The sequence below is a fragment of the Podarcis pityusensis genome (assembly GCF_964106645.2).
Source record: "Podarcis pityusensis genome assembly, chromosome: 5".
NCBI classification, from domain to species: Eukaryota; Metazoa; Chordata; class Lepidosauria; order Squamata; family Lacertidae; genus Podarcis; species Podarcis pityusensis.
In genome coordinates, this window is record NC_138032.1 from 49,909,662 (window position 1) to 49,967,026 (window position 57,365).

The following is a 57,365-nucleotide window of genomic DNA, read 5'->3' on the forward strand; positions in this document are numbered from 1 at the left end:
ATAGTAGGGAGATATTTCCCCACATTTAATTCTGTTTTACATAAGGGTTTATTTTAGGTTTTTGTTTGTGCCAGTTTCTATCAGCTCTATGATACCACAGCTCATGCAGATCTGACAGAGTGGAAAAGTTCGGCTGGTGCCAAGGTACTCATCAGAGAGACTCGATAAGAAGATGGCATTGTATAATGATGGTTAAAGGACCAAAGACATGAGAAGCAGAAAAGGCATTTCAGGTTACTTCAGCTGTCCCATTGCCATTAGAGGAGCATGCAGTGGTTTTTTTTCAGTGCAACTCACTGAAATGTTTCAGACATTAAAGCATCTTCCAGATCTATTCCAAAAGCTATTCTGCTCTCAAAATCACCCCTGCCATTTTTACAACAAAGTCAACTTTTCTGTGGCTAGAACCTAGATTGGTTAACTGTACTTTCTTCCAAAATGCTAAAATGGTAAGAAATGTATAACTTCTGTTTAAAAATTTGATCTGCTGGAGGAAGTTATGAGGAAGCTATATTAACCATGTTACACACTCTGATTGCTTTGTCAAAGCAATTATTAGTTTATGACTTTAGTAAACCAGTGCAATTGCTGTTATATTCAACTATGTTACATTGCTATAAGTCGCTTCATTTTCCGTTAGATTTTAAAACGTCATTATCTTCTATATGTCTTAATTGAAGCATAGTACACCAATAAACAGATTTTTTAAACAATCACTGCTTGTGCTTCACTCTCTGCCTCACTGGGTTTCTACTGAACAAATTTGAATCCTGACTCTAGGACCAAATTTGTGTTGGTTTTCTGGCCAGGAATGGGCAAGGTATGATTAAAGGTAAAGGTAAAGGTACCCCTGCCCGTACGGGCCAGTCGTGTCCGACTCTAGGGTTGTGCGCCCATCTCACTTAAGAGGCCGGGGGCCAGCGCTGTCTGGAGACACTTTCCGGGTCACGTGGCCAGCGTGACGAAGCTGCTCTGGCGAGCCAGCACCAGCGCAGCACACGGAAACGCCGTTTACCTTCCCGCTATAAAGCGGTACCTATTTATCTACTTGCACTTAGGGGTGCTTTCGAACTGCTAGGTGGGCAGGAGCTGGGACTGAAAGACGGGAGCTCACCCCGCCGCGGGGATTCGAACCGCCGACCATGCGATCGGCAAGCCCTAGGCACTGAGGTTTTACCCACAGCGCCACCCGCGTGCGTCCCTTCAAGGTACGATTAGCCTTCCATGATTAACACCTCACTTCTTAACATGTTAATCAACCTTCAGTACATTTAATATTAATCAATGTAAAAATTTACTTTTATCTTGTTTATGTTGTAATGATGTAATGTAATGTTCTGTAAAGTAATTTTCTTAATAACAAAGAACATACGTAACTTGGGAGCGGGGGGAGGGAACTAAGTTGAGCCAGTTTGAAAGCACCTTCTGTTCTCATCTTGTATGTGTGTTTATTTTTTCACATCAGAACTGGGTGGATAAGGATTGGCTTGATCAGGATATTTGGAAGTTCTTAGAATTCAAAAAAATATTAATAAAAGTCACTGCTGTTGCCAAGGAATAGGATCACCCAAAATTCATACAGCCTTAAAATCATTAAGGTGAAAGATAGCATTTGAATCTCAACTTTATCCACTCTAGAATCTAGACATTTATAATGCATATTTATAGTCATATTGGAGATTAATAGCATGTGAGTTTGAAAGAGATACTCTGGATTCACTACAGTTTAGACAGCCCATTGAGTCTGTTGCTGAAGTTACCTGTCAGCCAAAAATTTGTCTCTTGGAAATGCAGGATGTTTACTTAAGTTACATAAAGGACCATGTCCTTCTGCCAATTAACCTTTTGGCAGCTCTTTCTGGGCCTAAAGAAAAAGTATATTTCTGCTTCAAGTTTCAGACAAAAAGCAGATGAACAGTAAATATACCAGGGAGTAGCACATATTCCACATAATTTTTTTAATCCGTCTGTAATGTTCTGATGTCAGATGGAAGTGCTTGTCTGCAGGTTCCAAAGAATATATTGGACAAAATGGAGTGTTGGTTTACCTTTTTAGTGGGTCACGAAATCACTTGTCTACTCCATATTAATTGATCCAAAAATAGCAATCACATGTTGTTTCTATATTTCAGGCCAAGCGAAAGGCAAATGGCGCCCTGTCTTTTCCAAAACATCTGGAGGGTGCCATCTTGTTTTCCCTTGATATAGGTGCTTAGCATAGCTGCCATATTGATTTTATTGGACAGGAGACATAGCAACATTCCTATTTTGTAATTCCCATTTAATTTGGGACTTCTGCAATTTCCAACAATAAAATAAAATGTTGATTATTTTTACATGAATCCTATATAGTTGTGTAGTCACATTTGTGTGTGAGACATTTATTTATGAATATAATTTCCATTGGTAATCAGAAAATATTGATATTTACTAAAGATTAGAAACCCCTTATAGACTTTTTACGTGAAAAAGAAAATGAGCTTGATATCTGGGTTTGAGGATTGAAGAAAATATTGGTAGAATTGTTAGGTGTTATTTTGGTAGAAAGTAGAATTGTTAGGTGTTATTTTGGAGTGGGTGTTTTGAATAATTTTCTATATATAGCTGAAAGATGAAGAATTGGAAGTTTTCTTTCTTTTTTTCTCCTTTTGGTTTATGTTTTTATTTAGATTAGTTTATCTTTTACAAAAAGATATTTGGTATTTAACTTTGTATATTTACTTTCAGACTTTATATTCTCTCCCTTCCTCTATAATTTTTATTAATTTCAATTGGGAATTTTGCTTCACAACCCCCAACCCAGCTCCTTCCCTTGATCAAGAAACCACCAAAGGCACCAACCAGACAGATGTAGAAAAAAGTAGAATCTCTTATTACTAAGTGGTTTTCCATAGCTTTTTGCAACTCCAGTTCTGTAATCTATGTACCCATTTCCATTATTAATCATTTTACTTTGTCAGTTCCAGTTGAATGAAGATAAATAATGTCATTCTGAGTTTAAGATCATACTAGTAATTTTTTCCACCAGAATGTGGCCAAGTTATTAAGAAGTGGGATGCTGTTGAGCATGAAATGTTGATGATGTGCTGAAAAGCTGTAGTCAATGAACACAAAACTATGGCAAGGATACAAGTACAGGGATGGGAACAGGCACAAGACTCGTGCATAGGCATGTTTGGAACATCACGCTCAAACCAGAACACTTTACTGACAAAGGGGAAACCTAGGTAGAAACCACTCCCTCCTGACTTGGTGAGTAGATAACCACTTTTGGAATCAGGCTTTAATCAAGACCAAATTAATTGGCTAAAAAATGACGTAGTCATGCTGACTCCGGCCAATCACAACAAGAGTTTTCCAAGATTTCCCATTATCTAGACAGCTGCTTTTGTGGCTTGTTCATTCTCGGCAGCACAATCCTTTCAAAACTCAGCAAGATGGAGAAGGCTTTCTCCTCTTGCAATACTGAATAAGATGAGAACAAGTGTAATTAGTCTCCCTCCTGCTGAATTTTGTTCTCTAACTACATGCTAGTGCAGTTAAATGTGTTTGTCATTAACGCTGACTGTCCCCATTTCAAAATGAATTCTTTGCATAGCTATACCAGCCATCCCTCAAGTACAAGGATGTCAGCAATCACAGAGGTGACAAAAGTTTTATAGCTTAAGTGACACGTTTAAAAATTAAATAAGTTACCAGGTGATGGTAGCATACACTTAAGTAAAAGTTCCCAAATGTGGAAATGCTTAAAACAAAAAAAAAAATCCAATCATGTCATTAAACTGGCCTCCACACCTGAGAACTGGAGGTAGCCAACAGAGGGCAGGAGTCACCTAAGGAAGCCCTGTGTAAGGACTTCTACTTGCGCAATGGTGCAGAAGATAAAAGGGAAAATGTAAAGATCAAAATGCAAATGCTTACTCACACAATTTATAAATAATTTATGGAATGTGGTGTAACAAAATATGGTGACGGCTACTGGTTTAAAAGGGGATTAGGTAACCTGCTATTAGTCATGATAACTAAATGGGCTATAACAGGAATGGGGAATCGCGGGCCTTCCAGATGTTGTTGGGTTCCAACATCTGTTGGCTCCAGTCTGCATGGCCTATGGTCAGGGATGATGGGAGCTGTAATCTAGAAACTTCTGGCTCCCTGCTCCTGGATTGAGGAACCCTTGATTCAATCCCACAAGGCTCTCCTCATGTTCTTAAGGCAGATAAAACTGTAAGATCAAAGATCAGGATATAAACAGAACTGAAGCATCTCTGCAATGGAAAGTATGAGACAGAAGTTGCTCTAGCACCATGGGAACTTCAATGCATCATATTAGTTATTTCAAAACCTCCATGCAAAATATAAATAAAGCATAAATATATTTAGGTCGTTTATTAAAAATGTATTTCTTTTATAAAAATGTGTAAAATATTCTCATTCATACATTTTCCTTGACATTAATTGTTCTACTCTGTACCTGTGCGGAGCGTGCAATAATGATTTAAACTCTGCAAATAAGTTACAAAATTAGTGTTAAGACTCCTAGCTCTGAGATGCTAATTGCTATGCAGATTCATACTACCATCTTGCAGGACAACTTGGATCCATATAATATATTTTTGACTGTCTCGGGGGGGGGGGGGAGAGATGACCTAGATGTTAGTCCACCAAATTCATCATATAAAAATGGTTGTTCAGAAGACTCTTGGTCATGAAAATTTCAGGAAAGCGCCCCCCCCCCAAGCTTAAACAATTTAAGACTGACAAGGCTGCCAACTGTCTTAGAAACAAAAACCTTCAATTTGGATGCCTGTCACTTAACATGTGGTGAGACCACAAAGCAAGTAGCATGAAATCCCCCAGTAAAATATTTGCATACTTGTTTGTCCCCCTGGGACCCAAATAGATACTTCAGTATGACAGGGATTTATCAGTAGCCACCACTTTCTTACCTATCAGGAGGGATTTGTTTATGCCATCTAAGGAGCCTGGATTTGTAATAGAGGTGCTTAACATTTTGCATTTCTTTAAAGTGCTTTTCAGGGCATACCTCCTTTGACAAAGTTTCTACCAGTTACAGCTACAGATAACAAACGGTATCTTTATAATTAGCAAATGAAGGAATCACTGTATTATTGCTTCTGCAAAGGTCAGAGCCAAAGAAAAGGACAAAAAAAACAGAAAGGGAATGTAAGGCATACAGCTGCAAATTCCACTCTTCTTCCTAGTTCCATCCTGCAGCCTCCATCTTCCAGGCTCTGAAATGCTTCTCCATTTCATTTCTGGATTTCCAGTTTCCCACATTTACAGTAGGGATAATTTTCTGAGGTTTCAACCACTGGATGAAGCGTTTCATTTCAAGGAAGCTGCTGTGCTCACTGTAAGGTATTCCTGCAAATGAAACAACACAGAATGAATTTAGCCAATGTGTTTAGCACAATGGACTTGTATAAAATATCATTTGTTTATTTAATAATTCAGTTTATATCCCGCCCTTCGTCCCAAAGGAGCCCAGGGTGGCAAACAAGTTATGAAACTATAAAAACATTTTTTAAACATCTTAAAAACAATTCCAGTACAGATGCATACTGAGAAAGATCTCAACTTAAAAGGCTTGTTGAAAGAGGGAGGTCTTCAGTAGCTGCCAAAAAGTCAACAGAGACGGTGCCTGTCTTAAGATTCAATGGGAGGGAATTCCAAAAGGTAGATGTCATGAAAGGCCCGAAGTCTACACTCTGCAGAAAATATCTTCTGATAAGATAGTATATGCAGGAGAACTTTACCTGCAGAGTGCAGTGTTTGATTGGGTGTATAAGGGATGATACAACCTTTCAAGTATCCTGATCCCAAGCTGTATATCAGGCTTTATAGACCAAAAGCAGCACCTTGAACTTAGCCCAGTAAGTAATTGGTAGCCAGTGCAATTCTTTCAACATAGAGACAGTCTGCTGGTGAAATCCTCCCTCAATGAGCAGTTGAGCTGCTACATTTTGCATCAGCTGCAGCTTCTGAACCAACCTCAAGAGCAGTCCCACAGAAAGCACACCGCAGCAATCTTGTCTGGAGGTTACCAGCACATGACTATCCTGGTCTTGAAATGTTTGTAGGTATATTACCAGCCAAAGCTGGTAGAAGGTACTCCTAGCCACTGAGGTCACCTGGGTCTCTAGTGACAAAGATGGACCCAGGAGCAACCCCAGACTATAAACCTGCTCTTTCAGAGAGAATACTGCCCCATCCAGAACAGACAGACCAATTATCTGGACTCAAGAATCACCCACCCACAGGGCCTTCATCTTGCCAGCATTCAGGCTCAGTTTATTGGCCCTCATGCAGTCCATCACCAAGTCCAGGCACCAGTCCAGGGCTTCCAGATGTTCAGCGCCAATAAACATTTCCAATGTCCAATGGTCAGGGTTGATGGGAGTTGTAGTCCAGCAATACCTGGAGGGTCACAGCTTTCCCAAAGTTGGTAACAACAAGCTGTATCCACAGTTGCTGTCTACAAGTCCATAGGAGCAGGACCAACGATAGTTAACAATGAAGTAGGATGTTCATTGATAAATCATTTCATTTCTGTTAAGGTACATCCATTACCCACAAGAAGAAATAATACAGTATGTGAAAAGGCTATCAGAAAAGAAATAAACATATTAAAACATTTGAAATTATGTTACCATATATAGTGATATTTCCTTTGGTCTGAGGTTTAATATCACTCAAAGAGCCACACCCATCTAAATAAGTCCACCCAGTGGGTTTAAAAGCCAAAATTTGATCAAAATTATCAGAGAATTTGTTCAGGTGATTCTTCAAATTCTGTTGATAGAAAAGAACAGTTGGTTATTAAGGATTTAAAACATTCATTGCAAATTTTTTTGATAAGTATTCTGATCAAAGCAAAACAGACTAAATGATGGCAAGAGTTCTCAGAGTCTTGTCAAATAACACTGGGCAACAATTTTTTACTTTTCGAATGTTGTCTAGATTTCTACAACTGCTTTAGGGTATTTTTGCACTGCTGAATCAGGAAATGGCATCTGTTTCTCTCCATCAGGTCAGGTTTTTGTGCTATGTTGAATTGAAAAAAAATCAGATCTTGTGACAAAATCGATTACATTTTTGTGGCATTATCAGCTGATTTTTGTCAACACATATCACCCTAAATATGTTTTTAAGAGAAAATAATGTTTTTCCAACAACATATATTGATTACCTGATAGAAACATTGATTACTGTAAACTGAATGGTGGGCATTGATAAAGGTAAGTACACGTAAATTGCATGTTGCTTCACCATTTTTCAAACTTCAGGGCTTGAACTTCCGTTTCTTGGAACTCCTGGAATGCTCAGTGGCAGGGAGGTCTCTCTTCAGAGTCCAACAGTAGTCAGCCATCATGACTGCATCCCAGCGACCCTGATACCTGGTCTCCATCTCTTTCATGTCCTGATGGAATCTCTCCCCCTGCTCGTCACTCATTGAACCCAGGTTCTCAGGAAACCGGTCCATATGTGAAAATAGGTAGTGCATCTTGACGCTCATGTTGCAGCCCAGGTTTCTGAAAGCAGTCAGCATGTTGTTGACAAGTTCTGCGTAGTTTCTGGCCTTATTGTTGCCAAGAAAGTTCTTCACTACCAGAACAAATGCCTTCCACGCTTCCAGTTCCACTTCGTTCATTGAGTTTCCGAACTCTGGATCTCTGATGAGCTGATGGATCTGAGGACCGTCAAGGATGCCAGCTTTCAACTTCTCCATGGTCAATCCTGGAAAAGCCTGGCACAAGTAAGTGAAGCAGTCACCATCCTTGTCCAGAGCCTTGGTGAACTGTTTGATTAAGCCGAGCTTGATGTGCAGCGGTGGGAAGAGTATTCTGTCTCTGTCCACCAGAGGGTCGTTGATGACGTTCCTTTCTTTGCAAGGCACCAATTCCTCCCGCACAGGCCAGTCCTTCTTCGTGTAATGCTGAGCACGGTCCCTACTATCCCACCTGCACAGAAAACATGGGTACATGGTGAAGCCAGACTGTTGTCCCAACAAAAAGTTCACCATCTTCAGGTCAACACAAACAAACCATTTATGCTGATCATAACCAATTTTCTCCAGCACATACTTCACCGCTTCATAGTTCTCCTTCAGTGTACTCGAGTGAGCCAGGGGTATAGAGGCAAACTGGTTGCCGTTGTGTAGCAGAACACATTTCAGTGATCGCTTGCTGCTGTCAATGAACAGTCTCCAATCTTTGGGTTCGTACTGTGGCACTCCAAGCTTGAGCAGAAGCTGCGCAATATCTGCAGCTTCTTGCGAACTAGATCATTCAACTCCTTTTGGGAAAATGGATGTGGAGCATCATCTTCAAGAACCACTTCTTCTTCTTCAACACTGGAGGCATCTTCGTCACTAATGTCAGGAAGTTCTCCGAAGATAGGCACTGGAATTTCATCACAATGAGCTACAGGACGACGTGCTGATTGAAGATCAGGATACTTGAGGCTGCTCCGGTTCTTTCTGTTGATCCCAGTCACATCAACAGCGCAGAAGTAGCAGTCAGTGACATGGTTTGTTGGCTCCCTCCAAACCATGGGAATTTCAAAGTTCAGACTCCTCTTGCCATTGGTCCACCCACGTAGAGTCTCGGTGCATGCCTTGCACACCATGTGTGGCACCCAAGCTATATCCTGGTCACCAAGTTTAATACCAAAATAAGCATGGTAAGCAACTTTATGCTTTGCCGCACCAATTTATGGAAGATTTCAAGGTTTTATGACTTCAAACTGATCCCTTTTTGACATAATCATCCAGAACTATCGGACCTGAATACTTCTTGTCATTAAAATAATCATTTCCAATCAAAACAATTATTTGACATGGCATTTTACCCCCACCAACTTCTCCTAAAATGCTCCACACAAGCGTACATGTGAACAAAAATGTAAAAAAACGACATGTGGCCATAGTTCAAAAACTTGACCTGATTGAGCAAAACCAATGTGATTTTTGGATTCAGCGCATCAGATTCATTCTAAATCAACTGAAAAAACACAGACAACAAATTTGTTGTTGACCAGTGTAATCAAATTAGATAAGAATGGAAGCTGTGGCATTTTATACACTTTCAGAGTCCATTCTGTCAACAGCGAATGCCAATTAGTAGAAAAAAATGTTTTAAGAAGCTTCAAAAAGATTCATTTAAATTACATAATATGTAGCAACAAAATTTGAAATTTCCACTGGTCAGATTGGTAAAAAATAAATATATCTGACATAGACTAAGGATTCTCAATGGAGACTTTATGCTAGTCAAACATTAAAAGTGAAAATGATGAAATTTTTTAGCATAGACTTTGTTTTCGTCCACGGAAAGCATAATAAACTTAGTGTGGATTTAAAAGATAATCAATGCTTTTTATGTCAAGATCTGTTTCATGTATGTTCAGTCATTGTACAAAGAGCATCCATTTGAAAATACCTGGAAAGATTAGTATTCAGAAAATTGTATGACATCAGAAGCAGGAAAAGAAACTTCAACAAATAAATGCAGGAAAGAAAGTGAAGGGAAATTAGATTTTACAAATACATAAAATAGAAAGCAAAGACTAGCAGTGACACAGACCAAATCAAACCAAACACAATTTGAATATAAGCTATTAAGTCAGAAATGTCTATATAAAGAACAAAATGGAAAATGAAATATGTATACTCTTTAGTAATGAAATAAAAGCACAGCCACTAGAAATAACTTTAAAGCAACTGCACAGGTGTTTGTGATACTGAACAGCTGGACTCTCAAATGTTTAACAATTTCACACACACCCCATCAAAAAAAATAGGCTGCTAAAATGAAGAAAACTTGGGAGAAAACCAGGATTGCGTATATGTGTGAAAGGACTGGCACTGTTCAGTTCTGGCACTGAAAATAAACTCTTAGACTGAGAGGTACCGAGAGGTGGTTTGTTTCTTAATTTTAAATATGATGTTAGGAACAAGATGATCGACTTCTGTCTCTCCCCACCAATTTAAGCTTAGCCAGATGAGTACAAGTGACAGTTTTAATACTTACCTTAAAATTAATTTGCATCATGGGTAGAAGGTGAAGCAAAGTGTTATTCCAGTCCAGGGTGATGAGGGAATTGATTGTTGCTGATTCCAGGCACTGCAGTGTTTTGTATTTGTCTTGGGACATGCTCACTCTTGAACCTAGAACTTCAGCTATAGCTACAGAAAGGGGAGGAAGGATTATGACATGATGGAAACAGAAGTGGGCAAGGAAAATAAAACTTCAGTGTTTAAAAAAATCAGTTTAATGCTCAGTTACCATCACAGGGGCATGTCCAAGTGTTTTTTTAAACCGAGTCACTTCTGCTTTTGGCTTGTGGCAGATTAAAAGCTGGAAGACACCAGGTCATCCAATAGTGTTTACAATAACTTAGGGAATTGGCCTAAGTTAGAAAAACATGCCTACCAGCTTCTCTCACTGTCTGCCATCCTGCTTTAAAGAAGTGCATTTTTTATAAACATTGACCAAGTCTGATTTTTACATGCTTGAGTCTTTATACGAATGTACTATTGTGGTTTACCTAGGAGAAGTAATAGCTACAGTGATAAAAGGTTCTTATTCAAGGAAATGAAGGAATATTTCATTTAGAAGCTGGCAGCCTGTACGTGTTGTTTTAAAGGAGAAGAACAACCCTTTCGTGGTGGCCCCCCTTGTGAGTAACCCAGCGACACCCACTAATTCCTTTCAAAAAGAACCATCAAAAGCAGTATCTGCTGTCTGATTAAAAACATTCAGCTAATAGGTCTGTAGAATTTAGAAGGGTAGTGATTTAAGCATAGGCCATGAAAGGTTTGAAGCGCTTGAAAGATTTGCTTAGTTACAAGTGGGTGGTGGGTGGATGTCAGGAAGCGTTGACATACACGCTTCAACTGTTTCCAATTTGGCATGGAAATAAATTACATTGCATTTGAAAAGTTAATGCACATACCAAGAAGCTGAGGTTAAAAGTTTAAAAAATGCATTACATTTACAGGACTATTAATACAGCTAGAGTGTTTTAAAATTGCAGCATTATTAAAAGGGGCAGCCATCAGCAAACGGTTCATGTCATAGACTATTTCTTCTCTGTGCACCATGCCAAGAAGCCTATTGTGCTCCAAATTTAAGTACTTTTACAGAAATGCTGTAATGCTTAAAAAAACACAACCATGTTATTAGTAGAAGTTTCAGAATAGATTCCATTGAATGTTCTTCCCTAAGAAAATATTAACTCTTAAAAAGAATCTTTGCAATTCTTGTGGAATGTTCACTCACATACCTAGAAAGACCTTTTCTTTTCCAACAGAATATGTGCCACAAACAACCAAAGTCCGTGGGTTTAAAGTCACTGTCTCAAAGGCCGCATTGACAGCAAATTGAATCACTTCTTGCTGGGAAGGGAAAGTATATTCAGGACTACAGTATCTAAGAAAAGCAAAGAGAAGACATATTTAAAAAATCACATTGCTTTGTCAGTTGGCCTACACCAGATATAGCAATGAAAGATCAAGCTCTACAGAGATATAACAATGACTAACTTTGCAGAAGCAGCATATTGGAAGTTACAATGGTGTGCTGAGACAGACAGCAGTTCCTGGGATATATAATTCAACCATCAGTGCAAAGGACAACTTAGTACATTAGATTTCAGCTAAATAGTAGAAAGATCTTCCACACTGTAAGGGCCATTTAACAGTGGAATAGAATGCCTCGGAATATAGTGGGTTCTTCTTTGCTAGAGGTATTCACCTATTAGGGATGCTTTAGTTGGATCCTATCTTGTAAAACCCACATCAAGTTATATGGGGTTGGAGAAGATAATCTCTAACATTCTACGATTTGCCTGAGTTGTTAGAACCTGGTCCCCAGCTCTCCAGCATATACTGCACAGTAGAGTGGTTATACTGCACTGCTGGGAGAAGGGGAGAGCGCAGTGGGAAGGGTGCATCTGTGAGAGAGAAAGTTCCTGACCCAAAAAAGGAGACTTGGAAGCTTGTGCAAATGGTGTCCTTCTTTCAGGCTAGGTGCCAATTGCCAAGGAGACTCTTAATAGTGGCAGAAGCACCTGCACCTGATGCAGGAGATAAAATGTCTCCTTTTAAAGCTCTCACCATAAACTACATTGTTATGAGTTCCTCTACATCACAATGTATATGGGAGAAGTTATACTGGGCTTTTCCAAGACTGTAAAAGTTACTTTTCACTGACCAAAGTCGAGTCTGTAGGTTTTGGCTAAAGGTTCTATACTTTTTTCTAGGGAACTATCCTCTCAAAATCCAGGTTCAAAGGTGGATTCCCAACAATGATGTCTGCTATGGTGCTTCCAACTGCTACGCTTTCCAGAGTGAATAGAAGAGGCAAAGAACTATGTAAGTAACAGTTGTTCATATCCCAGTTTAATAAACCAGTGTGTAATCGTCCAAACTGGCTCAAGGTAGTCTAGGCTAAGCAGGTTGTGGTGTTTTGGGGTTTTTGGTTTTTTTACATAGCAAGGATAAGAGCATATCACTGAAATGCAACTTACGTTGTATCTAAGTAGACAGTGTGAACTTTCTGACCAACAAGAAAAGGGCAGCGCTCCATAGAAGGATCTGCCCTGAAGTCTCCCGTGTGTAACATATTAGTCCCATTCGGAAATTGGAATAGGATCATTGCAGCACCAGGACAACTGCCAGAGAAGGGGGAAGAAGAGAAAGACATTCCATTTTTTATTTGGGATCCACATAGTTTTGAACGTGAACTACAGTTTTTGAAAGCAGGTCTCTACTTAAATCCATCATTTTAACTCTTTTGGTATTGACCTTGCTTCTGTCAAAAATACCTACTGATTAGCATCGAGCAACACCACTTTGATGCCATTTATTATGCATTCACTATTCATTGGCAGGACATGGATATACTGTTCTTCCACTCGAAGTTTGCTCTTCACCAGATTTCCAGTTATCTGAACAACAGAAAGTGTTTAACATTACTATGTTTCTGTTTAATCAATTAATCAAGATTTCGTTTGTAGCTGATGCAAAAAAAAAAACAACCCACCCAAATGAACCATCTACTACTTTAGATGACACAGAGGAAGAGAAGAAGAAGAAGAAGAGTTTGGATTTGATATCCCGCTTTATCACTACCCGAAGGAGTCTCAAAGCGGCTAACATTCTCCTTTCCCTTCCTCCCCCACAACAAACACTCTGTGAGGTGAGTGGGGCTGAGAGACTTCAAAGAAGTGTGACTAGCCCAAGGTCACCCAGCAGCTGCATGTGGAGGAGTGGAGACGCGAACCCGGTTCCCCAGATTACGAGTCTACCACTCTTAACCACTACACCACACTGGCTCTCAAGCTCAAGGCTTCTGAAGCCCACTATATAACAAGGCTTGCTACAGTAACTGTGACTGATTTCCAAAATATCACCATTTACGAACAAATATTTACATGAAAATATAGAAAAGTAAATGTCAGAATATCTGGCAGAATATTTCTTTAGAAAAGAAGATTCCACCTAAACATTAGGAAGAACTTCCTGACAGTAAGAGCTGTTCGACAGTGGAATTTGCTGCCAAGGAGTGTGGTGGAGTCTCCTTATTTGGAGGTCTTTAAGCAGAGGCTTGACAACCATATGTCAGGAGTGCTCTGATGGTGTTTCCTGCTTGGCAGGGGGTTGGACTCGATGGCCCTTGTGGTCTCTTCCAACTCTATGATTCTATGATTCTTTTCCGGTTAAACTGCTCACCCCACTACCCCATGGGTTTTTTGTTCTTGTTCTTTTCTTTCTCTCTTTCTGTCTGTCTGTCTCTTTCCCTATTTTCTTCTTTATATATTACAGAATAGGAAAATTGATGTGTGTGCAAGCTAGAATTGTAAAATGTCTAGTATGTAACTTTAAAGAAACAGAGCATGATACACATCAGTGACCTGAGGCGAGGGAATTGGTGGAGACAAACTTATTGATATAGGTCATCTATCACCAGTTTTATAATTCAGAATGGAGAAAGAGATTCAACCCATAGTTCAACCCTGCCCCCTTTTCAATAATAAATAACAGATAAGCTCTTTCCAAACATGTATCTTACAGGCTTGGAGCACTGGTATTGATTATTGTCTCCTCTGTGCTAGAGACTCTTGAACATTGTGATTTTGGCATGTGCTCTGTTCTCTTCAATATTACAACTTACAGTTCTGCAAAAAGGACAGTAGTGGTAAGGATGACTTTAAAAAACTAAGTGAAGGTCAGGTTAGCTATTCTAGCAGCTCCTGACCACCATTTGTGCTAACCCAAAAAAGATAAATCCCAGAAGTAAATGACAGATTTATTCAAGTCAACTGTAAAATTAAATGTACCAGCTGTGTATCAGTAACATTTGCATAGACTGCATAACTCTTATTGTGCACATCACCCTTGAGCCCAAACCTACCTTATTGCAATATATTGGGAATGTAAACTTTTTAGTTAGGCCACCATAATGATCAGAATGGAAGTGTGTAAGAAAATAAGCCTTGCATCCTTCAATTTCTCCATACTGGAATGCATCTACTACAAAACCTGTACCTGTAACAAATTAATACAAGAACAGCCAATCAGCTAATGTACACTGGAATTGCCAAGGTCAACAACTACCACTAGCAATTTAAAAAGTGAATGAAAATAAAGGGAAGGGTTTAAGTGACACAAGACAAAGAGGTTAACTGCCAGAGCAAATATAATCTGTACCAGGTCTCTCAACACATCTTGTGTATTTATTAATTTTTTACACTTTTGATCAAAGTCCCTCTCTTTCTTGGCCAGTCATCGCAAAACACCACAAACTTCCAAATGAAAACTTTTAAACAATTAAATACGCAAATACACACAGAATAATTTAACCCAGTTAATTATTTTAGCACAGAATCCTAGATTGCCTGTGCATAGGGCTCAAGAGCCACAGAGGTGGTGAACATCAGAAATATTGGTTGGAAATTCAGGAGACTGCAACCTGAAAGAGCAAGGACTAAGAGAACTCAAGGGATGCATAGAATAGTTTCCAGTTCTGGGTGTAATACCCAGGAAATGTAACATTGGTCAACATGAAATGCAGCCAGTGAAGCATTTCAAATAAGCAATCTTGAAAACGTGAGTTGCTACATTCTTTTGTGGGTTGGTATGATTCAACATACTATGGCTGCAATCCTGTGCACACTTATCTGGGAATACCATGGGACTTACTTCTGAGTAAAACTATACATGCTTGTAAGAGCTTTGAGGCTGCAATTCTATGCATAATTACTTGGGAGTAAGCCCCATGAAATCAGTAAGGCTTATTTCCAAAGAAATATGCACAGGATGAGGCTCCACAAACAATTTATCAAATGTGTAGTAGAAGAGAAAGAAATTTCATATGAAATGGTCAATTTCATAGAAAGCTTTAAATAATATATGAGACAATGTTACAGAATTTGATGAGCTTCAGATTTAGAAACATAATTAAATTTTAATGGCACTTATTTTCCTAAATACTCTTTCTAAAAAATTAAGAGTATTTAGTCCTATTCTTCAAGAAAATAAAGTAACTCTTATTACTATTACTATTCTATAGTTTCACACTTCTCCACAAAATAAGGTTTTTAATGGGAACTCATAGCAATGCTCGCTCTTTTACTTATATTTTGGTGATTGTTAAAGGCTTCCTCCCATCTTAAGAGCAGAACTGCGGTCTTTAAAAAGAGATGAAGAAGTGCTTCAAAGAGGAATTTCACATAGCACAAAAGATGAAAAGATGTTTTATACTTAAGGAGAATTACAGTTCTAAAACAAAATAGAGCCTGCTACCTGGTATCTTCTTATAGAAGGGACACTGTTTTTTTCTTGTTCCCTCTTCAGCAGGACAGGCCTCCCTAAACCTCTTTGTCCACCTTTTCTGTCCACCAGATGTTGGATCTGCAGAGATGACATTTTTGCTTGAACTTTCTCTGATTGTATCAGACTCTCCCACTGATCCTTCAGCTTTCCTCTTTCGAGATCCGGGCCGCTTTCCTGCAGCAGCCGGTGGACTCAAAGTCTGTGTACTTTCACAGAGATTTTTCTTTTGGTTACTCTCCATTTTGGCTTTCGGTTGCAACCCAAAGAAAACACCAATATCCATTTGTTTTAGTTCCTTGGCAGGAGTGGTTTTGACTTCAGCACTAGCAGCAGAAACACATGGCAGTGTTTTAGAGACTGTACTTGGGAAAACAGGCATAGCTATGTTATTACAAAGCCTTCCCACTTTTTCTGATACTGAATATGAATTGTTATGAGCCAACCTGCTTCTACATATGCCAGTAACACTTTTACCTTCAGTAACTAAGCTACTACTGGGTTCTTCCACAGTATCTCTTAGGCCAGGTAGAGGAGACTTAGTACCTTCTTCTCTAAATTCTGAAAGCAATGTGCCCTTAGCAGACTCTGTAGAGGCCCAATTAGAGTAATCAGAGTTGCCCCACCCACATTCACCTGCATCAAAAGCTGAAGCACTCAATTTTAGCTCCTCAGGTTTCTCCAGAGTTTTTTTATATTCAACAGGGGGAATGGGTGCTTCTGTGGGATGTTTCAACTGATCCAATATACTTGCTGAACTGCAAACTTTGCTAAGCATGCTACTTTGAGAGAGAGTCTTACAAACACCATCCAGACTTTGGAATGCATTTAATGTTTTGTAGGATTCACTGCTTACTGTAAAATTATGCTCTATGTTGTGTTCCTGGTCACTTAGTTGTGAAGCAGTTAGTGGCTTATTAAAACTTCCAATCCTTCCACTTTTGTCTTCTAGGCTCCCAAAATCAAATAGCCTTTTTCTAAAACGTTCTACCTCTATGTTCTCCTCGTCATCTGTCTCTATAGTGTCTTCCCCATCTGTGTTAAGTGGAGAGTAGGAAATATCACAGTCACTTAGGTCAGCTTCTGAGATTACCGTACTTCGTTGGTAAGAGCCACTGTCCAGATCTTCACCACTTTCAGTTTCTTGATAAAGAGAACCACAGCACTCAGCCAGCTTTACTTCATCTGTACGCTGTGTACTGTGTTCAGATTCTTTAACATTTTCTGTAACGTTTGTAGCTTTTGGCAACAGAAAGCACTGTCTTGGAGGTTTTCCCACACTCTGGAAGTCTTTCAGATCCTGCAACACCCCATCGCTGAAGGCACTGCAGTTGATGGATGAAGCAGTACCAAGACTAAATAAATCCTTTTCTGTGTTAGATGAGGAAAATTCAGCAACATATTCCCCTGCTCTGCTTGCAGCAAGAAGGGTGTGGCTATAACGTTTGTAATGAGAAGGAATAGTTGAAGTACACAGAAGACCATCAGGGCACTCTAAGAAAAGAAACAAAAACATGTTGGGAATGGAAGAAAACAAAATGTGTTTTGAGTACAACTGTATACTTACAGAACAACATGGTTCCCAAAAGGTTTACTTAAAAAACACAAAAAATATGACAATTGTCAACCTTCTGTACATTAGCGTTATAGTCTCAAATTTAGTACATGTATGCTAGATGTTAGTTCACTGTAATGTCTGATGTCATATGACAGCACCACTTGAAAGAAGAGAGCCTTTAATTTCAAAGAGGACGTTTCAGCATGCATGAAGATGTACAAGAAAGTCCTCCCTATTCTGAATTAAAGGCAATACATTCTTCCCTTCTTACACAGAAATAAAGTTCCTTGGAAATGAATTGTCTCACATCCAAATAACTGTTATTAGAACAGCATGCAATGTCTTGACTGAAAACTTTTCAACTATCTGAAAACAAAATAACAACATGTAACGTTGTGATCTGCTTCCTTAGGCAGAAACAAGTAACATTAATGCCCTTAAGATAAGGACCTCAAAAGATAACACAAGGCACAGGCTGGCACTTTAGCTTTGTAAAATTGTATATGTAAAACCTAGCATTTCAGGCAACATTTAAGTTAGACAACATTTAAGCTGGACCCAATATTTATTTTATACTATGGGAACAACTGTGGAAAGCAAATATAAGATTTACGGCATGCTATATGTTAAGAGAGAACTTTATGAAGGTGGTATTGAAAACAACGACCAATTAGCAAAAATGTAAAAATCAATAAAGGGCAACTTTTGGAAGTGTAAAACAACATGTGGTGGTTGTGTAGCATAATTAAAAATTATTGGGAAATGATTTATATTGAATTTTTAAAAATGTTTTTAAAATCTTTTGCTAAAAATCCAGAAGCACTATTGCTGGGGTTAATAACAACAGCAGTTTACAATAAAGAAATAAAGTTGTTTTAATATGCTACAATGGTCGGCCATGTATTATTAGCACAAAAATGGAAAACAGATAAAAGTGCCAGCAAAAGAAGACTGGCATATTAAACTGTTAGAATATCTGGCGTTAGCAAGGATGACCACTAGAATAAGAAACCAAAATGATGAAAAATATAAAGAGGACTGGATACTATTTATAGAATATATGGAAAAGTATTATAAGCAAACAATTTACTTAGCAGGATGGTAATATTTTCAGCAGAGTAAGAAATAAATAAAGTATATAAAATGGTTGCGAAAGATGGGATGAACTTAGAAAACACAAGGAAAAGAGGGGTTAAAAGGAACCATGGAAAGAGAGGATAGGAAGTCAAGAAATGTTTTCTGGTTTTTTGTTGATTCTTTGAAATCTTTGAAAGGAAAGATTTTTCTTGTTGTATCATTTTTGTTCATGTTTTGTTGATGTAGAATGTTATCAGAAAAACAAAAAACCTAGCATTTTGAATTCTGTTTGCATTACGTATTTAAGACTATATCTTGCCACTGGCCCAGAACCTGTAATTCAGAACTGCAAGATTTTGTTCTCTGAAATCAGATAAACATTTTTACATTATGAAATAATGCTAACTTTCCCAGTTATTTCAATTTTCAACCTGATGTAAGTTTTTGGAAGTTTGTTTCAACTTTGAAAAAGGGCTACTATTATTTTTACATGTCATCTTACAGCCTGCTGCAGAAATTTAAGTAAACGTTTCCCTCACATGGAGGTAAGTGATAGAAAAGGTTTCACCTGCGAAGTTTCCAAATTTTGGACTCCTGTTAAAGGCAAAAGCACACACACAAACACAGTAGCAAATATATTTGAAAGACACCTTCTCCCCAACCATGGCTGCACCTTTTTCAGCAGTTCTTGAGCCATCTAAACATTCTGTCACATGCCAATGAGGTGTTTGGATCAACAACAAAGAAAATGGCATCTGGCAACTTGGGCAATGTCCTTCATAAATTGGACGAGCTTTTGAAGGGGTTTGCTTCTTGCAGTTTTTCTTTCGCTTTGATGGTGTCAATGAAATGCCTTCATGTGACTGTGTGGCAGGGTCATTATTGGGAACACCGACATGTAGATCTGGTTTTAAAGGTGTTTGGCTACTTCTTTGCCTTGGTCCCTGCTTTGTCATCTTCGAAGTCTGTTTTTCTTCTGATGTTTTCCTATTGCCATGTCTTTGTGACTTTCCACCGTTTGCTTTATGTACATTTGTACAGATAGCTTCTGAATTCTGGTCTGACTTTAGCTTCCGAATAGATTTGTACTCCCAAATGTCTTCCTCCAACAGGCTAACGTCAGACATGACAGCTCAACAACATACAAAATATCTTCTTCAGATTTAATAATATTGTAGCATTTTAAAATATGTGTATTGTTTTCTTCCACTACACTGGATTTTATCTCCTTGTTGTATATGACAAAGATAACCAAACACAATTTTAAAAAGCTCAAGTTTGGTTTAGTTCAATAAATTACATTTAAACATGAAACTAAAGTGCACTTAAGAATAGTAGAAAGTCTTTCTCTTCTATCTGTGAGGTAAGTCATAATCTCAGTTTATGGGATGTTTGCTTAGAGTACTCTGGAACAGTACAATTGACTTCTTTGTTTCCCTCTATGATTCTGAAATAAAGAACAATAAGAAGAGGCAAAATTATGTCTAGTCCCTCACAGCACGACATATCCTGAGAAATGGCCATGTTATGTCTAAATCAGCAAAACCAACTGTCTTTTGGCTATTTAAAGTTCAATAACTGAAAATTAGAGTTAACTTTAGCACAAAATTGCTGGATTAGAATTTATCAGGCAATTTCATTCCATCTTAATTGAGACCAGGGATTTTATAGATGTTAAATTAGCACTGCAAAACTAAGAATTATTACTGCTGTGACTGATTATTCTGGCTATTGAGTATACGTTTTGAGTTGTGAATAAAAATTGCTGTGGCAACCTTAACCCAGCTAACTGTCAAGAAACTCAAAACCTGTTCAGTAAAAAATAGGTACAACACTTCAATCTATCTGCAGTTTGAAGCATACTATCTGCATACATATCCTGTTGAGAACAACAAATCTTGCATCGAAATGAACATGTTTAGGATCAGCATGTAAATTTCAGAACAACCCCACATTTTCAGCTGCATGTTTGCAAATCTCATTGTGTTAAACAGAACAATTAAACTAATTTTCAAAAAAAATGTACATTTATTCCTTTCTATCCCTTTGGAAAACAAGTAAAGGTAAAGGGACCCCGACCGTTAAGTCCAGTTGCGGACGACTCTGGGGTTGCGGTGCTCATCTTGCTTTAGTGGCCGAGGGAGCCGGCATTTGTCGGCAGGCAGCTTCCGGGCCAGCATGACTAAGCCGCTTCTGGCGAACCAGAGCAGCGCATGGAAACGCCGTTTACCTTCCTGCCGGAGCTGTACCTATTTATCTACTTGCACTTTGCCGTGCTTTCGAGCTGCTAGGTTGGCAGGAGCTGGGACTGAGCAACGGGAGCTCACCCTGTCGCGGTGATTTGAACCGCCAACCTTCTGATGGGCAAGCCCTAGGCTCTGTGGTTTAGACCACAGCACCACCCTAACCCATCCCCTGAACCTCATTGTGAGCTTCTAGTTACAGCATTTTGCAGGCAGCGGCTTGTTTTAACCACAATACACCACCACCAAAGAGGGAAAAGAGAACGCTGCACTTATTCCATCTCATTCTGTATCTGTCCATCACAACTGAAAATTTGACAGGGCACCAGCTTTGAAGGCTGACTTGAAGAAGACAGTAGCCTAAACAGAAGATAGGATTTTTCTTCTTCCTTTCCCCATTCAAGGGTTGTTGCTGTTGTTTTATTCTGTTTGTCTTCAAGCCCTGGCCCAACAAAAAGAACCTCATGATGTCAGCATATCAAAGTGCGTGCACATTAACACGCCTAAAAGAATTATGGGCATTGTAGTTTGCTGAGGGCTGCTGGAAATTATTACTGGGCGAGAGGTGAATTACAGCACCCATACCCAAAATTCTTTGAGGCGGGGGAAATGTGCTTTGAGGGTGTACTCAGCACAACTCTGTTTCCCAGGACAGTCTTGTGCAAATTAACCCGACTGCATACGTGCCCCTGTTTTAAACGTAAAGGGGAGGGGGAAGAAACCCCCAGACATCTACTCAGTCAGAAGGAAAGCAGCAGCAGTGGCAAGCGCCGCCCTGGCTTTTGGACTCCCTAGTAAGCCATGAATCTGCTCAAGGGGACCGATTCTGACTCAGCTCAGTACCTGGCGCACCAGAAAACAGTGCAGGATACTGCCGTCCCTCGCCTTCTCACACCGACCAAACAGCCCCCCACCTCCGTCCTACTCACACGTTTGACAGCAGCGCCAAAGGCAAGCCTCCCATTCTTTCCTTCCTGGTCAGCTTTTGCCGCCTCTCTCGCGCCGCCTATTTTTGCTTCTGGAAAGTCACGCCGTTTACCGCCCTGCGCTTTCGCCAATGTCCACCCCCGGCATTCTGCTTGCTTTTAAAGAAATTGACAACAACACCCTCTTATTTTCTTCAACCCTTTTTAAAAAAAAAAAATTTGTTCCTTTTACCAAGTGTGGTCCATTTTTTTTTCTTTCTTCCGAATCGACTGACTTGGAATTATGATGCTTGTGTATTTCTTGTCGAATATGCGATTTGGGATGCTTTTTTGGAAATACAAAAGGGGAAAACAAAAACCACTTAGTCCGAAAAACCGATTTATTTTTTTGTTACCACGTCCCTATTTCCCCCGCCACGGTAGGACGTGTGAGGGCGATTTGCTCCACTGACCAGACAGCAGTCTCTCGAAAGTGCTGAAAGCGAAAGCGAAGAGCAGTAAACAGGCAGCGTCCTCCTCTCAGAGTTCTTTCTCTCCGGGAGGGAGTTAGAGAGGCAAGATGGCGGCCGGCGGGGGCTTGGCCGGCCTTCTGCCCGCGCAGAGCCAGCTGGACTGCGCGCTGGAGGAAGCGACGACGGCTCAGGAGAAGGAGAACCTGGTATATCAGCACCTGCGGAAGGTGGACACCTGGGAGCGGGATTTGAAAGTCCCCGAGTTCGGAGCAGGTGAGCTTTGAGGATTGGACGAGAAGGACCTCCGCCAAAAGCCCAGCGCTGAGACGCCGCCTTTCCGCGCATCCTCAAGCTCTCGCAGCGCGAATTGGTGTTCCTCCTGTCGTCCCTTTCCGCTCATCGTCTCTTTCTTTCTGGGTGCTGGAAACTAGATGTTGCAAACGACGTTTGCAATGGATTTTTTTTTTTTTTAAATGCAATGGGTTTTTGCAATCTTGAAACTTAAGAGAACTCTTTTGCATTCTTCTCCCCGCCGCCAACCCCATGTATATACACCAGTTTTTCTCCTCTCTTCAGAAATGAAAGGGGACACAGGCACCTGCATTGGGAATAGCTACATAGAAAAGAGAGTTGCATGCAGAAGTGGAAAACAGTTGCACCTGCAAAATTATTCTGGGTCTCTCTTACATCTTTAAAAAATAATCCAGAATTAAACGGATGGTCCTGGCCCCCATCACATTCACTTTAAACTCTTTCTTTGGTCGCAAGCAATGTTAAGCAACACATTCCAGATTAAAAATAATAGTATCAGTGTTGACAACTCCCTTTTCCTCCACTCTTTCAGCAAATACATAAGGTACAAGTGGGAACTGTAATCTCAGTAGCTGATGCTTAGATCCAGGGGCAGTAATTATGTTGTTGTATTTGTTCACTATCTTGGGAAACAAGGCTGCAACTCCATTCATGTTTACTCCAAAGTTATTTGTTAACTTGTACTTACGCCGAATCATCGGATATTTGGCTGCCCGATACCCGAGACCAGATTGCTCAGTTGGTTAGAGCATGGTGCTGATAAGACAGTGGTTGCAGGTTCGATCCCTGTATGGGACAGCTGCATTGTAGGGGGTTGGACTAGATGATCCTCAGGGTCCCTTCCAATTCTATGATTCTATAAAAAAGCAATGACTACCTTGCTGCATGCAGAGTTCTGCCCCATACACAGTTGAAATGCAATATGTGTCTATTCAGAAGAGGCAGTGCAATCCCAACCCTCACATCTGTGTTGGAGGGGGTTTGGGCAAAGGTAGATTTAGGGGAGTGAAGCCAATTCACCCACACTGGAGACTGAGCCAAGAGGGTACGCTGCAACAATGATGATGGGGGGGGGGGCGAGGAAGAGATTTTGGTGTCGCAAAGGACCACTGAAATTTGAAAGCCCAAACTCGGTCACTGGTTTGGTTGAAGTGTCCCTGCACACAGTCCTGCCTGCCTCTGCTGGTGGGTTAGCACCACCAGTGAGGATCACCCCAGTGCATCCACCCACATGACAGGTGAAAGCTACCACCAGTGGAACTCATTGAAGTGAGGCTAGGCGGGCACTACAATGTGGTGGTTGGATAAGTAGCAGATGCAAGTTGTTCTCATTGTTTCAGACTTCGACACTGGTATTATATCCCACTAATTTGTTGGTTCAAACTACTTCAGATTACCTGTTATTTCGACAGAAGGTAATAATGCCAACTAACCGTGCTTAATTGTATATATATTGAGAATTATTCCACAAGAAAGATGGGTAAAAAAATACAACCAACTACTATTATTTCATCTTGCAAAGAATAGTAACTGCCAACTACTTTTCCTTATGAGTTAAAATTGCCAGTTATGAAAGTGGATGCTTAAGAATTAGCTCCACTTCAAGTTAGTGTATGGTTATATATCATATATGTCAACATCAAAATTGAGTAATATTATTTTGTTGTCAAAAATATTCTTTAACAAAATGAAAAATACTTTTGGACGTGTGGCTGTTTGTTTTTGAAAGTTAGCATGCCTGAATGTGAAATAGGGTAGTTTTCCAGTTTTATGTTAGGTTGGTTATCTTGGGAGTCCTGAAAAAATACAGATTATGAAATATTAAGTAGATGTATGTATGAAAAGTTTTCTTTTTAATTTGAATGTAGCAGTAGTCATCTGCTATTTTTGAATTTGCATAGTTCCTTGCACTTTTGCTTCTTGAAAATAATGGAGTTATTTGCCCTCTGATTTCAGATTTACAATGGCTGAATACAGAAGAATCGCTGTCTCTGTACAAAGACCTTTGTGGCAAAGTGGTGGTGTTAGATTTCTTCACTTACTGTTGCATCAATTGTATTCACATACTGCCTGATCTCCATGAGTTAGAGCAGAAGTACTCTGTGAAAGGTATCAACAAGTCTTATTTTTTTTCTGGATGACCCTGTAAATCTTTTATAGCATTTGATCTGAATAAATTCAGTAGCTCTCATAGGCATTGTCAAAAATTAATTTAAACACTTTCTTTTAATGAATGTATTTTCATGTATTCTGCTATCCTGTTCCAAGTAATGCCCTGCTGTATATTTATAATTATAGAAGAAACATTTTTAAAATTTTGTAATGAAAAAGCTGATCTGATCACATATACCCTGGAGTCCAGAACCTTTGGCTCTGTTCCTTCCTGTTTTAATTTTGGATGCAATCGTATGCGTGCTTATTAGGGAATAGCAGAGCAATTAAAAACAAACAAACTTATGGCACTCTGTAGGTGCCAATCTCCTCCTACCACCTGCCAAATGGGCAGGCAGTTGGCCCGCTGGTGAGGACCAGCATAAAACATAAATGGGTCATTCCAGAGGCAGGGTGAGCCAGTCTCAGATCCACTGGATCTCAAAACAGTCTCACTTGCATCAGCATTGGGACCAAACCAGAGCTGGCTAAGGAATCAAGCCCAATCATACTTGCTTCCTTCTGCATTAGCTGTTGTGAATGACCAGGCTGCAGATGCCATGGTTTCTCTGTTCCTCTGCAAAGCCCCACTGTCAGGGAGTGGGGGGTGGGGTTCATAGCTGTCAACTTTTCCCTTTTCTTGCGAGGAATCCTATTCGGAATAAGGGAATTTCCCTTAAAAAAAGGAAAACGTTGACAGCTATGGTGGGGTTGGATTGCAACCTAAACCCTACTCAAATCACTGGCACTCACATACATAAGACTGCACTGTAAATAATTTAAAGAGACTACAGTCATACCTCAGCATAAATATGCTTCAGGATAAGTATTTTCGGGTTGCACTCTGCGGTGACCTGGAAGTAACAGAGCGCATTACTTCTGGGTTTCGCTGCTCGTGTATGCGCAGATGGTCAAAATGACTTCGTGCGCGGAAACGGCGAAATGCGACCCGCGCAGACGCACAGTTGTGTATTACGTTTACTTCAAGATGCGAACGGGGCTCCAGAATGGATCCTGTTCACATCCCAAGGTACCACTGTATATTGTTCCTTTTTACTTGATGATCTTCCATTTAGTGATCATCAACCTATGCTTTGACTGGTTTTACCCCAATAAGTAAGCATATTCTGGCACTGCACATAGCTGGGGAAGCATAGTCCACTGCAGGGAAGTAGAACCTTTGAGCTTGCTTGATGTACCCTGCTGGGCTGGGAATGATGGTGTTGGAATCTTAACAGCATCTGGGGTGCCACCTGTTCTGTAACCCTGATCTGGTTGTCAAAGGGTTTGTCACAGCACTGCTTGATTTGCAGCCAACTGGCTGAGATTGTGGAATGATAGAAATCTTGATTCCGTCTACAATTTGCAATTTTGCATTCAGGTTCTGATGGTTGACATATAGAGCCTCTTAGACAATGTTCCATAGTAAGGATTCTAGGTACACACATTAATGTACGTTCTTGGGTACAATTTACTGGAATCCCAAGTGCACTTTACTGAGAATGACCTAGTTAATGTTATCATGCCTTTCTTCATAAAACATAGTTTGTGGAGCCAGGAATAAGTGTTGTGGCCAAGCTCTCCTCCCTTGCCCCTCTCCCATTGTGTCCTGACTTCAGCATGAATATCCTGGATTGAATTAAGTGAAAGTTTCCTGTTATGTGCAAACTTGATATATATTGCTTAACAAACCAGGAAAATGGGCTAGAATCTTCCTTCATGGTTTCATCCTAGTTATTAAACCAGAGCTCTCCATTTTGGACATAAAGACCCAGTAGCTTGCTACATTTCTAGTCAACAAATTCTATTGTTGATTTGGAGAAGAAAACATTCTCATACTGACAGAATTATCCCCTCGGTGCTATGTTAAATAAAAGGTAAAGGTACCCCTGCCCGTATGGGCCAGTCGTGTCGGACTCTAGGGTTGTGCGCCCTAGAGGCCGGGAGCCAGCACTGTCCGGAGACACTTCCGGGTCACGTGGCCAGTGTGACAAAGCTGCTCTGGCGAGCCAGCACCAGCGCAGCACACGGAAACGCTGTTTACCTTCCCGCTATAAAGCGGTACCTATTTATCTACTTGCTCTTAAGGGTGCTTTCGAACTGCTAGGTGGGCAGGAGCTGGGACCGAAAGATGGGAGCTCACCCCGCCGTGGGGATTCGAACCGCCAACCATGCGATCAGCAAGCCCTAGGCTCTGAGGTTTTACCCACAGCGCCACCCGCATCCCTTATGCTATGTTAAATACAACCCAATATATTTAAGTGTGAAATTGTTACTGCGTAGTATATAATAGCATGTTGCATGAACCTTAGTGTCTTACTTAAGCAAACTATAAGTACAAATTTCTAGTTTGCAAAATTAAAATTTATCAGTTTTTTTGCTGGAATACATATCTTAATTTTAGAATTCTAGCATAAACTCTTGCTGTTCTGATGTACATATTTTATATTATTGTGCTACAGATATTCTCTTGTAAGTAGCTGTTTTAAAACAAAAGTCCATTATTATATTTACATGATAGGAGATCGTAAACCCAATGAGTTGTTATATGACATTGTCAAGGTCATCACATTTTTTAAATTAACGTGTACATCTGGAATTTTGTAGGTGTGTTTTAGAACATGAATTGTTGCCAGTTAGCATGTTTATCAGATATGTTCTTGCTCTTATCATTGCTAGTGCTATTTCTGCATCCAGTGTGGCATTCACAAGGTTATTTTAAGCCCTAATGCACATTCATTTCACATCAACAGTTTAGAAATGGCCTGTTGGATTGCTGTATGAGGAAGTGCTTCTTGACAGAAATACTTTGGTAGAAGGCCAGTTTGCTGCTATTGTGTAATCTTTTCAGTGCAGATTGAATCCAACTGCATCCTCACAAAGTAGAATTTTACATTTGATATATTTGGAAAGGACCCCAATAGTCATCTAGACCAACCCTCCGCAGTGCAGGAATCTCAACTAGAGCATAGATATAAGTGTTCTCAAATCTGAATTACTTTTTCCCTAAATTACTGAGACTGATGTTTGATGTGGAATTAAATAAATGAAACACAAGTTTGAAGTGCTAGGATCAAGGTGCTGATGTGCATTTCTGCTTTGACTACTGTATTGTGTGAAGAGAAGGTCTGTGAAAGCATTTGGCAAGCACACTACTCAGAAACTACCATTGAACAAGCTCTTTGCACAATGTTTACTGCCTGTTTTCTTGTATGAATATTTTCTCCATGATACAGAGTGAATGTTGTGCTCAAACAGTAGCCTTTCTATTCATGTTTGAAGTGGCACTACATACTGCTACAGTTATATATCTGATCTGTAGAGATTTTGTAGTTTGGTATCCTTTCCTTTTCTGTTAAAGCCTTCGTGGACATGTTGTCTATTCCTTTTTAAAAAAACTGATCCTATGCATGCATACTCAGCACTAAGGACTTCAGTGTGCATAGGACTATAGCTTTTGTATACTTTATAATCAGGAGACAAAACAATAATTAAGATACATCTTGCTTGTGAGTGCAGGCCAAGTTGTATTCATCTGCCATATCACCAGGTCTAGGTAGTAGAACAGGAAGGAATAGTAGAGATCTGGGAACTCTAGTTTGCACACTAAATCTGTATCTCATTTTCAGTTCCATTTTTTATTCCAGAGACAGAGCAATGGTATTTAGACTCTCCATTGCAGAACTTGTCCTGAAGTCATGAGCATGTCTTCAGAGCCTGACAACAAGCTGCCAGGTTTTGTAAGGATTATATCATGCACTTATTCTTACTAAATCCCTAGCTCAGAATTTAAACATTGATTCCAAGCTTGGATGAAAGAGTACTGGACTACATCCAAGATGGAAATGTTTTGCTATCCTATTTCAGACCCTATTGAAAGCAAAAGCGGTGCAGTTGAATTCAATATCAATAAGAAATTAAAGTTCTCTGTTCCACTTGGTATGTAATTAAATGCAGTGCAGTTTGAAGAGTTGGAATTGTTTATCTTATGTGTGGGAAGAGGCCTTGAAATTAGATAGCTATCACCTTCCACAGGGTTCTGTCTGTTAACAGAGCAGACTGCTAGAATCTTATTTATGGTAATGTTCTGTCAACACTACATAACAGAAGGGCAGGGGAAATTCTTGTGAGATTTTCTGTTTTAAGGAGCTGGAAGGGTGATATAACTATTTTTTTATAAATTAGCTGTCATTAGAATGTTGAAATAATTATTTTTCTTTTGGGAAGGGAAGGGCAGATTGGTTAAATCTTTGAAACATTGATATAATTTGCTTGCAGATGGAGGGCTGGGTGGAAGTGTTTTTTTTCTCCTTAAATTTGCACCACTATTCACTGATAAGACATTACTAGTGGTATATTAGGGACGCAGGTGGCACTGTGTGTTAAACCACAGATCCTAGGGCTTGCCGATCAGAAGGTTGGCGGTTCAAATCCCTGTGGCCGGGTGAGCTCTCGTTGCTCAGTCCCTCCTCCTGCCAACCTAGCATTTCGAAAGCACAAAGTGCAAGTAGATAAATAGGTACTGCTCCGGCGGGAAGATAAACGGCATTTCCGTGCGCTGCTCTGGTTTTGCCAGAAGCAGCTTAGTCATGCTGGCCACATGACCCGGATCCGAGCTGTACGCCGGCTCCCTCGGCCAGTAAAGAGAGATGAGCGCCGCAACCCCAGAGTCATCCGCGACTGGACCTAACGGTCAGGGGTCTCTTTACCTAGTGATATATTTTGCTCATTAACGTTTAACAGTGCCAATTTTTTCATACCATTTTTCAATACTTATGAAATGAGTTCAAGGTTACTATCGTGTTTAAGCTGTTAGAGTAATTTAAGACTGATGATGCCACAGTGGATTGGACAGTATTCATTTTTAATAACAATTCAATCCTAACCATGTCTATTCACATATAAGTCCTACTACATTCATTGGGGCATACTCCCAGATAAGTGGGATTAGTATTGCAGCCCAAATTTCTACATGTAATGAATTAGAACCTGTGTTTAATGTCAGGGCTCAGCCCAGTAGACATGTGATTTCTATAAAAATGTGCTAAAAGCCTTTCCCTCAACACTGATTAACAAGAACCAAATCCCATTCCTGGGATTAGGCATTCCCTTACACTTTGCGTCCTAGCATTCTGAAATTAATTATTGTGCCAAGCACAGCCTTGCAAATAAACCCACAAAAGTTACTAGTTTAGCAGAGGAGGTATTAAGAGCTTCATTCCTTCTCCAGCAGCCTAATGATTAGGAGGCTTCCCTACTCTTGCAGTCTGCTTGGTTCTGCAGGAGACAGATGGAATATTTTGTTACTGGTTTTTATTCACCCTGTAATGAGTTTATATTGGCATGTATTTTAAAAATGGGAAATTTCACGAAAGTATCAGCGTATCATAATTCCACACTGTCAGTTTAGTTCCTTACGAAAGCAGTTCATGGGGCATTGAGACATGATAAAATAACGAGCGTTAGATACTGGTGTACAGCTGACACACAAATGGTCCTTGGAAGATGTGTATTGGCTTATAGAAAATAGAATAGTTAGATTTTACTGAGTGAATACAGTGGTACCTCGGGTTAAGTACTTAATTCGTTCCGGAGGTCCGTTCTTAACCTGAAACCGTTCTTAACCTGAAGCACCACTTTAGCTAATGCGGCCTCCTGCTACCGCTGCGCTGCCGGAGCATAATTTTTGTTCTCATCCTGAAGCAAAGTTCTTAACCCAAGGTAATATTTCTGGGTTAGCGGAGTCTGTAACCTGAAGTGTATGTAACCCGAGGTACCACTGTACTTTGAACAAGTTACTATATTTAGCTGACTGACAGAGAATCGGAAGTTTTTTTCATCTTTTTTCTTTCTCTTCTTTTTGCTTTGGTAATTATAAAAATATACTTTGTATTGGGTATGAACTTTTGTATATTTTTTGATAAGTGTCAATAGATATAAAAACATTATAAAAGTAGAAAGAGTAGTTTGGTTACATGAAACTTTTCTGGTGTAGTTTATTGCTTTTTTCATATTTTATCTTAAATGCTTGAGAACATAGGTTTTTATCAACATTATTTATTTAAAATATTTATACCCTGCCTTTCCTTGTACGGTCTCCAAAGCAGCTAACAGCTTTTGTTTTTGAAGTCAGCATCTATATTTTAGCAAAACATAAAACCATAGCTAAAAAAAAACCACTTCGGTGAAATGTAGATTGAGGTTGGTGTGGAGTAGCACATTAGTTCCTGTTCCTAGAGAGATGAGTAGCTTCACGGATTACTGGTTAATTATATGCAACATTTATTCATATATGAAACATTTAATGCAGAATGTTAATTTGGGCTTGTTTCTATGCTAGGTTTGCTTGGCAAGGTTTCAGTGATATATTTACATTTATAAATAAATTTAAAAAGTAATGAAACCAGATAATGATAACTGAATTTTAGAACTACAAGCTTGACTCTCTGGAAAACTCAATTCCAGGAATGTTGGCATTGTGAGGAGGCAGTAACATACCTGCAATCGAACTACGAAAAACTTTACAATGTTGTTTTGATGCTTCCTCTGGTCATTGAAGGCTGAATGTTCTCTAAGATTGATGTGAACTGTTGGCAAATGACTGACCATCAGGCCTGGATTGCAGTAGCACTAAACATTATAATAGGCCCTCTATAATTGCAGATAAACATCCTCCACATCCAAGCCTATGGGCTTTCATCTTCATGCAAGTATGACACAAAGCCCTTTTTCTGTCTCTTTTGCTCCATGTGCTGAGCAAAGGTTTGTCTTAGCATATTGTGTGAACCAGCAAACCAGGAGCTGTCGCCAATGGAGTTAAAAAGACCAGAGAAAGGGAGGCTGCTGCAAGCTCTTTTGTGATTGCAGTTTGAGATGAGAATGTAGCCAGTATGTTTTTTTATAAGGAGCAGGATGCAAGTATAGCACACTTAATTTTTGTTCCTAATTTTAAATCCCTTACTAAGCCAGTACTAGGTTTCAAGGCCCGCATACGTTGTGGTTGTGCCCATTTCTGTGTGGAAGTTTCAGCTATTGTGTTACAGATGCTTTTTTGATTCCCCAATTCCTGCAAACCTATTCTTGATTCCCTTCTTTACCCCTTCTCCCATAGCTGATGGTTTCATTTATTTAATGGCCCTTTTTCTCATTCAGTTGGCATCTTTGATATGTCCTTCCTTGTGGTCATAGATGTACAAAGCAAATTCTTTCTCCTAATACTAACAATGAAATGTTGTGCATATCTCCTCTAAACTAAATTCTATAATGTTCAGTGGAACTCAGTCCTACTGTGAGGATTAAAACTTGAGCTTCTGAACTGCCCCCCCTCCCCCATATGCCAAATAACTACAAAATGCTCTAGTCTAGAGTTCCATATAACCATTTAGGGAGCTTGCTTTTGATCCAGCCTTATCTGCACTTTATTTAAATCTTTTTTTATTGCCTTTAAGTAGCATTTAATATGTGTCTGTGTTTTATCTGTGCTTTCAGATGGTCTCCTTGTGGTTGGTGTCCATTCGGCAAAATTTCCAAATGAAAAGGTTCTGGATAACATCAAAAGTGCTGTCCTTAGATACAACATCACTCATCCCGTGGTAAATGATGCTGATGCAACTCTTTGGCATGAGCTAGAAGTATCCTGCTGGCCAACCTTGATCATTGTTGGACCTCGTGGGAATATGCTGTTCACTCTGGTTGGTGAAGGACACAAGGACAAATTATTTCTATTTACATCCATAGCCCTAAAGTATTATAGAGAACAAGGACAAATCAATGCTAATAAAATTAGAGCACAGCTCTATAGAGACTATTTGCCACCTTCGCCTTTGCTCTTTCCCGGCAAAATTACAGTGGACAACTCTGGGGACAGATTGGTAATAGCAGATACTGGACATCACAGGATTGTGGTTGTCAGGAAAAATGGTCAAATTCTGCACACTGTTGGAGGTGAGAACTTAAATGTAGGAAAGCCTTTCATATTAGCTTTTATGCTGTCATGGCAGATCTTGAATTCTGTGCCGCTGGTACCCTTCCTAGTACTAGTAAAAAGTGTTATTAAAAACTGTTTTCCATGCAGAGTGTAGCAAGTTGTCTGTCACAAATGAATTGTTACTTGCTCTGGGCTTCCGACTAGGTACTGTAAATGCTTTTAATTCTGTTTTTACAGCTGTGTAATGCCTTGCAGAAGTTGAAACCTGAGGCTTTGCTGTAAAGAAAATTCTTGTAATTGCAGCTGGTTTGTTTTTATTGTATTGCCTACAAAATGTTATTTGGAAAATGTATAAATCATATTTCAAGACCATTTCCACAAGTACATTTTAAATATGAATATTCTTTTAAAATAATATACATTTTCCTTGAAGAAGATAAATGGCAGACATCTTAAATAATTAAACAATGCCGGGCTCTCTAAGAGTTCAGGGCTTTTACACTTACATATGGTTAATCTTTTGATGCAAATTCTAATTCTGCTGATTTCTTTTTTGTTTTGTTTTCTTTTCAGGACCCAACAGTGGAAGAAAAGATGGGACATTTTCAGAAGCATTATTCAGTTCTCCACAGGGAGTGGCTATAAAGAACAATATTATTTATGTAGCAGATACAGAAAACCATCTGATTAGGAAGGTAAACTTTCCTAACTAGAAAAAAAATATAGGAGAATGGCCAAATTCTCTTATGAGATACATTGGTAAAATGGATGTGAAAGTAACTATGCAATGTATCTGAAAGTAGAATCTTGTCTAATATTTATAAACATGTTTCCAAAGTATTTGGAACAGATTTCTTTTCCTTTTCACATATGCTTTTAAGGCAAGTTATTAGGTACAACAGTTTTATGCTTTCCTAAAGAGAATGGAATGCAATAATGCTGTGTGCCATGATTTCTCAGTTCCATTTTTAAGTAATTGCATTTTGGCTCTACAAAACCATGTGTTTTGTCTCCCTTCCCTCTAGGAAATATCTAGGAATATAAGCAAGAGACTATCATTACTCAGCAGAGCAATGGAATTATAGGGCTGGGATGAAACTGGTTATTTTATTCAGCTCACTTGAATGCCAGACCCCTCACATGAGACCATATATACACCTCACAAATGAATCTGCACATTATAATTTGGCCCACATCATTTTGAGTTGGAGTGTGCTATGAGCAAGAGTACATAAGATGTCCAAGTCAAAGTTTGTGACCTAAATCTCTAATAATAATAATAAAACAACAACAACAACAACAACTGTTACCGTGCTATTCAGGCCGCTTACAACTTAAATTATGTAAAATTAGGATTTCAGTATTTACCGTACCTTTTGATTTCTGTCCAGATTATCATGTACTGTTTGTACATGTTTCAATCAATTCTAATTTTACAGTGTAGATTAGGCCTGTGAATGTTGAATAACCTGGAGAAGTTCTTTTCAGTGACATCGTAATATTTCTCTTACTAATAAACACCATTATTATTTTGGGGGGAATACATTATTTTATCCTTTACCTTTTTCTTAAGACCAGTAACATTTCAGTAATATTTCAAAGGGAAGTCGTTTAAGAATTAAAGATAGGTCCATGTGAAGAACTATAAAAGACAAATTCAGTTAGTCAGCTTCCCCTGCCTACCCATCATACTGTATTTCAAATCTGAAGAACATGGAAGGCAATTGATTTGATTTACTAGACTTGTACATCAATCTATTTTTAAAAAGTCTCAAGGCTTTTTATAATATTTATAATGCAATAAAATATGATAAAGACACATTAAGACAATAGAGAGTAGCATATTTTTTCCAGACTTGATAAATAACATAAAAAGCAAATAAAATTATTCTGATTTCATTCTAGATTGACCTCCAGTTAGAGATGGTGAGCACTGTTGCAGGAGTTGGATTACAAGGCACAGATAAGGAAGGAGGAGCCAAAGGGGAGGAACAGCCTATTAGTTCACCATGGGATGTAGTCTTTGGAACATCAGGTATTTTAATGAAGTTAATCTCACAAGCTGTCAAAAACAAGCAGACTTCAGAAGTTTGCTATTTAGAAACAACAAATTTGCCCCCTTTCTCTCAGTGTTTGGTTACATATGATTGTATTTCAGCAGTTGCCAACTTTTGGGGGCCAGCAGACACATTTTGAATTTTGACAAAGTACTGTGAGTACCAGTAACAAAATGTCTGTCATGTGATGTCGTAACACAGTGTGGCTGCTGTGGTTATTTGACATAATACTAGTTTAGAGAGAGTACAGTCATTGCTGCTTCACACAGAGAGACACACCTGACTCCAGGCAAGCTCAGAATGAATGAATGAATGAATGAATGAATGAATGAATCTTTATTTGCGTCAGCCATCGGCCATAGCAATAAAACAACACCACGATATACAAAGAATAGAAATAAAAAGTCAATTATATAAAATACATTTTAGGGTTTTGAATCAATGGTGGATCTTATTCTAGTTGCCCCAGCTAAAAACCTGGCAGCCTTTGCTGTCACCTGATCATCTTGATCTGCCAAGAGAAAGGACACTGTGGCAGTGGCTGGGCAACCCAGAATGGACAATAAAAGAGGGGTGATAACCTCATTCCTCAAGAGTGCAAGCCAGAAGGGCATGCGCCACTGATTTGGTACTGCCATCTCCACAGGGACATAAGCGTTTTTCGTGTGGAGTCTGTTGGAATCGTCCCTCAAGTACAGCTGAGGGCAATACATTCAATCTTGCAAGAGTAAAAGCCTGTCTATATTTTAGAATTGCTAGGTTATGCAGATAGGGTGCCAGAGAGTCGAAACGGGTAGGTGGAAAATTGTCATACCGTGGGCAAAATTTCCTTATTGTGGCCAAGTTGTTCTGATGCTCAGTATGATTTAGGCACTGACAAATTAGACTGTTTGCTTTACTAAAACCGAAAGTGAGTAGCCGTTGTGGTGATAAACCACCAAAGTGAAGTTTTTGGTAGACAATTTTAGTCCAGGAGCTCTTGTGACAATCTTGCAGCACTAGGGCTATTAGACCGGGGGGGGGGGGGGTTAAGTTTTGGTGAAGCCAATAGTTAAGTGCCCTACGCCAAATTCGTAATTCTACCGAGGGAAGATTAGCCTCTAGGCGCAATGATGTGTATGGGACACAGGGTAGTACAGAGAAAATTTGCCTTAAGATCTTTGATTGGGCAGCTTCCATAGATCCAAGCTGAGTGCCAAATCTGAGCCCCATATAACAACTGTGCTAGGGGTTTTGTTTGGAACACTTCCAGGACTGATGGTATATGTTTACCACCTTTTGTGTAGAAAAAGCATGTCAGAATTTTGGGATGCTTTGGGATGCTTTTTCTTTTGCACATTTCTGGTGTGCCCCATAACCCCATAGACTGGAAAATGAGGCCAAGATATTTGAAAACTTTGACCTGTTCAATTAGCTAGTTGTCCGTGCGCCATCTATGAGTTCTATAGTTTCTTGAGAAAACCGTGACTTTGGTTTTCTTGTAATTCACGGCCAGCTGTACTCTCTGGCAATATCCTGAAAATGCCATCATCAGTCTTTTTAGGCCTACTTTTGTATGGGATAGAAAAACCGCATCATCTGCATATAATAGAACTGAAATGGGTGTTGTAGCCAATTTAGGGGCATGCTACACAGGAGATGTTAGACACTGGACAATATCATTTATATATAGGTTGAACAGTTCCAGGGCTAGAATACACCCTTGCTTGACTCCCTTTGTGGCTGGTACAGATCCTGTAAGTTGTCCATTTGTGGAGCAGCACACTTTCAACACAGTATCTTTATAGAAACATTTGATCAAGTACCATAGTCTTTTGTCTATACCTCAGACATACCATGGGAGGGCTTGCTGGTCCTGATTGTGGAAATCACACAATATTGATTTCTCGCAAAGCTGTTGTTGCTGTCTAATAACAACAGGAAGTATTCCCCTGTACTGGGCCATTCTCACTCTCTTGCACATGCAGTGAGTGCATACAGTCTATTTTGTGAAACAAGAAATACTTCTAAAGATAAGGAATTTTTACTTTATAACAGTGGCTATGCCCAAGATTTGCTCTTTCCCCCCATCTGTTTGAGACTACTAACCCAAGGAGATAACAAGTGAAATTCAGTTAACTATGCCAGCTGTCTATTTTGTAAGGGATTTTTCTTTTTTGTACACTAATGCCAACAGCCCAGATAGTCAAGCATAAAAGCAAGCAAGGAGGAAAGAGAGGTCCAAATTCCTCCCAGGTGCACAGGAGGAACAAAGCAAGTTGTGTGGGCATTAGCTTGAGGTTTGCTGTGGCTTGTTCGCATCATGTTTAACTAAGTTGAGTGTGATGTTTGAACATTGAACATTTTGTTCAAACTTTCAATTACCATATTTTTCGCCCTATAGGACGCACTTTTTCCCCTCCAAAAATGAAGGGGAAATGTGTGTGCGTCCTATGGGGCGAATGCAGGCTTTCGCTGAAGCCTGGAGAGCGAGAGGGGTCGGTGCGCAACGCGCCCAGGCTTAGCTTCAGCCGTGGGAGCCCAGCGCTGGGCTCCCACGGCTTGCGGAGAGCTGCATGTTCTGGGGGCTGGGGTCGGGGGAAGCTCGGGCTTCCCACGTCCCAGCCCCGCGCCTGGGGGGGAAATAAATTTATTTTCCTTTATCCCCCCCCCAAAAAAAATTAGGTGCGTCCTATGGGCCGGTGCGTCCTATAGGGCGAAAAATACGGGTATGTCCCCTTTTTTATCATGCTTTGTTAAAGTAGCATATTTTACTGCTTTAGAGTTCTTGAACAGAATTTTATATACATAGTTTTGGAGTCTTAGCACTTTATTAATGGTCATGTACATTTCAGCTTTGTGTACCATCCTTTTCTATTTTTATTCAGTGCCACTGAAAGCAAGCAGTGCTAAATGCACTTTTGACTGAAGTGTGAAATGTTCTTGATAGCTCTGTGCCTTTCAGAAAGAAGGCAGCTATGACCCAGGCATTGTGATCTGCATGTATAACATATAGATTCCAAAATATATGCATTTTGGTACACAGTTACATCTATTTATAAAAGCATCAGTCAGCACACATAGTCTCAAGTAAACTATATTGAAACTTGCAGGGTAACAGGGAATATGAACTATGTAAGTGAATATTTATTTTATAAAATATATGCACTGCATGATTGTGTAAAACACACACACCTCAGAGTGGTTTACAAGAAGATAAAACAATAAAATCAATTAAAAAAATTACAACTGTACCTTAAAACATACAAAAGTTAAAATACTAAAACATGTTAAAATTACCTCAACTTCCTAAGCATCTGGGAAGGCTTGTCTGAACAAAACATGTTTTTAACATGCACCAAAAAGTGTAAGGTGAAAGCTCCTGCTTGATATCAATAGATAGGGAGTTCAGAAATGTAGGTGCTGTCATACTAAATGACCAAGTTCATGCAGATGTGGAATGGGTGTGGTGTACCTGTAGTAGAACAGATTATGTCAATCAAAACGGTAGAACTGGCACATGTGGGGTAAGGTGATCTCATAGGCAAATTGGTTCCAAGTTGTTAATGGCTTTGTTAAGTGGCATTGATAATTTATGTATTAGAAGTGTATGTGGCAGGAGAGAGGTAACAGATTGAGCTAAAATTGAGAGATAGTGAGCCTGTTGCACACTCTATTCAAAGAGCTGTATTAGACCAGGGATTGTCAAGCACACCTGACCTCTCTTTAACTACACAAAAGAGTTCTGCTTAAATGGTGGTGGTGGTAACCTGTACTCCATTTGATCTCTTTTCCCTATACTGTATACAGTTTGCTATTTTGGAAAGACTTTTTATCATTATGATTTTTCTTCCTGTTGTGCATATCTGAGAGTTGCATTTTGCCTCCTTGAGTTCTTTTGCTCATCTGTAATATTGAACTGTGACGTCCTTGAACTGTGATAGGGTCTCTTGCTTGCTTCGATGGAGATGTGTGGTGGTGGTAGGGGGAACACTGATCTTTTGTGTAACTGGACTGTAACCTAGTGTACAAGGTTAAGAGTCACAAAAACCTATTTTTGCGTCTTGCACCTCCTATCACTTATGCAGAAGGTTACCCACAAGAGAAACTGAGCCTCAGGTGGGAAAAGGCTCCCCATCCCTGTCATAGGTAGAAGTATGATTTAAATTCATCACAGATATTTGTGTTGGTTTTGTTTGTCTTTATATTGTCAGAAAAGTTAAGAAAGGGCTGGTTCATTGCAATATCATAATTTGTATGCGCTCTGCTTGCAAGTAAATAACTGAACTTTGCTGTAAGATAATTTTCACCCTGCACTTGTATCCTGCAGACAGAAATGTGAATATTTTAAAAGACAATTATTAATAAAAAATATTTTATTTAGAAACATACAGTTGCTACATAGCCAAACCTGGTTTCAGTTCCCTACCTGTCTCATCATTAAGTAGTACTTCAGGGACGTGGGAGAAAATTGAGGCTGATCCTTTGAACCAGGCAGCATTTTAATGGCGATACTTCAGGTTCATTTCACTTGTAAAAGGGCAATTGAACCCATGCCTGCAATAGTTATAAAACTTTTCTGTGTGCCACTACAATTAACTGTACAACAAATCTATGTAAAGTTCAGCAGACTTTAATTGTTTCTACATTGCCAAGGTCAACAATGAGTACATCACTTGACAGTGCCATGTATCATCATACTTCAGGTTTAAGGAGAGTAATTTATTGCAGCGTTACTGTATTGTGCTATGGTGCAATTGTGTGCCATATCGGTATGTAAATAAGCATTACTGCCTCATTTCTGTAAAAAAAGGTTGATTACACTTCTGTGAAATTTCTATAAAATCAAGTTGAGTAGAATCCTTCAAGACTTTCCCTGGAGGTGAATTTAAATCCAACTTGCTTTAATATGTATGCTGATCTTATTCATTGAATTAGTGCCACTGTATTGATAAAGAATTTGTTTCCAAAATGAGAAATCAGGTAATGCAAATATATTAATCACCATTTTGTTAACATAAACTCACCTAAAGCACTTTATAACCAAATAAAACTGAACAATTTGAGCAATCAAGCAACAGTATTGATAAAAATAAGCAACCGACCCCCCAGCAGTGCTGAATACACTAGATTTTATTTCATGCAGGGAAGCAAAGGCTCTTTGGCACACTGTAACCAGGCCCTAATTTTAGGCTGTAATGCGGTGGAAAGAGAACAGTGGAAGGATGTTGATAAACTTTGTTAACATTAGAGCTATTCAATCTAGAGCCTTAAAACAAATTAAGTAGAAATAGCTGCTGTTTCTGGTCATGTTTTTACTTGTTGAAAGTATGTTTACCCACTGTGTACAGAGGAATAGCTTGGGATGCAAACTGAACGCTTGAAAGATTTTAATGAAATCTCTTATAGGGCAGTTCCTTTCTCTAGGAGAGAATGAATATAGAGAAACATACCTGGCTCTTCCAATAGCCCTGTGTGAAAGTCAATGTGTGGTGTCACTGTTACTAACTTTGGATTTTAAAAATCCAGCTTCAAATCTCTGCTCAACTATGAAGTCAGGGAGTGGCCTTGGGAAAGTTACCGTGTCTCAGTCTAAACTACCTACCTCTGTGTTGTGAGGCTAATACAACCTCACATGGCATCTTGAGTTCCCTAGAGGAAACGTGAGATGTTAGTGACAGCTATTATTATTATTTAGACGCTATCAGTTTGCAGTTTCCCTTGTTTGTGATCCATATCTGTTGTCCAACAGAGATGGGAGAATGAGAAACAAGCCCGATTCTCTTTGAGGTGGCAACCTGTGTCAGATTTGCAACTTCAGATTATAGTTAGGGCTCACTTAATGGAATGTTACTATATGTGTTCAAAAAATAAAGATCTCTACACAGATGAAATGTGCCAGAGAGACTGCAAGCCATAAGCATTTCCCCAGATTTAGTTTTTGTGTCAAGGGATGTTTTGTATGGTGCAGCATTCCATCATGTTTAAAGTGATACAGCCCCTGGCATAGGTTTACTAGGCAGGTCAGTCCTTTGTTTCCCTGGCCTGTTGTGTTGGGACTACTAGGGAAATTGCCCCCCAAGTAACTAGGATGGTAAATAGGATGGGCTGCTGCACACTATTGATAGTGGAGAAAGCTGGGCATATATATTGCCTACCTGAGTCAATCCATTTATAGAGAAATTGCTGTCCTGGAATTCTTAGATAGAATGAAAATGACTCTTTTTTTACAGGAAAGGTAAAAGGAATGCAGTTATGAGGACTATTAATCCATCACTATCTGCATTTTATTGTTGATTCATCTTTACAGTGGAGCTGTAATCGCAAAGCAAAAATAAAACGCTTTGATACTGCAAACAGCGCTGGCAATGAGAATGTATATTCCCTAATAAGGATAAGCTGTTGCTTTGAAACTACTCCTTAGCTGGAATGTGGAGTTTAACTGCATAAAAGTGAAGGAATTACTTTATTATTTTTATTAGGGTAGCTATTTCATAGTAAAAGTGCTTTAGGTAAATCCATAGAAGGATTGTAAAGTGTAACTGGGGATTCTACTAGCACAGTGAGAGACATGTTTAAGTATAATATTTTGGTTTCCTCTGGGATTTTTCAATAAGGCTCATCTGTTGTATTAAAAAAAATCTGCAGTATGTCCACTTTAGATTAAAAAATAACATTCCTTGCTCATGGGCCAGATGAAACTATTTTGTAATAAGCTTATTGTTTAAACTAAGAGAGACTATATAAAATACTTCTGTATTTTGGTTCTTGTTTTGTAGACGTTGAGCAAAGCCAATTATTTCCCGGATTTTGGACTATTAATGGCTGTTGTGATATAGTAAGGCCTTAGTCCTTGCCATATCCTGCATGTGATTATAAAAGCAGTGAGAATCTCAACATAACTCTGTTCAGAACTGTGGAATACAATGAGTGTTTTATAAAATATCTGAGGAGGTACAGCTATATATGGTAATTGTTTTTCCTTCCTTCCTTTCTTTAATATAACACATATTAAATACAGTTTCTTTTTCTTTCTTTGCTCAGTGACAAAAGCCGTACAAGTTTCAGTTTTCTGTTTGATTTTTTAAAATGTTGTTTGCGTCACTTCTTGTGATGGAATGCATGTTTTGAGTCACGAAAGACTCTTTTTTGCTCCAAAATCTCTCAGGAAATACAGTAGGAAATGTACTCTTTCTAGGATCTCTTGCAAAAGTAATTTTCTTAGAGGAAGATCTGACTAATTTTTTATTACTACATAGCCATTTTCTATGGAAAGAGACTACTTTGTATTTAAAATGCTTCCATAAAATCTAAAATACAATGATTGTTTATCTTGATATGCATATTTAACAATCTGCCTAGAAACCTGAACAATGATTTTAATTATCTTAACACTTCCTAGGCCAGGTTTATGTTACAATTTTCTGTACCTCAGTGCTATATTGCAATAGATATAAATTTCTATACAGCAAAAAATCCCAAAATTACAGGGAGGGGGCAGAATTTTTATAAGTGAAAAGAAATACCCGTGATTTGTATTTGGAGAGCTGTAGGAAGGTGTAAACAATGGAAACATTTCTAAACTCTGATCTGTCCAATCTCTCTCCCCTGTCCCTCCATGGCTTCTTCCTGAAATGACTGCTGCCAACCAGCAAAATACAGTAGACCCTCGGGTTACGTTACTCTCGAGTAACATAAACTTCAGGTTGCAAAAGTGGCAAACCCGGAAGTACTTCGCATGCGCAGAAGCGCTCTATCGCACCGCATGTGTGCGCAGAAGCGGCGCCTCTGGATGCAGATCTTTTGGTGTGCGCTTGGACCCCCAGAACAAATTAAATTCATATCCAGAGGGTCCACTGTAGAGACAAAAGAATAACTGATTTGTCCAGCTCTTCTGTTCCCTAATTTGTCCAATCTCCCCACTCCCTCCCTGCATGGTTTCTGGCCAAAAATGGCTGCCACCAACAAGCAAAGCACAAAATAATCACAAAATGTGTTCAGACTCTGGCTGTTCAGATATCTGAATCAGCCATGCATATAATGAGGCTTGGATTAGTGAACTTTCGCATAGCAAGTGTTCAGAAAGTGGGACCTGCGTGTATGGTAATATATTGTTCACCGATAACAACCTACAGGAGTTGGAAGGACAGCCCATGTTGACTGCATGACAGTATTTTTATTTTATTTTAACGCAACTGGTAGAAGAATAGCACGTACTGCAATCCTACGTTGTGCTATAAAATAATAAAATACTGGGCAGCTTTGTGTTGTATTGAGTGTAGTGCTTACAAAAAAGGGGGCAACTTTGCTTTTTTAATCTCTGTAAAGATCACAAATATCTCCCATTGTGCAAAATAGGCACCTTTAGTTTATAGAGCCTCATAATTGTATTTATCAAGATCCTGTGACATTTTGATTGGTAATTGGAACAGATGTTAGATCATGCCTATAAACTGGCAAACTGGAAAGTTTGTCTTCCTCTCTTTTGTTTGTTTTTCCTCTAGAGCAGGGATTGTCAGCTGGCAGTCTGTGGCTTAGATACAGCCCCTCAAGCAGTTTTTAATGACATATTTGTGTCCAGTACAGTGTTATGACTGAGTGCACGTGTTGCATACCTATCAGATTCCAACTGCCAACTTTTTTATAGACCTGACAGCTGTTTGGAATAATGTGGCATCCGTTTTCATAGAAAATTGACCATCCCTGCTGTACAGGGAAATCAAGTAGGTGAATATCTTCTGCAGATAATATCGTTACCATAAATCTCATTCAAGATAAAATATAATTTGAGGTAGCCTAGTTGTATTAAAAATTTAGAGCATTCAGTTTAGCCCAAGGATAGAAAACCTCTGGCCCATAGATCAGATTAGGCCCAGCGCGGATTCCAGTTTGGTCTGTAAGACCGCTTTCCCCAAATGATGCCTGCCTGCCCCATTCCTGACATCACCTGTGATGTCAGGTGTTGTACAGGAAGTGGCGTGGCTGGAAAGAATTGGTTGGGAGCAAGTGAGACTTGCTGTCAAGATCAGTCAGTTGATCAGTGCTTAGAGGAAACTCCACTTGGGGTGAGGTTCGGCTGTGGTACGAAATTCCTGATTGGAAACTCCAAAGCACAATCATTCTCTGCCCAAGCAGACTTGCTGATAGGCAGTTACAGCAAGCCTTGCTTGCCAAGGAACAGCTGGGAGTGCACTTTTAAGGCTCCCAGTTTTTCCTTAGCAACCATGTCTCTTACCTACCCCACAAAGCAGGGCTTGCTTTAAGCACAAATATTCTTTTGCATCTCCAGCTTGAATTCTAGCTGGCAATACAAAGGTTGTTCGTCTGCAAGCACAGCTTGCGCTGTGCCCACAAAGGAAATATGTTCCTTTGCATTGCCAGTTTGAATCACAACCGGCAATGCTATGGATCTTTCTCTGTTGGCACACCCCTGGTTTTGCCTGATTAGCTGAGAGTTGAAGAAGAGGAAAGCGTATCTTAGTTAGCATTCCATATGTGATCAAAGAGTAAAACCACTGAATTGTTTTCTTTTATGTTTATAGAATTTTTAGCATGCTTACTTTACATAAAATGTGTCTACTGTACTTTTGCATGTGACACCACAGCACTAACTGACCTTTTGAAGAGAAAGTTTGCATCAATAAAATTTGGGGAAAAAATAAAATACACTGACATCTCAATCTTTATGCATGTTTATTTGGGGAAAAAAGCTGTGCTGATTTTTAGTGGACTGTATTTTCAAGCCAGGATGCATAGGATTGCAGCACTATGCAGCAGTATTTCAGTTATCAAGCCCAAATGTTAGTTCCTAAAAGTGTCCACCAGAATGCACTCTGCTTTCAAATGAAGCATTATTATAAATAAATGTGTTCATAACCTTTCAGGGGGAAATCCTGTGTTGTTCAGGAAAGGAAGGATCCTGAACCCATAACTGCTCTTTATAAATGCTTATTGGATCTTTGTAAGATAGAAGTTCAGGATCTTAATAGAGGTGTGCAATAGAAGATTAGAATGTATCATATAGCCTAAACAATGGGAAATGGCTTTAGAATCTATTGGATTTTTTTTTAGTTGAGATTGATCCAGCAAAGATTAATATTTTGGGTATATTGAACTTCATTGTCCAATGCAGATAGGTCCTGGAGGTGTAATACTCAAAGAAGAACTTTTTGTATTTAAAGACTTTGAAGTTATGCATAACAGAATTAAGTTAGTACAAAGTACCTTTCTCTTTCCGTATCTCGTCCTATTGGCTCATGTTATTGCTTTTACTGGCCAAGAAAGACTGTGGAGGTTTTGACCTAGGTTTCCAGAGGAAATTATAATGACTTTCTCTCCCTTCCTTTTCCTGTACTCACCCCACAGGGGAAAAGGAAATTGTGCTTCCAAGAAGAGTGGTTTTCTTCTTAGTTCTGCTATTGAATGACACATTTTATCAAGCTTTGACAGATGATGCAATTTCTGACTAGAACTTTCTATATTTGTGCTTTTGAACCTGTGTGACATAAACATTTAGGTTTCTGTAGTGAAATATTGTCTCATATCTTAGATGCCCAATCAGTCACTGCAGATATCATCTTATCAGGAGGCCCATTCTGCCCAATACAATGTCATGACACCTATTTTGAAATTCCTTCCCATTGAATATTAGGCACCATCCCAGTTGTCTTTTCAGTGCCTGCTGAAGACCTTCCTCCTTCAACAAGAGTTTAAGGAGAGCTCGTTTCCAGATGGTTTCTGTATTGGAATTGTTTTTATATATTGGAATTGTTTTGTTGCTTGTGTGTTTGCAGTCCTGGGCTCCTTTGGGAGGAAGGGTGAGGTGTAAATTTAATAAATAATAATAATTGTGTGGCAAAGAGTTTGCAAAGATTTCTGAATTCTGAGTGTTTACCATATGCCACACAGATTTACAAATTAATTTTCATTATATATTTTCCACATCTTCCACAATGTTAAATACCATTGTGTACTCGTTTTTGTTTTGGCAGTTTTCTTTTTATCGACTCTGAAAAGCACGAGCCTCTTATGAACAAAACTTATACCTTTTTTTTTGACCATTTCCCCTTCAATTCTTATATTTATTCCATTTCCCCCTGTACATTCAATAATACCAACATATGATTATGTTATCTTACTGAATGGCTGAATATTCGAAAAGTATTGGGCTGGGTGGTTGTTGTTTTTTAATGAAAAATGTGAGAAGATCTTCCAACAAGGGCTCATCCACTGTTAATCCTTTTTTATAGTTTCATCAACTCATGAAGATGATGTTCTGTGGATTGCCATGGCAGGAACACATCAAATCTGGGCACTCATGTTAGAATGTGGAAAACTACCAAAAGGAAGGTAAGCTAGAATGTTAAACATGTTTAGAAACACCAGGCCAATAATTGGTGGGTGGAATGTGTAGACTTACTAGGTGCGGTTCGAGTGTCAGAATAAGACCTGAGAGACGAAGGTTCAAATCCTCACTTGACCATGAAGATCAGTGGGTGACCTTGAACCAGTCACTGCATCTCAGTCTAACAACAGGATTGTAGGGATTAAATGAAGAGGAGGAGAACCGTGAGCTCCTACAGAAGAAGGTGGGATATAAATGCAATAAATATTAGGCATCACGTCTTGCTGTACTTTTCTGTATTTACATTTCTCCATCTTTTACTTCATTATCCAAACAGTTCTGATCAATCAGCACTTGGTTCATAAACGCTCTTTCTTCCAGCGAAGCAAGTGTATTTGTTGGTCAGTAGTTTTTGCTTAGTATACTCAGAAAAGCATAAACAGAGGGGAAAGGGGACAAGGCCTGCTTGTTTTCCCAATGAAGCATTTGAAGCAGGAAAGAAAACTGATTACCTCAAAATGAGTAAAAAGCAAAAAAGGAAGATTTCCCCCTTTATTCTAAGTATCCAAGTTTTTTACAGTAAGTAAAAAACTTACTGTATTGGGGGGGGGGGACAGGTTGCGTGTTCAAATAACAAGGCAGGACTCATGGAAATGCCCATTTCTCCCCTTTAGTGACTTGAAAAAAGGAACCTGCCTTCGGTTTGCTGGGAGTGGAAATGAAGAGAACCGAAATAATGCATATCCCCATAAAGCAGGCTTTGCCCAGCCTTCTGGTCTGACTGTTGCTGCTGAAGAGCCTTGGAACTACCTTTTTGTAGCAGACAGTGAAAGCAGCACTCTGCGCACCATTTCTCTGAAAGATGGAGCTGTGAAACACCTTGTAGGAGGAGAAAGAGACCCAATGGTAAGTTCTTGCTGTTTGTTCCTATTCCTACTCAAGTTTGATTTAACAAGATGCCCAATAGGGATGTGGTGTGTAAGCTTATTTTGTATGTTTCTTCATGTCTTATAAAAGTTATTATAGCAATTGTTAATATAAACTTGATCACTGTGGTAGTGCTCCTTCCCTGTCATTCCAAAATGTTAACTTCATAACTTTAACTGCTGATGCTTTTATTGTGCTTTTAATTGATAGTTTGAAGATCCATCATGTTCAGCAAGAATCTTAGTTTATTTGTGCTAAATAATAATAATAATTGAACCAATTTAATAATTGTATAATTCTTTCTCTGTATATATACATATGCTTTTGAAAAAAGAATTTATTTGCCTTTGGTGATATTGATGGAGCTGGAATAAATGCAAAACTACAGCATCCCTTAGGAGTAACCTGGGACAAGAAAAGAAATCTCCTTTATGTTGCAGATTCCTATAATCATAAGGTGAGCCTGCATGGTGCATTATTTACTGCTTGAGTTTCATTTCACCAACTTTACTACAAAGTTAAGTTTTAGAGATTCAGTAAAACTGTTATTTGGAGTTAAAAAAGAAATTATAATTCATTTATGTATGTTATAACAGTTGATTTTTTGTCAACTTCTGCTTTTTTGTGGAAGATGCTTTTGATTATATGGAGAGGCAATAAAGGTGCTAAGGCCGTATTCCTATTTGCTTATATGGACCCCCAAGACAAGTCCAACTTCGGGAATCAGATTTATGACACCTAAAAGCAATAAAGCTGTAGACAGAGTGGTAGAAGGTGGCTGGCTAATTTCTTTTCTAATGTTTACTGAGAAAGTTCTGGACAATTGCACAGATGACTGAAAAATTGCATTCCCTCTTCCCTAGGTTTGCCTGATGATGCAAACCCAAGCTCTTTCAGCTGTGTACTTAGTCATGTTCATAAAAAGCTGTGGAGTCATTGTAAACATGGGTCACTTGTAGATATTACTGATGTGGTGATTCAGATCTATGGTAATGATGGCTGCAGAGAGCCCTGTAAAACATGTCAGACCGTGCATGGCTGGCACGGTCATATGCACTTTGACAAAAAATGCTTTGACAAAAAATGGCACATCTTCAAGAAACATGAAAAGGGCTTGCATTTTGGCACTTCTTTTCCTGCAGAAATTTTGGGAGTCACTTATTAATAATATCTTTTTCATAAACACTTAAGAAAGTGACTTTATGAGTATGTCAAATCCCTCATACTGCTAATAAATAACACTTGAATATCTTATTACTGGCCTATAATGCCGTAGCAAGCAAGAAGTTTGTTCAGTGGCCCAGTTTACACTTCATTGTAGATGTTAGTTGCTGGTATACCATGAACATGCCTGACTTGGTTGTTTTGGTCCTCCCTGTTCATACTGAGAGGAAACAACAATGAATGAGTTAGCATTATGTCTGAACCAGGGGTCGTTGTTTGTTTTGGTCCCAACAAGCCACAGTCAGTAAGTCAAGAATAAACCTTGTCTACAGATCATAGTATGTTGGGAGTGAAACAAACCACACTTCTTGATACAGTGGTACCTCGGGTTACATACGTTTCAGGTTACAGTCTCCGCTAACCCAGAAATAGTACCTCAGGTTAAGAACTTTGCTTCAGGATGAGAACAGAAATCGTGCTCCGGCGGTGTGGCAGCAGCAGGAGGCCCCATTAGCTAAAGTGGTGCTTCAGGTTAAGAACGGACCTCCAGAACGAATTAAGTACTTAACCTGAGGTACCACTGTACTGGAAATACTAGCTCCCCCTCTGTGATAGCAGGACACTTAGCAGGCAGCATTTTCTCTAATTGTGACACTGTTCCCTACTTTACTTTCTTCAGAATTTTATCATCAGTAGTACAGTAAAAATAAGTACACGATTCTGTTTTATTATTTACAAAGTTCCTCGTGCTTTGCTTTTCTCTAGATTAAATTTGTAGATCCCAAGATGAAGAATTGTGCTACATTAGCAGGTACAGGAGAAGCAAGCAATGTCATCGGTTCCAGCTTCACTTCCTCAACTTTCAATGAACCCGGAGGCCTGTGTGTTGAAGACGGAGGTCGTTTGCTCTATGTTGCAGACACAAACAATCATCAGATAAAAGTGCTAGATTTAGAAACCAAAATTGTTTCACTGGTAAGCCACCTTTATAGAACTTTATCTGGGATTTTCAACTTTGGATAAGTTATTATAGTTGGGTCATCTTTCATCAGATAGCCTAATGCTACTGCCCAGATAGCATGAAGCATAGCAGTAAATGCATTCTCATAGTGTTTTATAATGATCTGGCAAACTGAACAGCTTTTGTGTTAAGGATATCCTGTTAGGCTTAAAATAAATGTTCCATCTGTTTTAAGAGGTTGGAAAGGATACTAGTGCAATTAGAGTAAGCAGAGATACAGAAACTTCAGCTTTCATTGCACTGTTCAACTTGGATATAGGAGACCTGATTCAAGTCTCATCTTAAAGAGCAGCCTTAAGCACCATGTATTCTCTCTGCTTGATGTCTGTGCCCTCCTCCCCCAGTAAAATGAAAATAATAGGTCCTGCTTGTGAAAATAAATGATATAAAACACTTATAAAACATGTGCAAAGTGCTTCAAACTATTTATCAAATAAATAGGCCCTCTGTGTTTGGCACAGTAAGTTAACAGACTCCTGCAGATCAGGTGCTTTCTTCTAAAAACATAGGAATTACACCAGTTCTCATGATACTGAACTCAGGAATTGCTCCTTCCCATCCCCATTACTAACTAGGCCAGTTTCTCACTGACATTCATGTCCAGCTCATAATGGTCTTGATCTAGTACTAGAACTTCACTTTCCAGTGAAGTCTGGGAACTTAAGGATAAAGTCTTCACCATTGCCAGCTCTCCTTGCCACTTCAAAGAAAAAAGAAAAGACTGGGTCTGGCAGAACTCCAAAGCAGCACACTTGTTCCTTCATAGGAAGTACAACCTGTCTGGAACCAAAGTCTGGACACCACAACAGATACCCAGAAACAGCAATATAAGACTTGTCCAAGGCAGAATTAGTCACCATAGGGTGATAGTTAAGGCTTGCTAAGAGTAGACTCATTAAAATGAATGAACATGCTATGTTTGGTCCATTACTTTCAGTGGGTCTACTCTGAGTAAAACTTAATTACCACCTTTAACTTTCATTAATTTCTCGATGGCCTTGCACATACCAGCTTTTGCATAGGGCTGGGATATTAACACCATACAACAACTCCAGTCCTACAAGATTACTGATAGGCATGAATTTGTCACATAGTTTCTAGGATGGGGATCAGGTTTCCAACCCTTAACCTCTGGTAAAGTTATCAGATTTCCATCATTGTTTAGGAAACATATGAAGAAGCATCAATGACAAACTTGTTTCAAATTGCTTTGATTTAAATAAATTAACCCAGCTTTTAACATGGGAGATAAACGAATAAGACTGTTCAGTGTACTTCACGTAAAGAACTATAGCCAATATTACAGCCACCTTCAGGTTCTGACTCTGCCTTACTTACATATAAGTATTTTTTCCAAGTTGTGCCAGTTACTTTTCTGATAATTTGGGTTTTGTTTTATATACCTCTATATATTGTTGTACACTGTCATGATATATGAGTGAGTAGTTTATGAATATTTTTATAAATAAAATTTTGTATGGTAAAACTATTCAAAGGATTTTTTTTATCCATATGACACTCATCAGCTGCTACTGATACTTCCTTAACAAATTCCTTAACAAATTCAAGTGAATTTTCTTGAACTAATGGAGCTAAGTATCTGTTTAGACTATAAAGCATTTGCATCTAAACAAGTCAAAACTGCCAAGAGAAGTAATATTTATTTACTCGTTTGTTTGACATGAAAGCTGACAAATACACTGGAAAAGTATAAATTGTGCCAGATTCTGTAAAATCTCCTTTATAGTAATTTGTAACAAGCAGCTTTTGTTTAAAACATTGTTCATGTCATCTTAAGAAAAAGAAAAAACAGTATTTGAATGGGTAGCCATCTTGGTGGCCTCCAGATGTTGTTGGACTACAGCTCCCATCCTCCTTTCCACTGGTCCTGCTAGCCAGGGATGATGGGAATTGTAGTCCAACAATATCTGTGAGCCCAAGACTGAGAAAGGCTGCTTTATAGTGTTGGGAATCCACCTCAATTTATGCATTCTCACTGCCTATCAGAAGTTTCCCCAGGCATTGTGATGGAGTGTGGTGCCTGTTCTTGGCCTTGGTTCTCTGAAATAAGGGATCAGGCCTAAGGAAGTTTGGTAGATTTCACAGTGGTTGTTATTATTATATTTTCTATACAGTAACAATATCAAACTGTTGGCTGTGACTTTTCCAAGTCTTAGAATATGACATTATACTTCAAAATAAATGAACTTTCCTTTCTGTTTCTTTGATAGCTACCTCTCCAGAATGCCAACACCGGAGACATTCAGGATGGTCCATCTGTGCAAAAGACTGATAAGACAAAATTACCAAAGCTGCCTAAATCTGCTCCAAATCTTCAGCTACCTTCACTGACTGTGAGCCCTGGCCAGGCACTTCAATTTGCACTGAAACTCAGCCTTCCTCCAAATACCAAACTGACAGAAGAAGCGCCCAGTTCATGGTTTCTCACATCAGAAGGTAAGGGGCCTCAGTTGCTTTTTAATGTAAATATCTGTTGAGTTTTTTTAATGCTCTTTTAGCCAAGCTGTCACAGTACATTTATTTTGAAATCAGTAGGCTATGTCAAAAAGGTAAATCACTATGTAGCTTTTCTGTTTTGTAGATTTAACGTAAAAAGATCCCATACCTATTGGATAAAACCAGATTCTGGTCAGACCTATTTGCTTTCATTCAAGATGAAATTGCTGTAGTTTCATCATCAGAATTGTTATGGGCCATAATGTTATCTTCTAATGTTTCAGATAAATTGCCAGTTTAGGACTGGTGCCCTTCTGCTAGCGGAAAGTTTCCCCCACTCTAAAAAAAACACATTTTTGACAAAACAGAAGAGCACTGGGTGAGGAAGGTGACCCTAGATCTGGGGAAGTTTCTAGATTTGCTTGAACTCTTGTGTAAGACTTTGTACACGCTCATTATAAAGACTTATTTATGGACCACTAGGGTTTATACACCACAGCCCATCTTTTCCATATTCACTGTTTTTTATACTGTAACACTTATATGTTCTCATATTCCATTGCAAAAAGTGTGCAAAAGAATAGCACTGGTGCGTTTTCCCCTTCTGTTCTTGATTCTTTGAATCCCAGCCCACATATTTTGCTTACCAAAATATTATTTTATGATTGAGGTTTCACAAAAGAAGAAAATACATCATTCAAATTAAGATAAAACTCGTAACATAGTGACGGGATACCTTTTTTTCTAGGCAGTGAATGGCTGCTTCATGAACAGGACACATACGGAGAAATTGAGGACATTTGTAAACAGCCTATAATCCCATTGCGAATACCCATGAACTGCCTATCATCTGAAGTTGTACTGTCAATCAAAGCGTGCCTCTATTACTGTAGCAAGGACAGCAGTGCCTGCATGATGAAAGGAGTCTCATTCAACCAGACTTTCCACATAGCTAATTCAAGCCAAGGTAGAACATCTCTGATTGAGCTTATATATGCATTTTAACTAAGCCAAAGCAAACAAAAAAGCACTTTTTAATGTTTTATTTACTACTGCCTACTTTTAAAACAGGAATAAATTGTTTGTTGATTTGCGATTTTCCCCTTCCCCCACCTTTTCACTTCTGGTCTTCCAGCAGAGTGTAACAAATTTAGACATGTAGTTTGGTGCCAAGTTCACCTTGAAAGCTTGTGGAAAATAACTCTGATAAGTGTGATCAGATGAAGTAGAAATGCATTGTGCTGAATCATGCAAAGTGTAATAAAATTTTAGTCCTTTATTTCTTGCAGCATAAGCAATAAATGCAGAAGTGGGTTTGGGTCATTGTGTGAATAGTGGATAATCTTAACAAGGAACCCAATACTGTAATATCATATAATAAATTTGCTAGTAAGTGTGGTCAGATTCATTTGGAGCTAAACAAAAGCCTAAGTGTATTTTTCTCCTGGAATAAATGGTTGAAATGTGGATATATATTTTTCTCGATTAAAAACACTATGTTTTCCCCATAATATTTTGTATTTAAGGAACTGGTGTATTCTGAAATGATCCTAAAGTGAGCTAGGCTTATTTTTTATTCAAATAAGCTCAGTTATATAAAACTAACTTATGCCTTATGTTTTCTGGATAACAATTTATGAGAGGTCCATGTTTGTTTTCTATTACCTATCTACTTAGCAGTGGCATTCTGTATTTTTTCGCTAACTGCCATGTCTATTCACATATAATGGTGAAAACTTCAGTATTTAATTATTTTAGGCTAATTATTTTATTATTTCCTAATATTAAGATTTCTTGTTCAGATTTTTGGCAGTGCTGTGTTAAAACCAAATGGACATTGACCACACTTTGTATCTATGCCAGACTTTATTCAAAGCTATGGACATGTTTCCTTAGCGCCATTATGCTTTACAAAAGGCATTTCAGTTTTTGATAGCATCACTTAGATTTATATGTTACTTTGAAAGTCTTGGGGCATCATTATCATTGATTTGTTAATAATACTCAAGTTCTTCCAAGAGGCCATTAAAATCATTGTTCACCAAAATTACTAGTTGCTGGAGTCTATGATGGATTTAACACAAAGCTCAGTGGAAGTAAATCAATAATCTTTGCATTTTATTGCCACCAGCCTTACATAAAGAAAAGCAAAAATGTTAAACCCGAATAAACACAATTGTAAAAGGCTTTTCAAAATAAGCATCTTATATATGTTTGAAGAGACAGATCTGGATACACATATGCACAATGATGTGCACCGAAGTGGCATATCTTCCTTTGCAAAAGCGATGAAAAATCATATTTAATATACTTGGAGCAGCATGTTAATTGTAATGACCATTCTTCTGAACTACTTCACAGCTTCACTAACACTCGGAAGTTAAATTGCTAGAATACTGGTCTGAGACTTTTCCTGCTCTAAAACTATCTTAAGATGTTGCTGAAGAATTGTCTAATGTTTGTGGTTGAAGGAGAAACCATATGGTGTGGTACGGCTTTTTTTCCTCTTCACAATCACTTGTCAGCATAGCAGAGAGTTAAAAGGTCACTCTAATACCAAAAATAACAGTATTCCTTCCAGCACTGTCTAAAAATTGAATAGTTCAGCAGCCTTCCTGGCCTATCATTCAGGCCAGGTTTCGGAACTCTTAAGTAAGTTCATGCATGTGACAAAAAAATAATAGATACAGAATTTTCTTTGCTTTTTGAAAGCTTTTTTAATACAGAGAGAAAAATGCTCTATTCCAGAGTGACAAGACAAGGGCAAGTGATTAGTAATTCATTTTTTTAATAATGTAATTTTTTCTGCCTTTTTACAATGCTCTTTTTAATTCTTTGTTGGCTAAAATCCAGGAACCAGATCACACGTTTTCAATCACTAGGTTTAAAAAAGATTTCTGTTTTTCAAAGAACTCTCCACTAAGTCAAACTGTTCTCTTAGCTCAGGAAATTAATGGGCTCTGTCCATTCCCAGTGGACAGGATACTAAAAATATTGATTTAAGCAATTCTGTGTATCTGCAACAAAGTTTTTGTTGGCTATCAGTAGAATTAGGATTATTGAAATGCAACATATGTGCACTGCAGTATTTAAAATCTAGACTTGAATTTTGTGTTTAATCTCTCAGTTTCTATTTTATATACATCTGTGTTTAGGGACTAACAAGCTGCACTGGAGCTTTTTAAATGTCTGCTGTTTTATAAACTTTTTCAAACCGAGAGACTAATATAGGTTAACAGCCAGATGTCCTTGTATATGATTGTGAGTACATGCTCATAGAATCCAAATCTTCTTATTCAAACCTTAAAAAAAAAAAAAAAGTTATTAGTAGAATCTAAAAATAACTTTCTTCTGGACTCAATGTTAGTTTGCCTCTTTTTTATGAGTAAAGGTGAATTTATTGCTTTTGTATAAAAGCCATTAAGGGTAGGTGATAATTTGCCATTTGCTTTCTACAAAAAGGCCAAATGTTGCATTATCTTCTTAAGTTTACTTATATTTATTTTACTGCATTTGATTGGAGACTTAGTTTAGAGTGTGGAAAATAATTTTAAATTAGTAGTATAGAATGGATTCAGAGTATAATTTAGTAGTTACTAATATTAAGTTAATACATTTATATCTAGCCTTGCTTCCATCATAGAACTCAAGATGGGATACATGTGGTTTCCAGGTGACCTTTACATAAGCATTCCGGACTTGTTCAGTTGCAGCAAAGTGGCTGCATCGCTAACACTTTTGAAAAACCAGTTTAAGTAGGCCACTTTAAGTAGTCACTAAAGTGATTCCTTCTGGATTTGATTACAACTCAAATCATTTCTGACCTTCATCAGTGTTGGCTGGGGCTGATGGGAGTTGGAAGTCCAACAGCAGCTGGAAGGCACTACATTGGCTATTCCTAAACCAGACACCAGGGTACTATGCTATACAGGTCTTTTCAGAAGTAAGTTCAACGGAGATATTCCAAGGTAAGTAAATATAGGATTTCAGCCTTCATACCATTCCCCCACATTGCAAAACCAGTTATATTTTTCAACCACTTTCTTTCTGATCAAGTAGCTTTCAACATTGACCTTGCAGTTGTTATGGTCTAAACATTTTCAAAGGCTGGCAGTCATTTGTCAAATCTTAGAAAAGTAAGGACTCCAGCTTGGAATGTTTGTGTAAGTGTAGTTTATTGATTATTTCTTTTACCTCTTTGATGGCATACCGATTTTAAACATGTCAGAATGATTGTCCAGCGAAAAGCCCTAGAGCAAGGGGGGGGGGATTTCCCGAATTGTATCTACCTACCACACTGATAGCTATGAGTAAAGCAGTAAAAAAATGGCAGTACACTTGTACAAATACTCTGTCAGCCTCAGAACATTACACTGAAACAAAATAAATAAAATGTGTGTTGCTGAGCTGTTATTCCCCACCCTCCTATTTTAGCTTCTCCTTGACATAAAACTGAATAAACAGGTTCATGTTGGCCTGGTTCCGACATCATGGCGTACCATAGCTTAATGTGATGAGAATGAACCACAGTGAGCCTCAGGATCACATATTCCCCTCCTCTTCTGAGGTGGCCATGAGCAGGAATTCAGAAGCTTTTGCTTCTGGCTTAGATTAACCGCAACTTGTTTTAAAACCATAGTTTATGAAGCTGGCTGGCTTAAGCAAACAGTAGTTTACATTAAGCAGATTTATGGTTTGGACAACCTGCTACACTATCTGATTGAAATTGGAAATAGAAGCTTTTGATCTCATGATCATCCTGGAGATCATGGGGGGAGCACATGAACCTGAGGATCACTGCAGGTTGTTCACCTTATGCTAAACTTATGCTAAATCAATAAGCAACTATGCAGGTGCTTAAAAAATGCCACTCATCACTTAAGCTGGTTTTCACTTTGGGACATCCTATTTGTGTGTGTTTTCTGTTTATCTCTCTATAATTTTCATTTGTTAACAGAGTTGACTAGAAGTATAGTTTGAAGGTCTAGTCCAGTTTTATGTGGGTTTCTTTTATTAAGACATTTAAACTCTTTCAAGGCACCTAGACTTTGTCAGATAAATGACATAAAATGAAAATATAGTTTTGTTGCTACAGAAGAGGAAGTAAAATTGATAGCTTTCCTTTAACTTACTTTCCATTAAACTAGAGTAAGCTGAATCAAAATAAACTGGCTGAGGTCCTTAATTAAGATAGGTCTGGAACTGATTTTGTTTTTGTGTTTTACTAGCATATGCATTAGCAGAAAATCTCAAATTGAAAGCATATTCCAGAAGGCAGAAAATTATGTAAGATGAAGGGGGGAAATATGATTTAACCTCACAGTGAACATCTTGAACTGTTGTTTTACTGTAATTGATTTGTTTGTCGTGCTCCTGCTTTTTCATGATTATTCTGATGCACAAGAAGATATTCTCTTCTGATAGTGACTTAATCACAAGCATAATGTGTGTTTGAGCTAATGCAGTTTAATTCTGTATGTGATATATTGCAATTAAAGGGCTTTTAACATCCCATCACATTTTCAACTTTTCACTTTTTGAACTTCATATGCAGTTTTTGTTTCCTTTTTTATTTCTTCACTTTATCCTGTTTAAATATTTTCAATAAAATATGAATATTAACCAAAAAAAATGAAGCTTTGATACTAAGAACTTTGGGGTCCATGGGGCACAGATAACTTATGTATAGTAATTTTATTTTAAATTTAGATTGTTTTATTTTTAGATTTAAATTATATTCAGAGTTAAAAGCTGCCCACTGTTGCTGGTACTTTAGTAAGTTGTGAACGTTAACAGTTGGTTTCAGTTGTAGGAGTTATATTTTCTACTACCTGAAACAAATCAAGCTTCCTACAGCTAGCGCTGCTAGGTTATAGAGAACCTACTTTCCCGATATTTCTAGATTTTAATT

The 57,365-nt window shown here is 38.7% G+C and overlaps 2 protein-coding genes across 2 annotated transcripts; one reads left to right on the forward strand and one right to left on the reverse strand.

The window, feature by feature from the left end:
• Positions 1 to 5,113: 5,113 nt before the first annotated feature.
• On the reverse strand, positions 5,114 to 21,752 carry DCLRE1A (DNA cross-link repair 1A). Its single transcript, XM_081005963.1, has 10 exons — positions 21,669 to 21,752; positions 19,168 to 19,941; positions 15,833 to 17,353; positions 14,442 to 14,575; positions 12,857 to 12,975; positions 12,556 to 12,699; positions 11,311 to 11,456; positions 10,056 to 10,210; positions 6,675 to 6,816; positions 5,114 to 5,388 (listed from the first exon to the last, which is right to left on the reverse strand). The coding sequence occupies exons 2-10, from the start codon at positions 19,619 to 19,621 to the stop codon at positions 5,222 to 5,224; spliced, it is 2,982 nt and encodes a 993-aa protein (XP_080862089.1). The 5' UTR covers positions 19,622 to 19,941; positions 21,669 to 21,752; the 3' UTR covers positions 5,114 to 5,221.
• Positions 21,753 to 22,184: 432 nt separating this feature from the next.
• NHLRC2 (NHL repeat containing 2) lies at positions 22,185 to 56,968 on the forward strand. Its single transcript, XM_081005973.1, has 11 exons — positions 22,185 to 22,388; positions 24,384 to 24,536; positions 32,067 to 32,522; positions 33,079 to 33,200; positions 34,411 to 34,540; positions 45,791 to 45,890; positions 46,560 to 46,791; positions 47,147 to 47,269; positions 48,742 to 48,951; positions 51,229 to 51,454; positions 52,203 to 56,968. The coding sequence occupies exons 1-11, from the start codon at positions 22,223 to 22,225 to the stop codon at positions 52,457 to 52,459; spliced, it is 2,175 nt and encodes a 724-aa protein (XP_080862099.1). The 5' UTR covers positions 22,185 to 22,222; the 3' UTR covers positions 52,460 to 56,968.
• The last annotated feature ends 397 nt before the right edge of the window (positions 56,969 to 57,365 follow it).

Bases quoted from the DNA above. Each gene is read 5' to 3' on its own strand.
- DCLRE1A (XM_081005963.1), bottom strand. From the start codon at position 19,621: ATGTCTGACGTTAGCCTGTTGGAGGAAGACATTTGGGAGTACAAATCT. The intron at 12,976-14,441 runs GTAGGTTTGGGC...TCTGTTGTTCAG, and splicing joins TCCCAATATATTGCAATAAG to ATAACTGGAAATCTGGTGAA. The intron at 11,457-12,555 runs GTAAGTTGCATT...TGCTTTTCTTAG, and splicing joins ACTGTCTACTTAGATACAAC to ATACTGTAGTCCTGAATATA.
- NHLRC2 (XM_081005973.1), top strand. From the start codon at position 22,223: ATGGCGGCCGGCGGGGGCTTGGCCGGCCTTCTGCCCGCGCAGAGCCAG. The intron at 32,523-33,078 runs GTGAGAACTTAA...TTTTCTTTTCAG, and splicing joins AATTCTGCACACTGTTGGAG to GACCCAACAGTGGAAGAAAA. The intron at 51,455-52,202 runs GTAAGGGGCCTC...CTTTTTTTCTAG, and splicing joins ATGGTTTCTCACATCAGAAG to GCAGTGAATGGCTGCTTCAT.